This window comes from Suncus etruscus, chromosome 13 (genome assembly GCF_024139225.1).
Source record: "Suncus etruscus isolate mSunEtr1 chromosome 13, mSunEtr1.pri.cur, whole genome shotgun sequence".
NCBI lineage: Eukaryota > Metazoa > Chordata > Mammalia > Eulipotyphla > Soricidae > Suncus > Suncus etruscus.
Window position 1 is genome coordinate 82,355,480 of NC_064860.1, and position 72,089 is coordinate 82,427,568.

At 40.1% G+C, this 72,089-nt stretch overlaps 1 protein-coding gene across 1 annotated transcript; it reads left to right on the forward strand.

Moving 5' to 3' along the window:
* Positions 1-6,266: 6,266 nt before the first annotated feature.
* On the forward strand, positions 6,267-51,633 carry NXPE3 (neurexophilin and PC-esterase domain family member 3). Its single transcript, XM_049785648.1, has 5 exons — positions 6,267-6,551; positions 22,198-22,952; positions 29,552-29,625; positions 47,457-47,663; positions 50,563-51,633. Exons 1-5 carry the CDS (start codon positions 6,459-6,461, stop codon positions 51,111-51,113), a joined length of 1,680 nt encoding a protein of 559 aa, XP_049641605.1. The 5' UTR covers positions 6,267-6,458; the 3' UTR covers positions 51,114-51,633.
* Positions 51,634-72,089: the final 20,456 nt, after the last annotated feature.

Consider the following 72,089-nt stretch of genomic DNA (forward strand, 5'->3'; position numbering starts at 1 on the left):
ACAGGGCTTCCTGCATTGCCCTTTCATGGTGAGGTGAAACGAGAAGGCACTCCACATCATGACTTCAATGTAGGACATGCAGATTCCAGAATCTTTAATACAGAAACATGAGACCAACAACAGAACTGTGTGATAAGTGTGTTGGCACTACGGACAATGTCTTGGATCAAACGATAACTTGCCTGAGGCCTAGAGCTGGTCTTATGCCAGGAAACTTCAGGGGTAGGATCTCTTTATATTTAGGCCAAGGTAATTCCTTTCCATGCCTCTCATATTTTGGTGGGCCTATGCAAACAACAATTGCCACTCTAACACCGTTTTTACTGTGCTCCTTTGACTCTAATCCTTAAAACGCACCCACTTAAAATTTGAGGTTAACTTAAGCTAATATGCATGTACATGGAAATGTAAAAAATACTATGCCTCTAATGATTAAGGAGTTACGTAAGTTTGATGGCTTTAGATTGCCTTGTGTGCTGTTAAGAAATATTATAATGTGCTACAATCTGGGAACTTGAGGGACAAAGTAATTGCACATGGATTCTGTTTTATTTATCTTGACTTTCTTTGGTGAAAGTTCAAAGTTAAGATATCAGCAAGGGGACTTCTGAGAATTATGGTATGGGTGATTTTCCTTCCACTGTAACTTTACCTTATCCTCCTTCTTTGCATCTTTTGTTCTCATAATTCAAAATAAAAAATTATAAAAAAAAAAAAAGAAAGTCCTGCAAACATCTGTTCTGCTTCATCATTGTCCATTTTGGCTTGTTTAATTTTGTTGAACAATCACTGTCATGAAGTCTTCAGTTCTTTCTTGACACCCTACCCCTTAAAATGTAAAGATTTACTCAGCCCCTTACAAAATATATCAGCCCTTTGGAAATTTTGAGACATAAACATTTAAATATGGGTCTATACCATGTAAATTTATTTCTTTATTTTTGTTTTTTCTTTTTGGAACACACCTGGTAGTGCTCAGGGGTTACTTCTGGCTCTATACTCAGAAATTACTTGTGGCAGGCTTGAGGGACCAGATGGGATATTGGGGATCGAACCCGGGTCGGCTGCCTGCCAGGCAAATGCCCTACCTAATGTGATATCGCTCTCTGGTCCCAATTTATTTATTTATTTTTTTTGTTTTTGTTTTTGGGCCACACCTGGCGATGCTCAGGGGTTACTCCTGGCTGTCTGCTCAGAAATAGCTCCTGGCAGGCCTGGGGGACCATATGGGACACCGGGATTCGAACCAACCACCGTTGGTCCTGGATCGGCTGCTTGCAAGGCAAATGCCACTGTACTATCTCTCCGGGCCCCGACAATTTATTTTTTAATTTAGGGAAACATGGATCTATCCCATGTAATTTTTTTTTAATTTAGGGAAATGTATCTTTACTTTTACTTTTTTTGGTTTTTGGCTTTTGACTTTTGGGTCACACCTGGCAGTCTCAAGGGTTACTCCTGGCTCTACTCTCAGAAATCACTCCTGGCAGGCTCAGGGGACCATATGGGATTATGGGATGCCGGGATCCAAACTACCGTCCTTCTGCATGCAAGGCAAATGCCTTACCTCCATACTATCTCTCTGGCCCCCTCTAGAACCTCTTGATAATAACTGGGTCTTGTGGGTGCCCCTTCCTGTAGGGACACCGATTAAGATGTGGTTATTCTTTCTTGGAGGGAGACGCAAACACAAAGACACAAAGACAGACAAAAGTGGTAAAAGGATTCCAGCCAAGTTAGAATCCAATTCTATTTATTGAAACTCAGGGCCTTGCTTATATACATTTTTGTGTGGGGACAGTTCTGCTCATAAATATGTTAATAGGAAATGTATATAGAACCGACCATATTGTCCAGATATACAGGACCCATCAGCAATTAGGATGGAATGTACGGCTAATTGGACCTGTCTCCATCAGGTCGGGATGTACTGATAATGGAACCCATCTCAGGTAGGTCAGAATGTACAGATGACAGAACTCATAATTTAGACTCAGTTTCCCAGGACCAAAATTCTGTGCTTTCTTTGTTTCTGTACAAACCTTAAATATTAAATGTTTATTTATTCCTTAAGGCTGCCTGCTTTTAGCATAGCTCCCTGCTTGTTGCCTTTCTGTGCCTTACAAGCCTTAAAACTTAAAAGTTTACATTTATTCTCAAAGCTGCCTGCTTTTAGTAAAATTCTTTGCCTGTCACAGGCCCTGCATTTCAGCCCTGCATTTTCTGCCTGTTCTTAAGGGGCTCCCTACAGGGTCTCAGCCTGCCAGGCTTTGAAATGGGGATTTAAACCAGGGTCTTTTCTTTTTTTTTTCTTTTTTTTTTTTTTGGGTCACACCCGGTGACACTCAGGGGTTACTTCTGGCAATGCTCTCAGAAATCCCTCCTGGCTTGGGGGACCATATGGGGTGCCGGGGGCTCGAACTGCTGCATGCAAGGCAAACGCCTACCACTGTGCCATCACTCTGGCCCCAAAGCCAGGCATCTTTTTAAGGAACTTTTTTTTTTTTTTGATTTTGTTTTTTGGGCCACACCCGGCGATGCTCAGGGGTTACTCCTGGCTGTCTGCTCAGAAATAGCTCCTGGCAGGCACGGGGGACCATATGGGACACCGGGATTCGAACCAACCACCTTTGGTCCTGGATCGGCTGCTGGCAAGGCAAATGCTGCTGTGCTATCTCTCCGGGCCCTTTTAAGGAACTTTTGCTAGACCACTTGACTGCTGATTTTAGTTTGATCCCTGGCTTTTAGAGATTGTAATTCTGAAGCACCACTGAGGATGGTCCTGGATAATCCTCAGCGCTGCAGGGCCCTGTTAATGCTGTCTTGAAGAGAGGTGCCTGACAGGTCGGCCAATAGCCACAGGAGGGACCCTGGGCTCACTGGTTACCGCCCAAAATAAATGAATCTGTTGGGAAGTAATTTTAATAAAAACTTGGCAAAACAATTCCAAAAGACCATGCATTTAACTTTTTTGCCTATTGTTTGAACTTGCCTATTGTTTATATATGAAGCATGAGTAAGTGGTGAAATGATACCAGAAAGATTTGAAAATAAGACTGTTCAAATCTTGTTTAGAATCTTTTTTTTAACATTTTATTTATTTATAGATTGATTGGTTTTTGGGTCACAGTTAGTGGTGCTCAGGGGTTACTCTGGCTCTGAACTCAGAAATGGCTCCCAGCAAGCTGGGTGACCGTATGGAATGGATACAAGGCAAACACCCTACCTCTGTGCTATCTCTTTGGCCCCCCTCTTGTTTAGAATCTTCCTGAATTACAACTTTTAAATCTATGAACAAATCTTTTCTACAGTGATAGGATAGATCATTGAACAATGTGATTGTTCTTGTCTTTAAGAAAAGTAACATGGGCCCGGAGAGATAGCACAGCGGTGTTTGCCTGGCAAGCAGCCAATCCAGGACCAAAGGTGGTTGGTTCGAATCCCGGTGTCCCATATGGTCCCCCGTGCCTGCCAGGAGCTATTTCTGAGCAGACAGCCAGGAGTAACCCCTGAGCACTGCCGGGTGTGGCCCAAAAACCAAAAAAAAAAAAAAAAAAAAAAAAAAGAAAAGTAACACATGACACTTTTATTTATATTTTTAGTTGTAGTGCTATTTATAAAGGTATTTTGTTTTTCTGGGGGAGTTGAGCCACACCCAGCAGCACTCAGGGGTTATTCCTGGCTCTCCTGGCTCTAGACTCAGAAGTCGCTACTGGCAGGCTCTGGGGATTGAATCAGATGACCTGGGTCGGCAAGGTCGTGCAAGGCTCCAGCCCCTAAAGATTCCCCCCCCACCCCCGCCCCTTTTGGCAGTGCCGGCTGTTGTTGAATCCAAGATCTTACACGATTCATAAAAAGTACTTTCCTGGAGCTGGAGAGATAGCACAGAAATAAGGCATACCTTGCTTGTAGCCAACCTGGGACAGACCTCGTTGATTCCTGGCGTTCCATATGGTCCCCTGAGCTTGCCAGGAACTATTTCTGAGTAGGAAAGAGCCAGGAGTAATCCCTGAGCATCGATGGGTGTGGCCCCCAAACCAATCAATCAATCAATAAACTGCTTTAAAAAAAAAGAAAGAAGTGCATTCCTGCTGAGCTTCAGCCTTGGTGTGTGTGTGTGTGTGTGTGTGTGTGTGTGTATTTACATATATATATACATATAATTTTGACCCTTAATTGAGATTAAGAATGTTTATAGGCAATTTACTATGCTGTACCAAAATCTATGATACAAATCTTTACCTCTTTGTTTTAAAATTATACTTGTTGTCGTTGTTGTTTGTTTGTTTGTTTTGGGGCCATGCCTGGTGGTACTCAGGGGTTACTCCTAGCTCTGCACTCAGAAATCACTCCTGGCAGGCTAGGGTATCGACCATATGAGATGAACCTGGGGGTCCATCCAGGGTTGGCAGCATGCAAGGCAAACGCCTTACCACTATACTATAGCTCCAGCCCTAAAATTATACTCTTGCTTTTAAATGTTTTTCTATATTTTCAGCAGTCTGTGACCTTTAACTAATATCTCATATCTCATTTCTGTTGTAGCAGGAAGAATGGCATAAAAATGAAAAAGCAGCAACTTGTGTTTCGAATGTGGCAGGAAAAGAATATGGGCTTCTCTGATAAGGGCTTGAATTCAGGACTTTACACTGGAAGGAAAGTTAGGTGCAAACCCTGATTTCTTCTAACAAGTTGTCTCTTCTTGGCAATTGTCAGTATTTTTTTAAAAAGAGGTAAATGCTATTAAGTTGTTCTTATCTTTATTGTTATTTTTTTTCCATTGGATTTTCACCCACATCTAGCAGTGTTCAAGTGCTACTCATGGTTGTGTGTGTGTGTGGGGCTTTGGTTTACTCTGATTAACAAAGAAACCTAGGTAGGATGTGTGTGTGTGTGTGTGTGTGTGTGTGTGTGTGTGTGTGTGTTGGTCTTAGCTAGTGGTACTAGGGCAGGGGTGGCGAACACGAAGTTCTTGAGCCGCAAGCGGCTCCCGGCCAAAATGAATACGGCTCTTTGCCTCTTATCATTATTTTGTATACTGTGGCTCTTTGCCAAGTTCACTTTTTTTTTTTTTTTTTTTGTTTTTGGGCCATACCCGGCAGTGCACAGGGCTTACTCCTGGCTATCTGCTCAGAAATAGCTCCTGGCAGGCACTGGGGACCATATGGGACACCGGGATTCGAACCAACCACCTTTGGTCCTGGATCGGCTGCTTGCAAGGCAAACGCCGCTGTGCTATCTCTCCGGGCCCAAGTTCACTTTTTTTGCAAGTGGCTAACCAGTTCTGCCAGCACCACTTGTTGAAGAGGTTTTCCCTGCTTCACTTAGGATTTCTTGCTCTTTTGTCAAAAATTAGGTGATTGTATGTCTGGGGAACATTGTCTGAGAACTCAAGCCTATTCCACTGATCTGAGGGTCTGTCTTTATTCCAATACCATGCTGTTTTGATAACTATTGCTTTGTAGTACAGTTTAAAGTTGGGGAAAGTAATGCCTCCCATTTTCCTTTTCCCTAGGAGTGCTTTAGCTATTCGAGGGTGTTTATTGTTCCAGATGAACTTCATAAGTGTTTGATCCACTTCTTTTTAAATTTAAGCAATTTCTGAGCTTAGAGCCAGGAGTAACCCCTGAGCGCTGCCAGGTGTGACCCAAAAACCAAAAACCAAAAAAAATAATTTAGAAACATTTGTAAAAAAATCATTATAGAGGGCTAGAGTGGTGGCACAGCAGTAAGACATCTGCCTTACCCGTGGTAGCCTAGAACGGACCGGATTGGGGTTCAGTTCCTCAGTGTCCCAGATGGGACGGGTTTTGGGTCACACCCAGCAGTGCTCAGGGGTTACTCCTGGCTCACACAGGTTCAATCCCTGCCATCCCATATGGTCCCTGAACAATTCCTGAGTTCTGAACTAGGAGTAATCCCCGAGCATCACTGGGTGTGGCCCCCAAACCACTTGTATTGAATAGTCTCATTCATCTGTTGGTTTTAAGAAAAAAAAAGACATTATTGTAATAATGCCCAGAGACAAAAGACATTATTAAAAAATAAAGACAGAAAACGAATACTCCTGTGTTTACACAGAAAATTGCAATGAGTTTGATGAGATTGATAATGAAATAGGTGCTACTGTAATTTTTTTTTTAGTCAGTACAAGATGCAAGGGTAGAACATATTACTTTTGCCCTTTAGAAAGATTAGAAAAATGAGTTCTCTTTTACTGACATGTTTTTATTGACATGTATTTATCATTTTGCCTCTTGAAGGGTTCCTTTGATGAGAAATGTACTTCTTAAGTCAACCCCGGAAACTATACCATACAAAGAACTCAAGGATATTAGCAGAAAAGAAGCAAATTCGTGTTAAAGACCACCTCAATTCAGAATAATTATGAACATGGAATTTTGACGAGTGGAGGGTAGCATGGCGTCGGCCATGGGCGACCGAGATACAGCCAGACCATGTTGATGAATTTCTTCAGACTGCAGGTTTTCTGTTGTTTGCTGGCAGTATTGATGGTAGTGGTGCTGGTAATTACTGTTACTCAGGTAGAGGTGAGTATTCAATATATACCTTCTAACTAAGGGAATCAGTTCTAGGGATTTGATGCTAACTGGGGAAATCAGGAAACTTCCCTCATCACAGCCTTGCTTTAATTTAGTCTGTAAGTATTTGAATGTGTACAGTGTTTTAATTTGGGGGGGGGCACACCGATGACTCTCAGGGGTTACTCCTCAGAAATCACTCTTGGTTTGGGGGACCATATGGAATGGTGGGGGATCGAACTGCGGTCCGTCCTAGGCTAATGCGGGCAAGGCAGACGCCTTATTGCTTGCGCCACCACTCCAGCCCTGAGTGTTTTTAACATAATACAATGGAGAACATAAGACATGATTTCTTTCCTAACAGAACTCATTATTCTAAGTACATGGGAGAAAATAATCATAATTATCTCATTTAATAATATTTTGAAATGAAAAAAGTGCTATTACAGAAAGGAAAGTGCTGAAGACTAATTTTATTTATAAAAAATAGTTTTTTAATTTTCTTTTTGAGTCAAGGCTTATTCTCCTGACTCTGGCCTCAGGAATTGGGCTGGGAATGCTAGAGGGACCATGGTATGCCGGAAATTGCACCTAGGTCAGTCATGTGCAAGGCATGCACCCTACCTGCTATACTATCTGTGCATCCTCAAGATAGTTTTATTTAAATAAAAAATATTAAGAAAAATTTAAAATTCTTTTTGTGGTTTTATAATTAATTTTTAAATTATTTTTTTAGTTGTACTTTGCTGTGGGGTCACATCCCTGACCCTCAAAATAATTTTCAAGTAATGGAGAGACTTTCAGGAAGGAAACTTTAAGGAAACTCCTGGTAAAAAGCTGAGGAGTATTTTAAGGGAGGGAACTGTTGATGGATATGTTGGGTTTTTTTTGTTTGTTTGTTTGTTTGTTTGTTTGTTTTTTGGGTCACACCCTGTGGTACTCAGGAGTTACTCCTGGCTCTTTGCTCAGAAATTGCCCCCGGCAGACATGGAGGACCAAATGGGATGCCTATTCGAGCCATCAGCCTTCCTGAATCAGCTGCGTGCAAGGCAAATGCCCTACCGCTGTGCTATCTCTCTCACCCCAATGGATATGTTTTAAAGACCATGTCTAATTGAACCCCTCTGAAGTGCTTGACACAAGAGTTCCTTAATATTCTTCTTATGTCTGTCTCTGATGCCCACTGCTTGAATTTTATTTGCTACTAAAATTTATGGAGTAGTTTCTGTATAATTGATAATGTCCATTTTAAAAAATATTTTTTATTGAGACCAATGTGAATTACAAGTCTTTCATAGTTGTATTTCAGGTACATAGTGGCAGTGAATTAAGGCCATTCCCACCCTCAGTGTTGACCACCTTCCACCATAGTTCCCAGCATGCATCAGGTACCTCCACCCTTAGGCCCCTGGACTGCTGGTGTAACAGGTCCATTTTGTATATAACTTGTTGTAGTTTGGTTCTTCATTCTATTGTCATTGACTTTGGTTTGAGTATTTAGGTCTGACTATTTTATATTCCCACTCAGTTTCCTGAGACTGTTTTGCCCCTGGTATCATCCACTTTTATCCCCCCTCAATTTGTAGGAAGACATAGAAATATGAGACAGAACAAGATGATTCATGTTTCATAGTTCTGAAAAAAAAAAGACAGGAGCCCCTATTTAGAAGCTATAAATATAAATAAAATTAAAAGAAGAATAAAAGAGGGGCCGGAGAGATAGCATGGAGGCAGGGTATTTACCTTGCATGCAGAAGGATGGTGGTTCGAATCCCAATATCCCATATGGTCCCATGAGCCTGCCAGGAGAGATTTCTGAGTGTAGAGCCAGCAGTAACCCTTGAGTGCTGCCGGGTGTGACCCCAATACAAAAACAAAACAAAACAAGAAAAAAAGAAGAATAAAAGAAAAATTAATAAAAAATAAAAATTAAAAAATGGGACTGCAGATGTGGCAAGTTTTTTTGTTTGTTTTTTGCATAGTTGCAGAAAATGTTGGGGAAATTGGAAAGGAAATCCACTTGACCTAGAGATATAGGGTGTTTCTACCCTTAAAACATACTGACATGAGACTGACTACAGGCTCTGGACATGTTAGATGTCAGTCTCTATGTCTTTATGGTGCCAGGAAAAGTTCTGCTCAGTTGCGGTTGTCAAAGTCAATCCTCTGTAATTAGAGATCTTGGTTTTTGCACAGATCCTAGGACAGAGTGTCTTCTGATTTCATCTCACCGTTAGGTGATGAGGTAGGGCAACCCGGCCTTAGATCAAGTTGTTGCTGTTTCCTCGTTGTCAGGGTGTCGGATGAACCTATCCTGGCACAAGTTGGTGCCAAAACAGTATTAGGGCATCCCTAGCTAGGGGGAGGTTTGATTCCTGGTGCTGCTGCTGCAGGAAACTGTGCCAGTTCTAAGGTTAGGATTTGGGGTTTGGGGTTGGAAGGTCGATGTTCAATCACATGAGGTCTAAGTCAAGCCCCCATGACAAGATGTTCAGGTTGGAAAGAATCCCTGTATTATAAAATTTATGGGTTCTTACCCCTATTAGATAACTTCTTAATATACATAAGATTTCCCCATTTTAGTGTGCCTATGCAAAAAGGAACGATGACATATTATATTATTTTTTATCAAGTGGAACAAGAAAAATAAATAAATAAAAAGGGATAGAGGAGTCTAGATCTACATATGGAAATAAACACACTAAGAGTTATAACTATTAAGGAAATAAACATACAAAGAAAATGTAGATATTCCCATTAAGTCTTTTGAGATAGTCTGAGGGGGATAAGATCCAGGGAACATTTTCCTCTCACACTGTGGTCTTATTGAATCTGAGAAATGGTTTGCAACAGTAAGGGATCAGGTAGTGTCCTCAAGCTGGGGGTCCCTCTGGAGCCGAATCTGGTAGTAAGCAACAGTCCACATTGAGGGGAGGTGGGAGAAAAAAGGGCCACAGAGAATGAATCAGCAAGAACGGTGGCTTTAGCTTCTTGCCAGGGCAAGAGATGGGGAGCTGAGAAGGTGTCCTTTAGCTTTGGGAGCCGAGTGGCAGCTATCTGGGAAGGGGGACAGTCTTGGTTCCTAAGAAGTTAAGAACTGAGAGTAGGTCCCGGAGAGGTAGCACAGCGGTGTTTGCCTTGCAAGCAGCCGATTCAGGACCAAAGACGGTTGGTTCGAATCCCGGTGTCCCATATGGTCCCCCGTGCCTGCCAGGAGCTATTTCTGAGCAGAGAGCCGGAGTGACCCCTGAGCACTGCCGGGTGTGACCCCCTCCCCCCCAAAAAAAGAACTGAGAGTAAAGAGGATTAAATAGGGAGAGATAACAGATCAGGTTTGAGGGGGTGAGAGGGTAGAAGGAGTTTTGAATTGGGGGGGAGGAGGGATAATATATAACAGGGGCTATCTACAATATAGGCATGGGATGTTTACAATACAGATTAGGCAAACATAGAGGGGTCCACTGCATACATACTCATGCCCACATATAGACAGACATTAGAGATCTATTCATAGGTTGTAGTTGGAGGCCTGATCCATATGGGATGGGTTGGAGTGTTTAAAAAAAATAAAAAAAGTAAATGAGGTGGAACATTGGAGGGGAAAGTTATTTTTTTTTCAATTTCTAGGCACTTCATTAATGGCAGGGATGAACTTTGCTAAATGAAGCTTTTGGGGTTAGCTTGGAGCATTTTAGGATAAACATAATTTTCATGTCTAGAATACTAAGCAATATGGTAGTGAGCACTATAAGAGGAGTCTACCCTATGTAGTATCATCCATTGTGTCTTGTGCATTGAAGTTTCTTTCCTGAAAGGAAATTGACGGCATGGGCATTATAATATAATAGTAATGTAGCTTGAATTGAAAAAGAAGAAAAGGGGAAAAAAAGACAATAGTAATTTGCAAAAACATAATCAGTGAGAGGAGCCTGTAACAAAAGTCTCTGGTGTGCAGTGGCCTATTTCAATGGACTCTATGGACATAAACATTAGATCATAATAGCAGATATAATAATAAATGGAGTATTTGGATAAATGGAGCATTTGATCAAGACATTGTCACAATGAGCATCGATTGATATGATCATGTGGCTTTTGTCTTTCTTTTTGTTGATGTGGTTATGATGTTGGTTGATTTGTGAGTGTTGAACCATTCTTGCATCTCTGGGATAAACCCACGTGGTCATGGTGTATAATCTTTTTGATGTGTTTTTGTATTCAGTTTGCTAATATTTTGTTAAGGATTTGTGCATCCATGTTCATTAGTGAGACTGTAGTTTTCTTTCTTGGTGGTATCTTTGTCAGCTTTGGGAATGAGCATGATATTAGCTTCATAAAAAGAATTAGGGAGGATTCCTGTCTTTTCTTTTTTTTTTTTTTTTTTTTGGTTTTTGGGTCTCAACCGGCTGTGCTCAGGGGTTACTCCTGGCTTCATGCTCAGAAATTGCTCCTGGCAAGCCCGGGGGACCATATGGGACGCCGGGATTCGAACTGATGACATCCTGCATGAAAGGCAAAAATGCCTTACCTCCATGCTATCTCTCCGGCCCCGGATTCCTGTCTTTTCAATGTTTTGGAAGAATATGAGGCTCAATGGTAGTAATTCTTCTCTGAATGTTTGATAGAATTCACCTGTAAAAGCATTTGGTTCTGGACCTTTATTCTTGGGGAGTTTTTTTTTTTTTTTTTTTTGGTTTTTGGGCCACACCCGGTGACGCTCAGGGGTTACTCCTGGCTATGCGCTCAGAAGTCGCTCCTGGCTTGGGGGACCATATGGGACGCCGGGGGATTGAACCGTGGTCCGTCCTAGGGTAGCGCAGGTAAGGCAGGCACCTTACCTTTAGCGCCACCGCCCGGCCCCTCTTGGGGAGTTTTTTAATTACTGTTTCAATTTCCTTAGAAGTGATTGGCCTGTTTAGGCATTCTACTTTCTCCTTGTTAAGTCTCAGGAGATGATATTTTTCCAGGAAAATTTCTTCAGGGTTTATTTCTTCAGGGTTCTCTAACTTAACTGAGTACAGTTGTTCATAATAAGCCCTGCATAAGTCCATTATTAGTCCTAGTTCTTCTAGTTTTTTATTTAGGGCTCTTTGTTAGATTTATGCCTAGTGAATCTGTCTAATGGTGATAATGGTGTGTTGAAATCTCCCACTATCACATTTCCATCCATGTTTCTTCAGGTTTGCAAGCAAACTCCTTACATATTTTGCTGGCTCTACATTTGATGCATAAATGTTGATCAGAGTTAGTACTTCTTGGTCTAATGTTCCCCTGATCAATAAGTAGTGCCCATCTTTGTCTCTGAGTACTTTCTTGAGGTTGAATGCAATTTGAGTATGACTGTCCTAGTCTTTTTTTTGTTTTCCAGTGGCATATATAGTTGATTTCCATCCTTTTACTCTCAGCCTGTGTCTATTCTGAACTTCTAAGTGTGTTTCCTGCAGACAGCAGATATCTGGGTTTTGTTTCCTGATCCAACCCTCTACTTTGTGGCTTTTAATGGGAGAGTTTATTCCAGGGGTCTCAAACTCACGGCCCACAGGCCGCAAACGGCCCTCCGTACAACATTTTGTGGTCAGGCCCTAGAGGAATCTTTTTTTTTTTTTTTTTTTTGGTTTTTGGGCCACACCCGGTGATGCTCAGGGGTTACTCCTGGCTATGCTCTCAGAAGTCGCTCCTGGCTTGGGGGACCATATGGGACGCCGGGGGATCGAACCGCGGTCCGTCCCTAGGCTAGCGCAGGCAAGGCAGGCACCTTACCTCCAGCGCCACCGCCCGGCCCCCAGGAATCTTTTTTAGTTTTGTTTTGGTTTAGTTGTTTGGGTCACACCCTTCAATATTCAAGGATTACTACTGACTTGGCACTCAAGGATCACCCCTACTTTGCCTCCTGCGGGCCCGTGTGTGGAGGCCTGTGTTAAATTCCTAGAACCAACAACAACAACAACAACAATACTAGAGCATTTAGGGACTGAGTAAGGAGGCTGCCTTGCATGCAGTTCAATCCCTGCTTTTCCATATATACTCTCACTGGAAGCACTTCTAGGGATAATTCCTGAGTGAAGGGTCAGGAGTAAATCCTCAGTATAGCCGGGTGTGGCTGAAACACAAAACAAAACAAAAAAACATAACTGGTATGGTATTCTGGGAATCAAACTGTGCTTCGTCCCAGATTGGCTGCATGCAAGGCAAATGCCCTACCTCTGTGTTATCTCTCTGAACCCATGTGCTTGCTTTGCGTACTTTATCTCTGAGTAGTTCATTTAGAGTCAGTTTGCTTAGCACAAATATTGTGTTCTTTTTTTGTCTAAGACTGTTTTTAATCCTCCCTCCCATTTAAATGAGAGTTTTGCTGGGTAGAGGACTACAGGTAGGAAGTTTTTTTCATTTAGTAATTTAAATGTCATTCCACTGTCTTTATACCCTTTCAGCACTTGGTTCTTGTTTAGAGTGATCATATCCAACTATCACAGTCACAATGGTCCTTTCTGTGCCCTAATTTCACTCCCCTGCTAGCTTCCTATCATGGACTGGTCCTCCTGGCCCTCGTCTACTATTATCTTTGGATATTATTACTATACTATCTTATTTTATATTCCACAAATGATTGCAATCATTCTATGAATGACAAATTCTTTTTTATTTTTTTATTTTATTTTATTTTTTTTATTTTTGGGCTACACCTGGCAGAGCTCAGGGGTTACTCCTGCTCTGTGTTCAGAAGTTGCTCCTGGTAGGCTCGGAAGACAATATGGGATGCTTGGAATTGAACCCAGGTCCCTTGCAAGACAAACACCCTACCACTGTGCTATCTCTTCGTCCCAACAAATTCTTTTTTTTTCATTTTTTTTTTTTACCTTTTTAAAAAATTTTTTATTGTGACTGAAGTTTATTACACAGAATTATTTATGGTACAAAGTGACAATGAATGAAGGGCATTCCCACCAAATTCTTATAGTCATCAAAACAGCAACAGTGACAAAAACCAGGTGGGAAATATTTTTTCTAGGTTTTTTTTTTTTTTTTTTTTGGGTCACACGTGGCAGCGCTCAGGAGTTACTCCTGGCTCTATGCTCAGAAATAGCTCCTGGCAGGCACGGGGGACCATATGGGACACCGGGATTTGAACCGATGACCTTCTGCATGAAAGGCAAACGCCTTACCTTCCATGCTATCTCTCCGGGCCCGTTTTCTAGTTTTTTTAAAGAGAAGATTTGAGTGGAGAAGTGTCTAATGGCTGGAGTAATTGCCTTGCATTCAGAATCCTTGGATTCAATTCGTTACACTACATGATGTCATAAGCACCTAGCCAGGAGTAGCCCCGAGCTCTGCCCGATGTATTCCAATTACCAAAGAAAAAAGGGGTTGGAGATACAACCCAGGGGGTGATTTTACAGCCTCCCAACCTGCCTTTATGGCAGACACTTTCTTTTTAGGCATCATGGTTTGCTATACTATTACTGAAAGGGTATCTTGCATATCATTTTACCGCCTTTTGGCACCCAGTTCTCGTCCGGAGTGATCATTTTCCACTCTCATTGTCATAGTGGTCCCTTCTCTGACCTAATTTCTCTCCCCACATTGTGACAAGATCACCACTAAACGACCAGTCTTCCCAGCCTTTTTTTAAATTGTCTTTGGGAATTATTCTCTATTCTGTCTCTTTATATTTCTTGAGTGAGTGCCATTATTCTGTCTATCCCTCTCTTTCTAATTTCAGCATGATTTTCTCCATGTCTGTCCATATATCAGCGAATGTCATGGCTTCATTTTTTTCTAACAGCCATGTGGTGTTCCATTGTGTTGATATATTATAGCTTCTCTATCCACTCGTCTGTTCTTGGGCACTTGAGCACAAAATTGTTTTCCAATTTTGGCTATTCTGAATAGTGTTGCAGTGAACATAGGCGTGCAGATGGCTTTTCTGTATTGTATATGGGTCGTTAGAGTCTCTTTTCTAGTAGTGAAATTGCTGGGTTGTACAGAAGCTTAATTCCTACTTTTTGGGGAATGTTCACACTGTTTTACAAAAAGGCTGGACCAGTTGACAATCCTTTTTTATATAATTATTTTCATTTTTTTTAAATTAGTATCTTTATTTAAGCACCATGGTTACAAACATGTTTGTAGTTGGGTTTGAGTGATAAAAAAGTACACCCCCTTTCTCCAGTGCAGCCTTCCTACCACCAAAGCCCCCCATCTCCCTCCTCCTCTACCCTCTGCCTGTATTTGAGACAGGTATTCTTTTTTTTGTTTGTTTGTTTTTTGGGCCACACCCGGCGGTGCTCAGGGGTTACTCCTGGCTGTCTGCTCAGAAATAGCTCCTGGCAGGCACAGGGGACCATATGGGACACCGGGATTCGAACCAATCACCTTTGGTCCTGGATCGGCTGCAAGGCAAACGCTGCTGTGCTATCTCTCCGGGCCCGAGACAGGTATTCTATTTCTCTTACTCACTACCATTGTCATGATAGTTGTTAGTGTAAGTTATTTCTCTAACTGAAACCAGTCGACATTCCTCCTGGCAGCGAATGAAGGTCTTTTTTCTGCATCCCTGCCAACACTGGTTTTTTTGTTTCTTTTTGATGAATGCCAGCCTCTTAGGGGTGAGGTATCTTATTGTTGTTTTGATTTGTATTTCCCTGATGGTGAGCGATATAGAGCATTTTTTTCATGTGCCTTTTAGCCATTTGGATTTCTTCTTTGAGGAAGTTTTTGTTCATCTCTTCTCCTAATTTTTTGATGGTGTTGCATTTTTGGGGGTACCAGTGTTTTATATATATTATATATAATGTGTATCTCTCTCTTTCTCTCTCTTTCTTAGATTTTAATCATTTACTGGATGAATGATGGGCAGATAATTTCTCTCAAACTCTGAGCTGTCTTTCTATTCTATCTTCATTTCTTCTGAGGTGCAGAAAAAAATTTTTTGTTTGTTTTTTGGGTCACACCCAGCATCGCTCAGGGGTTACTTCTGGCTCTGTGCTCAGAAATTGCCCCTGGCAGGCTTGGGGGACCATATGGGATGCCGGGATTCAAACCACCACCATCCATCTGAATGCAAGGCAAATGCCCTACTGCTATGCTATCTCTCCGGCCCCCAGAAAATTCTTAATTTAGTTTATTTATTTATTTTTTTGGTTTTTGGGTCACACCCAGCAGTGCTCAGGGGTTACTCCTGGCTCTACTCTCAGAAATTGCTCCTGGCAGGGATGCTGGGATTCAAACCACCAACCTTCTGCATGAAAGGCAAACGCCTTATCTTCATGCTATCTCTCCGGTCCCTAGTTTTATTTATTTATGTTTGCTTCTACTTTCTTGGTCAGTGGAGTTTCATCTTTACAGCTGTCTCTTATTTCAGTGTCTGGAGAGATATGCCTATACTTTTTTTTCTTTGTGCCTTATAGATTCAGGTCTTATATTGATATCTTTAATCTATTCTGATTTGACTTTTGTGCATGGCATTAGAAAGAAGTCCAAGTTCAATTTTTTGTTTTGTTTCTTTGCATGTGGCCGACTTGTTTTCTCAGCATCACTTTTTGAAAAGTCTTCCATTGGTATACTTTATACTTTTTTTTTGTTTGTTTGTTTTTGGGCCACACCCGGCGATGCTCAGGGGTTACTGTTGGCTGTCTGCTCAGAAATAGCTCCTGGCAGGCACGGGGGACCATATGGGACACGGGGATTCGAACCAACCACCTTTGGTCCTGGATCGGCTGCTTGCAAGGCAAACACCGCTGTGCTATCTCTCCGGGCCCTACTTTTTTCTATTGTATTGAAAGTTGACTGATGATATACCTGAGTTCTGTCTCTGGATTTTCAGTTCTATTTCATTGACAAGAGCCAGGAGTAAGTCCTGAGCATCTTCTGGTACTCAGGGTTAACTTGTGACTCTTTGTTAAGAGTTCACTCCTGGCTCTGTTGACTTTTTGCAAGGCCAACACCTTACCCTCTGTTATCTTTTTAACCCAGTAGCTATGCTTCTTTGTATATGCAAAATTTTCAAAATCTTTTGCCTTTGGTGCTTTGCCATTTGAATATAACTTGTTATGATTTTTAAAAAATATTTATCCTGTTTTATATTGTCCGGACTTCCTGAAACCATGGCTCCATGTCTGACTTTAATTTGGAAATTTTATGATAACTTTGAAAAAGTTTTTCTTTGTAGTGTTGCCATTATATATTGTTATATTATTTTTAGTTATCCCACAACATTTTTGATATTCTATTTATTTTTTAATTATTTCTTCCTCTTTGCTTTTTAATTTTAGAAGTTTCTATTGATACCTTCAAACTCAGACAATCTTTTCTCAGTTTTCTCAGTTGTGTTCAGTTTACTAAGGAACCTTGAAAAGACATTCTTCATTTGTATGTCAATGTTTTTGTTCTGATATTTCTTTCAGTTTTTTTAATTTTGAAAGGGCTTACTTTCCTAGAGTAATTGTAAGTTTACAACAAAAATGAGAGGAAGGTTAGAGTGATCTTTCATGTTCTCTCTTCTCTACACATGCTTTGTCTCCTGCATTGTTTTCACTCATTGACCGGTCTAGTTTCTTAAAAAAAATTAAAAAATCAAAGCACTGTGATTTATAAAGTCATTCATAATTGAGTTTTTACATACAATATTCCAGCACCAATCGTCCCACCTGTGCCAACCTTTGTCTATCAATGTTCCCTGAGTCCTTTCTATATCTCCCTCTCAGCCTGTAATCTTAACAGGCACCTTTCAAAGATTGGGGACTCATGATTTCTGTATTATTTACTCTGTGGTTTGGCTATTTAGTTCACTCCTTCCTTAAAACCAGCAATGTATCTAAATCCCTTTGAACCCTCACCCATGTTTTTCACATCTGTCTTCTTCCCCCTATACTATATTTCTTTTCTTCTCCTCACTTTACTCTGTGGCCAAGAGTGATCTAGGAAACCACCATATTTTTCTAATTTTTATTATAATACTGTGTTTTACCAAGTTGTTCATAGTATAGTTATTTCAAGCATTAAATGTTCACACACCAGTCCTACCATCAGTGTGATCTCCCTGTACCAGTGTCCCCAATTTTCCATCCATCCATGACTTGCCTCTCTGCATGCAGACATTTAATTCATATTCTTTGTTATAACATAAAGACAAATGGAATTATCAAAACTTAGATCAGTGTGGATAACTTTGAAATGATTTTTATATACCTCCATGGTGTTAGTAAAGTCAGTGTCTAAGGATTTACTGGTTTGTGTTTGGCAATAGTTGAGCCCTGTGAGTTCCTGTTTAGGCTCACCGAGGTTGGTAGATTACTATATAACTTTCCCATTAGATTTCTTGTAATACAACTTGGCTGATGCTACTATAAAATATTAAGGTATCATATGGCTTTTAGGGGCCACATGATCCAGGATTTATAGATTCTAAAATTTGGTGGCTTGGAAATTTGATCAGGTTAAATCATGAGCTGAGCCATTTCTGATAGAGGGTGTAGGGTGTAGTGTTGTGTTGCTGTAGTTCATGAAGAAAGGGAAATCGACACCCCTACCTCCTTTCCAAGAATGCCACAGATGTATTGGCCTGGACTGGACTACCTGAGAGGTATTGGCAGACATTACTTTCTCCTGAAAGCTTGGTGACAGAACCAGGAAGATGACTCTTTCTTTCTACCAGAAATATAGTGGCAGTGGGTGAGGGTTGCTGGGGTTTTTGGTGGTGGGGTAAGTGTGAGAGGAGATTCTGCCCAATCCCCTCCCAAAAGGAAAGACCCAGCCTTATAGAATTATATAGAATTTTCAGCCTTATAGTCCAATCTCATCTGAAAGGATTTATCTGCTCATGTCTGATTTCAGTCAAGGAGCTGGGCTATTTTTTGTCAAAGGGTGGAGGGTGTGGCATTGGGTTGCTGTTGTTTATATAGAAAAGGGATTCTGCTCTCCATCTCCCCACTTTTTCCTTCCTCTTTCCTTTCTGAGAATGCCACAGAGGTATCAGCCCGAAGCATCAGTGGCCATTATTTTCTTTTGGAAACAATGGTCTTGTTTGTTTGTTTGTTTTGGTCACACCCAGAAACATTCCTGGCTCTGAACCCAGTAACTGGCATACAAACTCCTGGCAGGCTCTGGAGATCATATGGCCTTTGGGGGTCTCAAACTCGAGGCCCACGGGCCACAAATGGCCCTCCGTACAACATTTTGTGGCCCTGCACTAGAGGAATCTTTTTTTGTTTTGTTTTGTTTTAGTTGTTTGGGTCACACCCCCCAATGTTCAAGGCTTACTACTGACTTTGCACTCAAGGATCACCCCGACTTTGCCTCCTGCGGCCCGCAGGTAAATTAAGTTTGAGACCCCTGCATTTAAGGCAAACACCATATCCTCTGTGCTATCACTCTGACCCCAAGAATGGTCTAGTTTTAGCCAAGTATGGGTATACATGGACATAGATAACCCTTCAAATTCTATGATTTGAGGTGGAATTTATTTGTAGTGCCGTACATTTTGTAAGGTTAAACCAATACTTAATGATTTATATCCTCATTAACTTTGACATCTTTTCCCTGCCTTAAAAATGTTTGGTGCTCTGAATGGGATTTTGTTAGTTTCTGGTTTGTGCTTGGAGGCCACTCTTGGTGGCATTCGGAGGACTGTCTATGTTGGGCTTGAACCTGAGCTTTCTACATGCAAAGCATGAGCTCATCTGATTGAACTCCTCCTGCACTGGCACTAGTTTGGATTCTTTCTTGGAAGCTCCATCTCCATTTACATCATCTGTTTTTTCATGTGTTTGTTTGTTTTGTTTTGTTTTAGAGCCCTTAGTTATTAAATCAGTTGTTCTAATTTTATCGGATTGTTCTAATCTAGTACATCTAACTTTATTTCTGGTACTTGTTATATGTTTTTGAAAGCTGTTATATATATATTTTTTTTGCTTTTTAGTGTGTCTTTTTTTTTTAATTTTTAAATATCTTTAAAAAAATGCACTATTGGGGCCGGGCGGTGGCGCTAAAGGTAAGGTGCGCCTGCCTTGCCTGCGGTAGCCTTGGACGGACTGCGGTTCGATCCCCCGGTGTCCCATATGGTCCCCCAAGCCAGGAGCAACTTCTGAGCGCATAGCCAGGAGTAACCCCTGAGCGTTACCGGGTGTGGCCCAAAAACCAAAAAAAAAAAAAAAAAAATGCACTATGGGGGCCAGAGAGATAGCATGGAGGTAAGGCATTTGCCTTTCATGCAGAAGGATGGTCATTCAAATCCCGGCATCCCATATGGTCCCCTGTGCCTGTCAGGGGTGATTTCTGAGCATGGAACCAGGAGTAGCCCCTGAGTGCGGCCGAGTGTGAGCCAAAACAAAACAAAACAAAACAAAAATGCACCATGATTACAAACATGTTTGTAGTTGGGTTTCAGTCATTAAAAAGAACAACCCCTTTCACCAGTGCAATATTCCGACCACCAATGTCCCCCATCTCTCTCCTCCATCACCCCCTGCTTGTATTCGAGATAGGCATTCTACCTCTTTCACTCACTCACTACCATTGTCATGGTATTTGTTAGTGTAGTTATTTCTCTAACTGCACTCACCACTCTTTGTGGTGCAGTCATAAAATTTTTCTGTACATGGATGGGCATGGAAACTATTATGATGGGACCGGAGAGATAGCATGGAGGTAAGGAGTTTGCCTTTCATGCAGAAGGTCGTTGGTTTGAATCCCAGCATCCCGTATGGTCCCTTGAGCCTGCCAGGAGCGATTTCTGAGTGTAGAGCCAGGAGTAACCCCTGAGCACTGCCGGGTATGACCCCCCCCAAAAAAAAAAAAAGAAAAGAAAAGAAAAGAAACTATTATGATGAGTGAAATAAGTCAGAGGGAGAGACAGACATACAAAATTAGTTTCACTCATCTGTGGGTTTTAAGAAAAATAAAAGACATTATTGTAATAATGCCCACAGACAATAGAGATGAGAGCTTGAAGGACTAGCTCATGCTATATATTTGTTTTAATTTTGATTTTTTTAAAGCTATATTTAAAGGTGCTCAGTGGCTACTGTGTTTAGGGCTCACTCTTGGTGATGGACCATGAGGCATTGAGAGTCAGCTATTGCCCTTCTACATGCAAAACCCAAATTCAGCCTGTTGGACTATCTCTCTGGTCCCTTCTTGTGTCTTATTTTGTTGAAAGCTGAATATTATGTAGTATAGATTGATTTTTTTTAGTAAAAGGTGAACTGAAGTGTTATAGGTCTATAGTTAACTCTGCCTTTATTGAGTTATGCTTCTGAACTATGAACATTGTTTCTTCTTTTTCTGGGGTGGGGGCCACACCCATTTGATGCTCAGGGCCTACTCCTGGCTAAGCTCTCAGAAATTGCCCCTGGCTTGGGGGGACCATATGGGACGCTGGGGGATCGAACCACGGTCCTTCCTTGGCTAGCGCTCGCAAGGCAGACACCTTACCTCTAGTGCTACCTCTCTGGCCCCTGAACATTATTTCTAAGTTCTTCCCCAATTCCTTACATGATCAGGATGATAGAATGGATCCAGAGTTGGATAGACCCTTGCTCTAAACTTGTTAAACTCAACTAAAAACTCAATTGTTTATACTTTGGTAAAACTGTTTCTCTTAGGGGACAGGTTTTATTAATAACGATAGAATTCTCTGATGTATTTTACCAGAAGAGGAAAAATGGCTCTTTTTCTTCTCTTCTTCTGGAAGCCAAGGGACCATTTTCTTATATTCATTATATACCGTATTTCTTGTACCATAAGACACCACCCCCAAGTGGGTCTTATGGAGCAAATGCCCTCTGGAGCTGAAGCCTGAGTACAGGAGAGGAGAACATCTAAAAACTATGTGTGTCTATGGTCAGGTGTGTCTTATAGAGCAAAAAATATGGTACCTGGTTAAATCTCATAAAAACATGGAAATCTCTATCTTTGTTCCTATCTTGACTTCACTGTATTACTGTAAGATAGCCCTATAAAGTTAGTGAGTTTTTTTTGTTTGTTTTGTTTTTTGTTTTTTTGGACCATACTCGGTGACACTCAGGGGTTACTCCTGGCTATGCACTCAGAAATCACTCCTGGCTTGGGGGACCATATAGGATGCCAGGGAATCGAACTGTAGTTCATGCTAGGTTAGTTTGTGCAAGGCAAGCACCCTACTGCTTGTGCCACTGCTCCGGCTTCCATGTTTTTGTTTTTTTTTTTTTTGCCAAACCTGGTGAAACTCAGAAGTGACTGCTGACTCTGTACCTGGAATAACCACTTGCAGCTCTTGCAGGATGAAATGGGATGCTGGGGATCGAATCCAGACTGGCCCTGTACAATATACTATACTATTGCTCCAGCTCCTGAGCTTTGTTTCCTAAGTAGTTTTGTTAAAACTGAAAATGAAACAGATTTATCTGAATTGTTTATATTTATGAATCTTCATATTTATTCATATTTATATATCTATAGGAATACAGTAATAATAAACGACTTTTTAGAATGCCTGTCTTGCATACTGGCAGAGGATGGGAGAGGAGGGAGTTGGGGGTGGGAAGGTTGTACTGGTGAAGGGGGGTTTTCTTATTATGACTAAAACACAAACGTGTTTGGAATCATTGTACTTAAATAAAGATATTATATAAAAAACCAACTTGGTTTATTTATTTGTTGTTGTTTGTGTCTTTTTTAGTACTTGGACCGTAAAACCGTTTCCACCACATTCATCGACACTGGCGGACAGCTTGTTTTCTCCCACGTGACAGGCATTAGCCGGAATTCCTACTGTGGCTATGAGCACCAGACACTCTCCAGCCAGGAGCGTCTGGAACAGGACTCCTTGCTGGCCACCTTGCAGTGGCAGCTGCCTAATATAGGCCTTGTCCCCTTTTTGCAGAGCACTGACCCCGCTTCTAGCTATTTCGTAATCTTGAACTCGGCCACGTTCTTCACGGTTGGAAGCCAGCTGGAGGTCCTGGTTCACCTCCAAGATTTTCAAAGAAAACCCAAGAAGTATGGTGGCGACTATCTGCAGGCCAAAATCCACTCCCCGAAGCTGCAAGCCGGGGCTGTAGGCAGAGTGATCGACTATCAGAATGGGTTTTACAAGGTCATTTTTACCCTGCTCTGGCCAGGCAAAGTTAAAGTGTCCATATCTTTGGTTCACCCCAGTGAAAGCATCAGGATTCTTCAACGTCTGCAAGAAGAGAGACCAGACAGGGTCTATTTCAAGAGTCTCTTTCGTTCAGGAAGGATTTCAGAGACTACTAATTGCGATGTCTGCCTTCCTGGGGGTAAGCCCCTGTGTAACTTCACAGATCTCTATTCTGGGGAACCTTGGTTCTGCTTCAAACCGGAGAAGCTGCCCTGTAGCAGCAGAATCAACCATTTTAAAGGAAGATACATGAAAGGGCTTCTAACTGCTGCAGAGAATGCTTTCTTCCAGAGGTATGTGCTGCTTATTCTTTGCAATAAATTAGGAGTTTTTTGCCATGAGCTGCAGCCTAATATGGAGACTTTTTACCACTTAGAAGAGTCTGGTGGGGACAGAGTGATAGTAGAGTGGATAGGACTCTTGTCCTGCACGTTACTGGCTGTTTTGACATGGTCAACTGAGAATCACTAGGATTGATTCCTGAGTGCCAAAACAGTAAGGCTTGAGGACCACTAGGTGTGGCCCCAGAACAGAACAAAACAAGCTTCTAATACCTCTCTGAATGTGGCCTAATTCAGAAGAAATGGTGAATAAGAAGATAAATACAGGGCTGGAGAGATAGCACAGCAAGTAGGGCATTTGTCTTACATGCAACCCACCTTGGAGGGACTCTGTTTGATTCCTGGCGTCCCATATGGTTCTTTAACCTGTCAGGGGTGATTTCTGAGTGCAGAGTCAGGAATAACTCCTGAGCACTGCTGGGTGTGGCCCAACAACCAATCAATTAATCAATCAATAAATGAAGTTAAAAAGAAGATAAATACAGACATATTTTGAGATCAATTTAAAAGAAGCAAATCTAGAGCCTTATCCTGTTTAAAGCAAAGAACTTTTTCCCCTTTGATGTTTATTTTTACATAAATAATTTTTTAGTTGAATCCGCATGAAATACAGTTACAAAGTTGTTCATGATTGAGTTTCAGTCATACAGTGTCCTTCACCAGTGCACATTTCCTGCCACCAATGTCCCCAGTTTTCCCCTGCCTTACCCCTTGCTCTTCCCTGCCTGCTTCTGTGGCAGACATTTTTCTTCTCTCTCTGTCTCTTTCTGTCCCTCTGTCTCTCTTTTTCTCTCTCTCCCATTTTTCTCCTTTTAGACACTGATTTGTGGTGCTGTTACTGAAGGTGTATTATTCCTATCAGTATCTTCATTCAGCACTCGGTTTTAGTCAAGAGTGATGAATTCCAATGATGTTTGTTATAGTGATCCCTTCTCTGCATATCTAACTGCACTCCCCTCATTTTTGTGGAACCATGGACTGGTCCTCCTGTCCCTCATCTCTATTGTCTTAAAATCAAAGATCTATTACTTGGATTTTTTTTTGTTTTTTTGTTTTTTTTTTTTGGTTTTCAGTTCATACTCATCGGCGCTCAGGAGTTACTCCTGGCTCTGTGCTCAGAAATTGTTCCTGGCACTGGGGACCATATGGGATGCCAAGAATTCAACCAGGGTTGGCCATGTGTAAGGCAAAGGTCCCATTGCTGTGCTATTGCTCTGGCCCCAATTTTGACTTATTTTAACCCTTATATTACTTCAGAACCACAAAGATCTTATAGTTGGATAAAAAAAATCATTTTTTCATGTAATAGATTAAAATTAAAATCACCCCAAAACAGGGCTGCTAGAGATCTTGTCATTCATTAGATTTGTGGTATAACTTTGTATAGAAGATGAGAAAATATTTTAAAGTGACACTGTTAATAGAAATCATAGCTATTGTGATAGAATAAAGATACCAAATGACAATTTGGTTAAAATTTTTTAAGTTAAAAGCTGTTGAATGCTGAAGAAATAGCTTCATGAACTGAGCATGTGCTTTGCATGGTTAAATCCCACATACTCCATGCTTCGTTGAGCAATGCTGAGTGACCCCCTGAGCAACATGCTAAAAATAATGACTGAGTGTGGACCCAGAATAAAAAAAAACAGTTTTTGATTTAATCTATTTTTGGGGGAAGGTGTGAAAATAAAAAATTAAAAAATTAAAAATGGAAATTAATTTAGAAGATGTGAGGATATGAGGGGAAGAAAGGAGAGAGAGGAGAGAGAGAAAGAGGAGAGAGAATGTGTGTGTGTGTGTGTGTGAGAGAGAGAGAGAGAGAGAGAGAGAGAGAGAGAGAGAGAGAGAGAGAGAGAGAGAAAGGCTTTTCCAGTATGGAAATAGGCAAGCAAAGAAATAGATATAGAAAGTGTCAAGTTTTCTTCACTGATGCCCTCAGGTTCCCTTCCATTGTCACCCCCCCCCCCCCCCGTTCCCCCCTCACAGCCTGTTTTTAATAGGCAAGAAAAATGGTTTCTATTTATTATTTATTAAAAAATGTGGGGGGTTTGGGCCACACCTGAGAGTGCTCAGGGGTTACACTTGGCTCTGAGCTCAGGAATTATTTCTGGCAGTGCTCAGAAGACCATATGGATGCCTGGGGTCAAACCCAGGTTGACCATGTGTAAGACAAATGCCCTACCTGTTATTCTATCACTTTGGCCCTAGTTTTTATTTATTTAATTTAAAAAATGTTTAGGGGCCCACACCCGGTGACATTCAGAGGTTTCTCCTGGCTATGTGCTCATAAATCGCCCCTGGTTTGGGAACCATATGGGACGCCGGGAGATAGAACCACGGTCTGTCCTAGGCTAGCATGTGTAAGGCATTGCCTTATGCCCTGAGCCACTGCTCCATCCCCCTGGTTTTTTATTTTATTTTTTTTTGTTTTGGTTTTTGGGTCACACCCAGCAGTGCTCAGGGGTTACTCCTGGCTCCATGCTCAGAAATTGCTCCTGGCAGGCACGGGGGACCATATGGGACGCCGGGATTCGAACCGATGACCTTCTGCATGAAAGGCAAACGCCTTACCTCCATGCTATCTCTCTGGCCCAGTTTTTTATTTTTTAATGAAGTATATACACTTAGAAAATTCACTGTAGAGGTTTATTTCTGGATACCTTAAGCAATTTTTTATGTACTCTTATTACTAGGTGGGGAAAAAATTCCTGTCATAAGGTATGTATGTGGTTTATGGCAGCATCTAAAATAAAATCTTATTTTTAATTACAATTAAAATATTATTTAGGGGCCAGAGAGATAGCATGAGGTAAGGCGTTTGCCTTTCATGCAGAAGGTCATTGGTTCGAATCCCGCCATCCCATATGATCCCCTGAGACTGTCAGGAGTGATTTCTGAGCGTGGAGGGAGAAGTAACCCCTTAGCACTGTCGGGTGTGACCCAAAACCAAAAAAAATTATTTAAATATTTAGGGGTGAGGGAAAAATTTAATCCCTATGAAATCATAAAGTTATTTAAGATCATGTTTCAAGCATTCAATATTTCAATAGCAATCTCTTTGCCACCCTCATTTGCCTCCCACTTACCAATCTGCTTCCACAAAGAGGTACTTTTTTTTTTTTTTTTTTAATATAATTTTTATTTTGATCATAGTGGCTTACATATTGTTGACAATAATATTTTAGGTACATATTTACATAAAATCAGGGGGGATTCCCATCCCCAAATTGTCCTCCCTACTCCCCGGTTTCTGTCTTACCTCCCATTTCCTCTTCCCTCACCCCCAGGGCGGCTAGAATATGTGGTCCCCTCACAAAGAGGTACTTTTTATATAACTTTTTGCACAGTGGCTTACAATACGATTGCTGATATGGTTTCATACACAATAATTTACATGGATTTTCTACTTCTCGAATCAACTTTTAGAAATAACATTTTGATGAACCATGTCATGGTTTTAGAATACCAGCAGAGGGAGCCAAAGCTCACTTTATTTCTTGTTCTTGAGAAAGCTGCCTTTGCTAGTGGTGATGGTGTGTGTGTGTGTGTTTGGCTTTATTATTTGTTTTAATTATTTATTTAATTAATTGTTTTTATTTAAAGAAAATGCATCACATAGTTGACATAACTGATCTAATACATTTGTTTCAAGATGACAGAAAGCAGAGTTATCGAAAAAATAGAAAGAAAAGCTAAAAAAATAAAATGGAAGAGAAGAAAAAAGAAGAAAAAGTTTAGTAGCAAGTATATTTGTGAAAATTGTATCTCCAATAAAGTCATTAATACAGTAGCAGAATATTTAATATGCTCTCTCTATTTTTTAAATAAGAAATTAAAAAAATACAACAAAAAGATGTGTATGTGGCAGTTGTTGTTGTTGTTTGCATAGGCACAGCAAAATATGGAAAGGAAAAACCTTTGGCCTATAAAAAGAGAGACCTTACCCATGAAGTATTCTAGTAGAAGACGAACTCCAGGCTCCAGGCATACTAGGTTGTCTAACCCCAAAGTCTTTCTCTCTGTTCCCAGTAAAAACTCTTCACAATCATGTATTTTAATTAATCTTTTAAAATAAAAAAATTTTTTTAATTGAATCATTGTGAGATACAGTTTCAAATTGTCCTGATCGCGTTTCAGCCACACAATATCCACCACCCAGCCCTTCATCAGTGCACATTTTTTTTGTATGGTTCAGGGGAAAGAACAAATGTTTACTTGAGGGTGTGTGTGTGTGTGCATGTGTTTTGGGTGATGGTGGTAGTGGTGGTATGCTATTGCCTCTCTGTTCATGATTGGTACTCCTGGTTATGCTCTGGAGATCATGTGGTGTGGAGTGGAACATAGGCCTCCAATATGCAAAGGATATTTTACAGTCTGTTGAGCTATCTCCTAGCCATTAAGTTTTAGTCCTACTTTCAGATATCAAGATGCTTTATTTAGAAATGACTGGGAACAGATTATTTCAGTTCTGTGTGCTTTTAAAGGGTGTGTTCAACTGCTCAGTTATTCCCACTTAGAGTTGGGTTGTTAGTTAATGTTGTTGCCTAGCAAGGAAGCAAAGCTTCCTTGTAATTAACTCAGCCAAGTGGGGAAAAGTGGCATGAAAGTTAGAGAATTAAATCAGTTTAGAAAAAAAAAATTTCTAAGACCAGATTCTACCATTAAAAATTTAATAAAAAAAGAAAAGAAAACAAAACAACAAAACTGTGATTTTAGATAATAAAATAATTTCTGTCCTTATTTATACATACTAATTTCTGGCCTTATTCTTATCCTCATGATGGTGTTTTGTAAGAGAAACATAAAAAAATACTACTTATTTGGAAGTTTGCTGGGAAAACAGGATTAGACTATACCTGTTTTTGGAGATGAAATATTTCATAGTTGATGAAAGTCTTGATTTTTATTTTTTTCTATCATTTACTCTTAAAAATTTTAAGGTTTTATCAGGCCAACTGAGTAGAAAAAGATTAAACATGATCTATATCATTATTGCTTTTTTCTTGTTTTGATTTGTTTTTGTTGGGTTATAGAAAGAACAACAGTACTTTGTTTATGAGGTCTTATTCTTTTGAGAGATGTTTATGAGGTCCTATGAATATAAGGAAGGTTTTTTGAGAGAATAAACTTAGCTCAATAATAGCTTACCTTTTGTTTTATAATTATTTGTACATTTTTCCCTTAACTTTGTAGAGTAAAAACTTCAACCTTGGTCTAGAGATGTTGGTGTGCCAGAACTTACTCCTGACACATGTGTGAGGCTGACATGTTTGAGGCTCTGAGTTTAATTTTTGGCACCACAAAACATAACAAAGCAAAATGACATAAACTTGAAATCTTTAGAAAATTTTAAGAATAATTGGGCCCGGAGAGATAGCACAGAGGTGTTTGCCTTGCAAGCAGCTGATCCAGGACCAAAGGTGGTTGGTTCGAATCCTGTGTCCCATATGGTCCCCCGTGCCTACCAGGAGCTATTTCTGAGCAGACAACCAGGAGTAACCCCTGAGCACTGCTGGATGTGGCTCCCCCCCCAAAAAAAAAAACCCAAAAAAACAAAAAACAAAAAAAAGAAGAAAAGAAAAATTTAAGAATAATAACAATGAAAAATTTAAGAATAATAACAATAAAAAATTTAAGAATAATAACAACGAGGGGCCAGAGTCATAGCAGGTAGGGTGTTTGCGTTGCATGTGGCCAACCCAGGACTGAACCAGTTTCAATTCTTGGCATCCCATATAGTCTCTTGAGTATGCCAGGAGTGATTTTTGAGTACAGAGCCAGGAATAACCCCTAAGCACTGCCAGATATGGCCCCAAAACCCAACCCCCAAATAAAGGATAATATCAATGAGCATCCACATATCTTTAATTTATATTCATCATTGTTAGTGTTTTTCCTGTGTACATTTGCTTCTCTATATATTTGTATGTATGTGTGTGTGTATATTTGTTATAAACTTTATGGTAGAGCATTCCAAGAGAATGAATCTCCTTGGAACATGGACTTGCTGCAACATAAAACTATTACACAATTATCACTCTTGGGATAATTATCATTGATAAATGTGTTGAGACAAAAGGTGAATAAGACAATCTATGTCTTCAAGGACTATATGTTTCAGTAAGGGGAACAGACACTACAAAGACATAGTAGTGATGAACTGGTGTCCCCTGTAAGACCTACCTTAGCACTGGGCAAGGTTAAAGACATGGTCTGAATAGTAGGTAGTGATGAAATAGACATTCTCATTGGTATGGGCCATTCTTTGTGTTTAATGGGAGTAAGATATTAGAACAAGAGTTTAGAACCTAACAGTGGAAAAAATATCAGGAACCTATTTAAATCTTGTTCAGTTTATATATATCCATATCATCTCCTTTTTACAAAACTTAATTTATTAATGATGAATCGTGCTGACTGGCATTTATAAGACTTTTTCTTCTTAATAGGATCTTGTGAAATTGTACCCATTTAAAATGTCAAATAAAGATGCATAATAGAAAATGAATGCTCCTTAATCTAAGATTATGCTCTTTTTATTCCCCTTAAAGTGGTATCAATATCAAAATACCAATCAACTCCAGTGGACCGGATTGGGTGACTGTAATTCCCAAGACAATAAAAGGTAAAAAAAAAGGAATGAGTTTGATAGTTTATTGCTTTTTTTTTCTTCCTGAATTGATTTAGGCCCTGTCGTTTTGTTGGTGTTATAAAATATGTTTTTGCCTCTTAATAAGCCATAAATTTTTCTGGATACAATGGAAAACTCAGAATGTTTGTATGAAATGTCTGTACACCTTATGTGTTTAATTTTGGTTCTGCTGCATATGCTCATGTAAAAGTTGTCTTCTTTTCTCACTGTTCTGTTTGCCTTCTAAAGGTGTCTTTAGAACTATACTGTTTTGTATGGTAGCTCTTAGCTATACATGCATATTTATATACATGCATCATGTATATATATATGTATATATCTATACATCCATATTTATATACATGCATCCATCATTGAAAGTACGATTGTATATCAATGGCTCTAGAGATATTTAAGAAATGTATAAAAAAGTTGGTCCTGGAAATGTTTTAAGTCAAAAGTATTGGGTTAGTGAATAGCAGTTGTTTTCAGTTTTGTCTCCAAACTAGCAGCTTCAGCATTTCCAAGGAACTTATTAGAATTAAAATTATTGAGTCTAGGGACTGGAGCGATAGCATAATGGGTAGGGCATTTGCTTGCATGCAACTGACCTGGGTTTGATCTTCTGGCATCCCATATGGTCTCCAAGTCTGCCAGGAATAATTTCTGAGCACTGCTGGATGTGGCCCTCCAATAAAAAATAAAACAAATAAAATTCTTGGGTCCTATCATACTCTTTTGAATGGATGTGCCCCCCCAATAAAAGCAAAACAAATAAAATTCTTGGGTCCTCTCTTTTATTGAATCAGAAAATCTGGGAAATAGGGTAAAGTCCTCTGTTTTTTGTTTTGGGGCCACACCTGGCTGTACTTAGAGCTTACTCCTGGCTCTGCCTTCAGGGAGCATTCCCAATGGGCTCAGGAAACCATTTGGTGTGCAAGAGATCGAATCCAGATCTAACCCAGCTAAGGCAAGCACCTTACCTTCTGCACTATCTATCTGGCCCTAACCCTCTTTTTTCCCCCTTTTTTTTGTTTTGTTTTTGGCCCACATCCAGTGACGCTCAGGGATTGACACTCAGAAATCGCTCCTGGCTTGGGGGACCATATGGGATGCAGGGGGATTGAACCAAGGTCCATTCTGGATCGGCTGCGTGCAGGGTGCCACCGCTCCGGCCCTAACCCTCTATTTTTTTGTTTTTGTTTTCTTTTGCTTTTTGATTTTTGGGTCACACCCGGCAGCGCTCAGTGGTTCCTTCTGGCTCTACGCTCAGAAATCGCTCCTGGCAGGCTCAGGGGACCATATGGGATGCGGGGATTCGAACCACCGTCCTTCTGCATGCAAGGCAAACGCTCTACCTCCACGCTATCTCTCTGGCTCCTAACCCTCTATTTTTAAGAGACCTTCCTGGTGATTTGATCTGCTGGTGCATGATATTATTAAAAGAAAAAGAATGAAATTCAAGAGCCAGAGGGATACTACAGTGGGTAGAGCACCTGCCTTGCATGTGGCTGACCTGAGCTCAATCCCTGGCAACCCATGTGATCTCCTGAACACTGCCAGAGGTTAATTGCTTAATAAGAGTCAAGAGTCACTCCTGAACAGATGGAGTATTAAGTAAGTAGTGTCTCATTCTATGGTCAGTCTTTGAGATGCAGAAGCTTCTCAGTTTAATGTAGTTTAATTTATTTATCTTTACTTCCATTTGCTTGGTCAGCTGTGTTTTATCCTTGAAGATGCCTTTAGCTTCAGTATCATGGAATGTTCTGCCTACTTTTTCCTCTGTGGACATTATGGTTTGAGGACTGATATGAAGGTCTTTAATCCATTTTGATTTGACTTCTTCAGGGTGTTAAAAAGAGATCTGAGTTTACCCCACCCCCACCCCACAGTACCACTTGTTGAAAAGACTTTCTTTGCTCCACTTCTTCCTTCTATATCAAAGATTAATTGCTCATGTACCTGAGGGTAAATCTCAGAATACTCAAATTTATTTAATCAATCTGAAGGTCTGTCTTTATTCCAATACCATTGCTGTTTTAATGACTCCCACTTTATATAGTACAGTTTAAAGTTGGGTAATAAGATGCTTCCTATTTTCTTTTTCCCAAGGATTGCTTTAGCTATTCATGGAGTTTTATTATTCCATATTAATTTCAGGAGTGTTTTATCTATATCTTTGAAAAATGTTATAGATAACCTGATAGGGACTGCATTAAATTTGCACAATACTTTGGAAAATTCTGCATTTTAATTACGTTAATCCTCTCAATGGGAGAGGATTTGTTTAAATTTTTTAAATTTGTTTAAATTTTTTTTGCGTCTTTTATTTCTTTTTTTTTTGTTTGTTTTGTTTTTTTTTTTTTTGGGTCACACTCGGTGGTGCTCAGGGGTTACTCCTGGCTGTCTGCTCAGAAATAGCTCCTGGCAGGCACGGGGGACCGTATGGGACACCGGGATTCGAACCAACCACCTTTGGTCCTGGATCAGCTGCTTGCAAGGCAAACGCAGCTGTGCTATCTCTCCGGGCCCTCGTCTTTTATTTCTTGAAGCAGTATTTTGTAGTTTTCTTTGTATAGATCTTTCACCTCTTGAGTTAAGTTGATTTTAAGATACTTTATTTTCTGAGGCACAGCTGTGAACAGAATTTTTTTGTTTGTTTGTTTTTGGGCCACACCCAGTGGTGCTCAGGGGTTACTCCTGGCTATGCATTCAGAAATCGCTCCTGGATTGATGGACCATATGGGACACCAGGGGATCAAACCGAGATCTGTCCTAGGTCAGCACATACAGGGAAACACCCTACTGCTGTGCCACTGCTCCAGCCCCGCGATTGTTTGTTTGTTTGTTTGTTTTTGGTTTTTGGGCCACACCTGGCAGTGCTCAGGGGTTACTCCTGGCTGTCTGCTCAGAAATAGCTCCTGGCAGGCATGGGGGACCATATGGGACACCGGGATTCGAACCAACCACCTTTGGTCCTGGATCGGCTGCTTGTAAGGCAAACACCACTGTGCTATCTCTCCGGGCCCGGGATTGTTTTTTAATATATCTTTCTTTTTCACTATATATGTATAGGAAAGCCAGGGCATTTTTTGTATTAATTTTATATCTTGCCATTTTACTATCTGAATCTTATATTTCTAGAAGCTTTTTTGTATAGTCTTTAGGATTTTCTAAGTATAGTATCATATCATTTGCAAACAGTGAGAACTTGACTTCTTCTTTTCCTAGATCATACCCTTGATATATTTTTCTTGCCTAACTGCTATGGCAAGTACTTCTGTGCTATATTGAATAGAAATAGTGAGAATGGGCAAATTTGTCTCGTGCAAGATCTTAGAGGAAAGGCTTTTAGTTTTCCCTGTTGCTTGTCCTGGGCTTGTGGTAAACGTCTTTGTACTGAGGAAGAAAGTTCCTTCAATTAACATCTTGTTGAGAGTTATTTTTTTAAATTTTTTTGAGAGTTATTTTTAAATCATGACTGGGTCTGGATCTTGTCAAATACTTTCTTTGCATTTATTGATATATTTTTTCTTTTATTGATATAGTGCACTATGTTGATTGACTTGCATATGTTAAATTATTCTTGCATCTCTGGGATGAATCCTACTTGGTCATGGTGTATATGACCTTTTTGGTAAATCTTTGGGTTCTACTTGCTTATATTTTGTTGAGGATCTTTGCATCTGTGCTGTTCATCAAGGATATTAGTCTGTAATTAGTCTGACCTTTTTTTTTTTTTGATGGTATCTCTGTTTGCTTTTGGTATCAGGGTGATATTAACTATATTAGTTTTTTTTTTTTTTTGGGCCACACCTGTTTGATGCTCAGGGGTTACTCCTGGCTAAGCGCTGAGAAATTGCCCCTGGCTTGGGGGACCATATGGGATGCCAGGGGATCGAACCGCGGTCCTTCCTTAGCTAGCACTTACAAGGCTCTAGTGCCACCTCGCCGGCCCCTATATAAGTTGTTTTGAGGTATTTATATTTCTTTAAGTTCCTATAAGCCTGAAAAGGATTGGCAGTAGGACTCTTTAAACAACCTTTAATATTTTTGTTGAAATATATTTTATGTCCAGTAAAGTACATAGATGACAAGTATATATATAGTACAGTGGGGTTTCACATTTATAGATATCTTTATGACTTTGATAGACTAGATTCTTCTAATCCACTGCTAGTTATCTATTTCCATATCCATACTTACTGTTAAGACGGCCCCTTATCTGTGGGCTCATTTATGGGGCCAGAGCAGTAGCAAGGTGAGTAGGAATCTTTTTTTTTTTTTTTTTTTTTTTAACTGTGATTTTTTTTCCTCTTTATTTGGATATCTTGATTACATAAATGATTGTGATAAGGTTTCAGTCCTATAAAGATCACCCCTCTTCACCAGTGCAACATTCCCGCCACCAAAGTCCCAAATCTCCCTCCATCCCACCCCACCCCCACCTGTACTCCAGACAGGCTTTCCAGTTCCCTCATTCATTCACTTGATTATGGTAGTTCTCAGTGTAGTTATTTCTATAACTGTGCTCACCACTCTTGTGGTGAGCTTCATGGAGTGAGCTGGTGTTCCAGCTCTCCTCTAATTGTCTCTGAGGATTGTTACAAAAATGACTTTTATTTTTCTTAAGACCCATAGATGAGTGAGACTATTCTGCGTCTCTCTCTCTCCCTCTGACTTATTTCACTGAGCATGATAGATTCCATGTACATCCATGTATAGGAAAATTTCATGACTTCATCTCTCCTGACGGCTGCATAATATTCCATTGTGTATATGTACCACAATTTCTTTAGCCATTCGTCTGTTGAAGGGCATCTTGGTTGTTTCCAGAGCCTGGCTATTGTGAATAGTGCTGCAATAAATATAGGTGTGAGGAAGGGGTTTTTGTATTGTATTCTTGTGCTCCTAGGGTATATCCCTAGGAGTGGAATAGCTGGGTCGAATGGGAGCTCAATTTCCAGTTTTTGAAGAAACCTCCATATCGCTTTCCATAGAGGCTGTACTAGACGGCATTCCCACCAGCAGTGGATAAGAGTTCCTTTCTCTCCACATCCCCGCCAGCACTGATTGTTCTCATTCTTTGTGATGTGCGCCAATCTCTGTGGTGTGAGGTGGTATCTCATCGTTGTTTTGATTTGCATTTCTCTGATGATTAGTGACGAGGAGCATTTTTTCATGTGTCTTTTGGCCATTTGTATTTCTTTTTTATCAAAGTGTCTGTTCATTTCTTCTCCCCATTTTTTGATGGGATTAGATGTTTTTTTTTTGTAAAGTTCTGTCAGTGCCCTGTATATTTTGGATATTAGCCCCTTATCTGAAGGATGTTGGGTGAATAGTTTCTCCCACTCAGTGGGTGACTCTTGTATCCTGGGCACTATTTCTTTTGAGGTGCAGAAGCTTTTCAGTTTAATGTATTCCCATCTGTTAATCTCTGCTTCCACTTGTTTGGAAAGTGCAGTTTCCTCCTTAAAGATACCTTTAGTCTCAATGTCATGGAGTGTTTTACCGACATGTTGTTCTATATACCTTATGGTATCTGGTCTGATATCAAGGTCTTTAATCCATTTGGATTTTACCTTCGTACATGATGTTAACTGGGGGTCTATGTTCGCTTTTTTGCAAGTCGCTAACCAGTTCTGCCAGCACCACTTGTTGAAGAGATTTTCTCTGCTCCACTTAGGATTTCTTGCTCCTTTGTCAAAAATTAGGTAATTGTATGCCTGGGGAATGTTCTCTGAGAACTCAAGCCTATTCCACTGATCTGAGGGTCGGTCTTTATTCCAATACCATGCTGTTTTAATAACTATTGCTTTGTAGTACAGTTTAAAGTTGGGGAAAGTAATGCCTCCCATTTTCCTTTTCCCTAGGAGTGCTTTAGCTATTCGAGGATGTTTATTGTTCCAGATGAACTTCATAAGTGTTTGATCCACTTCTTTGAAGAATGTCATGGGTATTTTTAAGGGGATCGCATTAAATCTGTATAATGCTTTGGGGAGTATTGCCATTTTAATGATGTTAATCCTGCCAAGCCATGAGCAGGGTAAGTGTTTCCATTTCCGTGTGTCCTCTCTTATTTCTTGGAGCAGGGCTTTATAGTTTTCTTTGTATAGGTCCTTCACGTCTTTGGTCAAGTTGACTCCAAGATATTTGAGTTTGTGTGGCACTATTGTGAATGGGATTGCTTTCCTGACTTCCATCTCCTCCCTATTATTATTGGTATATAAAAAGGCCATTGATTTCTGTAGGTTGATTTTGTAGCCTGCCACCTTGCTATATGAATCTATTATTTCTAGAAGCTTTTTGGTAGAGTCTTTAGGGTTTTCTAAGTAGAGTATCATATCATCTGCAAACAATGGGAGTTTGACTTCTTCCTTTCCTATCTGAATTCCCTTGATATCTTTTTCTTGCCTGATCGCTATAGCAAGAACTTCCAGTACTATATTGAAGAGGAGTGGTGAGAGAGGACAGCCTTGTCTTGTACCCGAATTTAGAGGAAAGGCTTTTAGTTTTTCTCCATTGAGGATAATATTTGCCATTGGCTTGTGGTAGATGGCTTCAACTAGATTGAGAAAGGTTCCTTCCATTCCCATCTTGCTGAGAGTTTTGATCAAGAATGGGTGTTGGACCTTATCAAATGCTTTCTCTGCATCTATTGATATGATCATGTGATTTTTATTTTTCTTGTTGTTGATGTTGTGTATGATGTTAATAGATTTACGGATGTTAAACCATCCTTGCATTCCTGGGATGAAGCCTACTTGGTCGTAGTGTATGATCTTCTTGATGATGCATTGGATCCTATTTGCCAGGATTTTGTTGAAGATCTTTGCATCAGCATTCATCAGGGATATTGGTCTGTAATTTTCTTTTTTGGCAGCATCTCTGTCTGGTTTTGGTATCAAGGTAATGTTGGCTTCATAAAAGCTGTTTGGGAGAGTTCCCTTTTTTTCAATTTCATGGAAGAGTCTGGCTAGGATTGGTAGTAGCTCCTCTTGAAAGATTTGAAAAAATTCATTAGGAAAACCATCTGGGCCTGGGCTTTTCTTTTTTGGTAGATGTTTGATTACAGTTTCAATTTCCTCAGTAGTGATGGGGGTGTTTAGATATGCTACATCCTCCTTATTTAAATGTGGAAGGTTATAAGTGTCCAAGAATTTTTCCATTTCTTCTAGGTTCTCATGTTTTGTAGCATAAAGTTTCTCAAAGTAGCCTCTGATTATCCTTTGGATCTCTGCAATTTCTGTTGTGATCTCCCCCTTTTCATTTCTAATACGGGTTATCAGATTTCTCTCTCTCTCTTTCTTTGTGAGTTTTGCCAATGGTCTATCAATCTTGTTTATTTTTTCAAAGAACCAGCTTCTGCTTTCGTTGATCTTTCGGATTGCTTTTTGGTTTTCCACTTCATTGAGTTCCGCTTTCAGCTTTATTATTTCCTTCTGTCTCCCTATTTTTGGTTCATTCTGTTGGTCATTTTCTAATTGTTTAAGCTGCGCCATTAAGTTATTCAGGTATGCTCCTTCTTCCTTCCTGATGTGTGCTTGTAGAGCTATAAATTTTCCTCTCAGGACTGCTTTTGCTGTGTCCCATAGATTCTGGCAGTTTGTGTCTTCATTATCATTTGTTTCCAGGAAAGTTTTGATTTCCTTTTTGATTTCATCTCGGACCCACTGGTTGTTCAGTAGCAGGGTGTTTAATTTCCAATTGTTAAAGTTTTTCTTCTGTGTGGCTTTGTAGTTCACATCTAATTTCAGAGCCTTGTGGTCAGCAAAGGTAGCCTGCAAGATTTCTATCCTCTTGATTTTATGGAGGTATGTTTTATGTGTCAGCATGTAGTCTATGCTGGAGAATGACCCATGTACATTGGAAAAGAATGTGTATCCAGGTTTTTTGGGATGGAGTGTCCTGTATATATCTACTAGTCCTCTTTCTTCCATAACACTTTTCAGGGCTAGTATGTTTTTGTTGGGTTTCAGTCTGGTTGACCTATCAAGTGTTGATAGGGCTGTGTTGAAGTCTCCCACAATGATTGTGTTATTATTGATTTCTTCTTTCAGATTTGTCAGTAATTGTATTAGATAATTTGCTGGTCTCTCATTGGGTGCATATATGTTTAATAGTCTGATTTCTTCCTGTTGCACATATCCCTTGATTAGTACATAGTGTCCATCTTTGTCCCTTACCACTTTTCTGAGTATAAAGTTGGTGTCATCTGATATTAATATGGCCACCCCAGCTTTTTTCAGGGTGTTGTTTGCTTGGATAATTTTCTTCCAACCTTTGATTTTGAGTCTATGTTTGTTCTGACTATTCAGATGTGTTTCTTGTAGGCAGCAGAAGGTTGGATTCATCTTTTTGACCCATTTTGCCACTCTGTGTCTTTTAATTGGTGAATTTAGTCCATTGACATTGAGGGAGATGATTGTCATAGGATTTAATGTCATCTTTGTAGATAAGTTTGCTGTGTTTGTTGGTCTCTCTTGTCTTAGAGTAGACCTGTCAGTTTTTCCTTTAAGGCTGGTTTATCTTCTGTGAAGTTTCTGAGCTGTTGTTTATCCGTGAAGCTGTGTATTCTTCCTCCAAACCTGAATGTGAGTCGGGCTGGGTGCAGTATTCTTGGGGAGGCATTCATTTCATTCAATCTTGTCACAATATCCAACCACTGTCTTCTGGCCTTGAGAGTTTCTTGTGACATGTCTGCTGTAAGTCTTAGGGATGCTCCTTTGAATGTAATTTCCCTTTTTGATCTTGCTGCTTTCAGTATTCTATCCCTATCTATGTGATTTGTCATTGTAACGAGGATGTGTCTTGGGGTGTTTTTCTTTGGGTCTCTTTTAGCTGGTATTCTTCGGGCATGCAGTATTTGATTGCATGTAGGCTTTAACTCTGGGAGTATCTCTTTGATGATGTCTTTGACAGTTGATTCTTCTTGGAGATCTCCTTCCTGGGTTTCTGGGACTCCAATGATTCTTATGTTGTTTCTGTTGAGTTTATCAAAGACTTCTATTTTCATCTCTTCGCATGCCTTGAGTACATTTTCCATTGCCTGTTCGTTTGTCTTAATGTTCTTTTCCAATTTCTTCTGTTGTGTTGAGCTTTTCTGCATCTCATCTTCCAGTACTCCGATTCTCTCCTCAGCTGCTGATACCCTGTTGGCGAGGCTATCCATTGTGGTTTTCAGTTGAGCAACCGTATTTTTCAGATCTGTTATTTCAGTTTGGAGTTTTCTGATTTCTGTTTTTGTGTTCTCTTCAGATCGATCTATGCTCTTTTTGAGGTCTACAAACATATTCCATATTTCTACTCTAAACTCCTTATCTGAAAGGTTAATCAGGTGGTTGTAATTTATTAGATCAACCGAGCTTTCGTCTTCATTCTCTATGGATGTTGTTTGCCTGCGAGTTTTCCCCATTGTCACGCTTGTAGTGTGGTTTTTCCTGCGTGTTGTGGTAGGGTTCATTGATTAGGAAGAGTTCGTGGCTGCAAAGGGAAGCGAAGCGGCTGAGCGCTTCTGTTGCCTCTAGTTGCAAGTCCTCAGAGTGAACAAAGGCAGGGCAAGGTAGAGCGATCCCGCAGCCCCACAATGCAGGCACTCACCAGCTTCAGAATGCAGTGTTTTTGGGGGTGCGCTCCCTAGGCCCCTGAGGAAACCTTCGGAAGTTCAGAAGCACAGTTTCAGGCAGACAGAGATAGGAGTTTTCCCCGAAGTCCTCAGAGTGAACAAAGGCAGGGCAGGGCAAAGCGATTCCGCGGCCCCACAATGCAGGCACTCACCAGCTTCAAAATGCAGTGTTTTTGGGGGTGCGCTCCCTAGGCCCCTGAGGAAACCTTCGGAAGTTCAGAAGCACAGTTTCAGGCAGACAGAGATAGGAGTTTTCCCCGAAGTCCTCAGAGTAAACAAAGGCAGGGCAGGGCAAAGCGATTCCGCGGCCCCACAATGCAGGCACTCACCAGCTTCAGAATGCAGTGTTTTTGGGGGTGCGCTCCCTAGGCCCCTGAGGAAACCTTCGGAAGTTCAGAAGCACAGTTTCAGGCAGACAGAGATAGGAGTTTTCCCTGAAGTCCTCAGAGTGAACAAAGGCAGGGCAGGGCAAAGCGATTCCACGGCCCCAGAATGCACGCACTCACCAGCTTCAAAATGCAGTGTTTTGGGGGGTGCGCTCCCTAGGCCCCTGAGGAAACCTTCGGAATTTCAGAAGCACAGTTTCAGGCAGACAGAGATAGGAGTTTTCCCCGAAGTCCTCAGAGTGAACAAAGGCAGGGCAGGGCAAAGCGATTCCGCGGCCCCACAATGCAGGCACTCACCAGCTTCAAAATGCAGTGTTTTTGGGGGTGCGCTCCCTAGGCCCCTGAGGAAACCTTCGGAAGTTCAGAAGCACAGTTTCAGGCAGACAGAGATAGGAGTTTTCCCCGAAGTCCTCAGAGTAAACAAAGGCAGGGCAGGGCAAAGCGATTCCGCGGCCCCACAATGCAGGCACTCACCAGCTTCAGAATGCAGTGTTTTTGGGGGTGCGCTCCCTAGGCCCCTGAGGAAACCTTCGGAAGTTCAGAAGCACAGTTTCAGGCAGACAGAGATAGGAGTTTTCCCTGAAGTCCTCAGAGTGAACAAAGGCAGGGCAGGGCAAAGCGATTCCACGGCCCCAGAATGCACGCACTCACCAGCTTCAAAATGCAGTGTTTTGGGGGGTGCGCTCCCTAGGCCCCTGAGGAAACCTTCGGAATTTCAGAAGCCGTGAGTAGGAATCTTGCTTTGCATACAACTAACCTTAGTTTGATCCTGGCATCTTGAGTCTGCCAGGAGCGTCTTGTGTGTAAAACCAGGAGTTACCCTCGAGTATCAGTGGGTGTTGTCCATAAACAAAGAAAGAAACCCAAACAAAGAAAAAGAAAATCAAAGGATTAGCCTACACACAAAAAAAATCTAACTGATATTATTTGGGGAAGGAAGTCTACTCTCACAGCTCTCAATAATGAGACGTACTTTCCATAAACAATGTTTCTCTAACATTGTCTCTGCCTGACACAGTTTGGTAAGTTGTTTTCTTTGACTTTCACCACTTCATTTATAACATTCCTTGCATCTACAGGTATTTCTAACAGTGCAGCAGTTTTAGTATTTTTCTGTAAAATGATTACCATATTTTTTTGCTCTATAAAATGCACCTGACCATAAGACACACATAGTTTTTAGATGTTCTCCTGCCCTGCACTCAGGTTTCAGCTCCAAGTGGCATTGGCTCCATAACACATTTCTTGGGGGGTAAAAGTGTGTCTTATGGTATGAAAATACAGTATATTGAAGGGACAAAATTATGAAGAAAATAATAAATTTTCCATGCCTCATAAGGGGACAAATGCAAGGCAACACTTCAACTTTTAATTCACAGTGTAGTCAGAACCATCTCATATTACCAACCGTTGGCTAAAGCAGTGCTTCTCAGTTATTTTTTGTCATGACCCCTAGGAAGAAGAAAATATTTTTCATGCCCCCGCACAACTGTAAATAGTATCTTTATTAAACAAAACCTTAGCCTGCAAAACAAAAATATATAAAATAATTTGAACTGATTTTTTAATCAGAGGTGATGTCTGGATTCATGGCTACAATGAGTACGTTTTGCAATGCGTAGCTTTTCGAAGCGGGGTTTGAAGCAGGACACAGCAACTCTCAGCTCCAGAGACATACAGAGACATAAACACGGGGCTTAGCTTGTTATGACAGTGTTTGCTGAGGTCAAATGCGCCCCCCTTTCCGGAGCCTGGGCGGCGCGCCCCACTATTTGAGAAGCACTGGGCTAAGGGTATGTGTCAATTTGACATGTACATTATCATTCATTATCATACCATATTACCCCTAGATGGCGCCCATGCATTCTTTTTCTCATCCTCTTCTCTGGAAACAGGGATTTGATTCCATTATTTTTTGTTTTGTCTTTTATTTTCTCCTCTGAACCTCACCCCTTTGTTCTGTTTTATATTTTTATTAATTATACATGCAATTAATTATCATAAATTAAGGGACATAAATTCACAAATACATAATCCCATACTCACTTTTGTTCAGTTCTTTCTAGTTATTTGAGGAAAATTAATTTCTTTACCTTTTCCCTTTCCTCTCATTTTGTCCCATTTGTGACCTGAATAACCTTCCTTATGGCTAATTAATGACATAGCATGGTGCCCTTTGGGTCTTCCAGAGAAGCCAAGACTTTGGAAAAGTCTGTGCCTTACTTACAAATATTTAAAAGTGATCCCATCTGGGGATGGAGTGATAGCACAGTGGGCAAGGTGTTTGCTTTGTTATTTGCTAACCTAGGTTTAATCCCTGCATTCCATATGGTCTCCCTGAGCCTGCCAGTAATAATTTCTGGGTGCAGAGCCAGGAATAACTTGAGTATTGCTGGATGTTGTCCAAAAACAAAACCAAAAAAACCAAAAAACCCCCCAAACCACCAAATTAGATCTTCTTATTTAGCATGAAGATATTCTCATATCTTTATAATTATCTCTGTGTAAACCTTTTCTTTACCGTCAATATTGGTTACCATAAAATTAGGTGATAATTTATCTGGTTCCTTAATTATAATTATATTTATTCTATATATGCAGTACACTAGGTGTGATAGTGTAAGAGACTTTAATCAGATTTTAAGAGACTGTGATCACTGTAAGAGACTTTAATATCTCAGTTACTTTGCATGAAAATGCAATGGGTTCTGAGTAATGCAGAGCTGATTTCTTATTTTTTTGGGCGGGGGCACACCCAGCAGCTCCCAGTTACTCTGGGCTCTTCCCTCAGAAATTGCTTCTGGCAGGCTCAGGGGACCATATGGAATGCCGGGAATCTAACTCTGATCTGTCCTGCGTCAACTGCATGCAAGACAAATGCCCTACCACTGCACTATTGCTCCAGCCCCCAAATGCTGACTTTTTTTTGGTTTGTTTGTTTTTGGGTCACACCTGGCAGCGCTCAGGGGTTACTCTTGGTTCTACACTCATACACCTGCTCCTGGCAGGTTCGGGGAACAATATGGGATGCCGGGATTCGAACCATTGTCCTTCTGCATGCAAGGCAAATGCCCTACCTTCAAGCTAGCCCTCCAGCCCCAACTTTTAAAAAGAATTTATGATTACTTAGAATTATATTAAAATCTTAAAATGTTAAAATAGTCATGATATTTTTTGTTCCATTTGACCAAGCGTGGGCAATATAGGTACATGCATTTAACATTAAAAATAAATTTTGTTATCTAGTGCTTCATGTTTAGAAAAAAAAAACAACTACTGTTAAGTTTAGTAATTGCTTTGCTTTGCTTGACTTAACTCTGGTAGTAAATATAATTAACATCTGAATGAAAATGGTAATTGTTTTCAGTGTGATATACAGTTTTCTTTAGAACATGTATTTGACACAGAATAGCTGCGTCTACTGAATTAGCCATGGGGGAAAATGTATCTCAGAATCACTTTTTAGAGGTTGGAACAGTAGGATACTGAATAAGGAGCTACTTTTGCATGTCACCTACCTGGATTTGTTCTCTCCATCATTCCATTTGGTGGTACTCTGTACACTGCCAAAAGTGATTCCTGAGTGTAGAGCCAAAAGAAAGCCTTGAGCACCATAGGGTTTGGCCCAAAGAGGGCGAAAAGAAAGGAGAAAAAGAAGGAGAATTCCAAAAAACAAATTACTTTTTAATTTCTAATTCCCATACCAGTTGTATTGGTTTTTTTTTGTTTTGTTTTGTTTTGTGTTTGTGTTTCAGCCACACCTGGCTATGCTCAGGATTTACTCCTGACTCTTTACTCAGGAATTATCCCTGGAAGTGCTTCAGGTGGGGGTATATATGGAAAAGCAGGGATTGAACTGCGTGCAAGGCAGGCTCCTTATTTGGTCCCTAAATGCTCTAGTATTGTTTTTGTTGTTGTTGTTGTTGTTGGTTCTAGGAATTTAACACAGGCCTCCACACATGGAAAGCATTTGCTTTAGTATTGAACCACAGCCCTGATCCAGCCAACAAATGCTTTCATCAGGATCCACGAGTCTGTTCTGGTACTTTTCTGGCCTGTGCAACCTTGATGAATTGATAAAATGGGGAAACTTTGGGCAAGGTGTTGTAACATGTTGAGGATTTGTTCTCAAATGTGCTAAATAGATATTATCCTGCGCCAGCCCTTCCCCCCTTTTTAATAAACACATTGCCCAATACACTTTCATTTTATTTTTTAAAACTTTATTGATTGATTGATTGTTTGGTTGATTGGTTTTTGGGCCACACCTGGTGGTGCTCAGGGGTTACTCCTGGCTCTGCTTTTAGAAATTGCCCCTGGCAGGCTGGGGGAGCATATGGGATGCCAGGAATCAAACCAGGTCCCTCCTGGTCAGCTGCATGCAAGGCAAATACCCTACAGCTGTGCTAATGTTCTTTTAACTTTTAAAAAATGTTTTTTACTTTTCAACTTACAAAGTATTAGGAGATACCTACCCCCTCCAAAAAAAAAGATCAACCACAAAAATTTATTCAAATGAGGCATTTTAAAATTAAATTTCTTGGGGGATTTTGGACTATACCTTCCTTGCTCTGCACTCAGGAATTACTCCTGGAAGTGTTCAGGAGACTTTATGGGGGGCCAGAGATTGAATCTGGAACAGCTATGTGCAGGTAAGCGCCCCCCCCCCCCCTATTCATTGTACTATTGCTCTGGTCAAATAGGGCTTTTTTTTTTTTTTTTTTTTTTTTTTTTTTTTTTTTTTAATAAAGGAAATTGGCGTTTAAGACATTTACCTTACATGTGATTGACCTTGGTTTGATTCTTGGGATCCAATCAGAGGGATCCCTGAATATAGAGTTAGGAGAAATCCCTAATCACCTTATGGGTGTGGCCCAAACCACACTCCAAACTCCACCTCCAAGGGAATTGAACAAAATAATATTGAGTAGTGTAAGTGATATAAGGAAGAAGAAAAGTTGAAAACTGTCACAGGGAATCCACTTTACTTAAATTTAAGTTTCTTATCTTTCAGCACTTAAATTTTAACTTGTGATTTATTAGGTCAAACTATAGAATTCTGAATTAGGATCAAGGTTGTAAACTTTTAGGTGGATAGGAAATTGATAGAAAATACATTGTGGGCCCGGAGAGATAGCATAGCGACGTTTGCCTTGCAAGCAGCCAATCCAGGACCAAAGGTGGTTGGTTCGAATCCCGGTGTCCCATATGGTCCCCCGTGCCTGCCAGGAGCTGTTTCTGAGCAGACAGCCAGGAGTCACCCCTGAGCACCGCCGGGTGTGGCCCAAAAACCAAAAAAAAAAAAAAATACATTGTGTCTGTGTCCCCTATTTTTAGAAAAGATTATGTATTTGAATAAATTTAATAAATTTTAGAATTGAATAAGTGTATGTCTTCAGAAATAAAAAAAAAAACACCAAGCTACTGGCAGACATTGATAAATTGTTTTTGAGAGACATATGAAAGAGATTAAGAGTTTAGGCTTAAGGGTTTACCTGCTTGAATAAGATCCTGGTTTTGCAAGCTTTGGTGTTTGGGTGAAATTTTAATGAAAAACAGCAATTCTTTTTTTTTTTCTATTTTATTTTACTAAGACCATTATGATTTACAAAGTCCTTCATAGTTGGGTTTCATACATACAGTGAATCAGGGCCAGTCCCACCAACAGTGTTGACCTCCCTCCACCAATATTCCAATAGTGTATTTCATACCATCACTCTTTGCCCCCAGGCTTACCAGTAATAGGCCCATTTAAAGTTTAGGTTGTTAGAGTTTGGGTCTCTTGATTTTATTGTTGTTGACTTTGGCATGGATATTTAGTTCTGTTCTTTTTTTAATTTCTCCAATATACCTGAGACTACTTAGCTCCTGGCTCCCATCCTTGTTTTTGTTTGTTTGTTTGTTTGGGTCACACCTGGTAATCCTCAGGGGTCACTCCTGGCTCTACGCTCAGAAATCCCTCCTGGCAGGCTCGGGGGACCATATGGGATGCTGGGATTTGAACCACAACCTTCTGCACGCAAGGCAAACGCCTTACCTCCATGCTATCTCTCCGGCTCCAGCCCCATCCTTTCATATTTGTGTTTCTCCACTTCCACTCAGTTTCTTTTCTTCTTCTTGCTATACTCTGGGGTCAACTTCCATTTAGACCATTATGTTTCTTTATGCAGTTATTCTAAATACCACATATAAGTGATATACCACATGTAACTGATATCATTCTGTATTTATCTTTCTTCTTTTAATTATCTTTTAATTATATCCATGTTGCTGCAAATGGCATGATTGCATCATTCCTTACAGCTATGTAATATTCCATTGTATATATGTACCACATCTTCACGATCTACTCATCTGTTGTTGGACATCTATATTTTTGATATGTCCCAGTATTTTTGATACTGGTATAAATGATATCTCATTGTTAGCTTGATTTGGATTGTCCTAATGATGAGTGCTGATGAGGCTTTTTATATGTGTCTGTTGGCTATCTGCTGGACTCCTCAGAGAAGTGTCTGTTCATTTTATCCCCCAGTTTTTGAAAGGGTTTTTAGGTTTTGTGGAGTTAACTTTTGTGAGAGCTTTATATATCCTAGATAGCAAACCTTTATCTGATATGTTGAGTGCAAAAATTTTCTCCCATTCAGTTAGCTGTCTTCTAATTTTAATCCATGCTGTAACATTGCTATACAGAAACTATTTAGTTTTGTTTTCTTTTCATTTGGGCCACACCTGGTGATGCTCAGGGTTTACTCCTGGCTATGCGCTCAGAAATCACTCCTGACTTGGGGGACGATATGGGATGCTGGGGATCGAACCCAGGTCCACCCTGGTCAGCTGCATGCAAGGCAAATGCCCTACCACTGTGATATTGTTCCAGCCCCAGAAACTATTTAGTTTAATGTAGTCTTGTTTATTCAGCTTTGATGCCATAGCCCTTGCCATTGCCATCCTACCATCGAAGACTATATTGACCAAGTCTTAGAGTGTTCTGCCTATGTTTCTTTAATGGACTTTATGAAAAGACAGGAATTCTAATAGGACCTACTTATGTGTGTTATTATGAATATCATATGAGATCAAATGTTCAGATAAATATATGATGCAAAGTAAACTTGCAAGAAAGAGTAGTCATCACCATGTGTTATAGAGCACGTAGAGTATGTTGTTTCTTTGTGTTAAAATGTGTAATTAGGCTAAAACATGAAATCATGTTGCTGATGATGTGTTTTAATATTGTTCGTTAGATATAAAGACCTTAAGAACCTTCTATATTATGGGAAACAATTCTTTATACTGCATGCCATGGTTTGTTCTCTGAATAAAGTAATTTTAAAAATTCATATTTGATTGTAGGTTAAAACCTACTATTTAGTAGTTAAAATCTACTATTTCTAGAAATAGTGGACTAATATTATTATTAATATGTAAACTATGAACTTAGATTGTTACTTGCCTCACAGATATTTTTATAAAAGAAACTATTCTATTCTTGAACAATGTTTATATTCACACATTTCTTTGGTTTTTGTCAACATTTGTTTTGGGCTTCATAGTCAGAGGAAATTCTCAAAATCCTCTTTTCTCCTTCTGGCCACTCAACAGTTTCAGATCATCTTCTTTTTTTAACAAAGAAGAACCGTTTGTAACAAGGGGAAAGTTTGGGATTTCTTTGAGATATGATGGCAGGAAATGTAATCCATATGCCAGCGAGCCAAAAAATTAATAAAGGCATAGTTATATTTGTAACATTATTCACGAATGGTTTGATCACAAGAGAAATTCAGAATACCTTCTTTTCCCCTTTTTTACAGAAACAAGCAACCTAGAATTATCTCAAGGCTCAGCAGTTTTTCCTTCTGGGTATTATTATCAAGATCAGTGGAGGCCCAGAAGGTTTAATATTCGCCAATTTAACGATCCTGACAACATTACAGAATGCTTACAAAGAAAAGTGGTGTATTTATTTGGTGACTCAACAATCAGGCAATGGTTTGAATACCTTACTACATTTGTTCCAGGTTGGTACTTGCTTTGCTTCATGACTGTTTCTCATCTACTTGAAATCAGCTTTGAAGTAAGTAGAATCACTTGGTAACTGGGAAAAAAAAAAACAACACAAAACCACCATTGTGTAAGAGAGCATTTAGTTCTCTGTAGTATTAAAGAGGGCTGGTCACCTCTTTAACCACCAGTGATGGTAGGGTTCTCTTAGTTTATACCATTCATTATACCATTCACTTAACTTCTTAGAACTTCACTTCTCCAGGTACGGAATGAGGTAGCTAGAAAATATAGCCTCATAAGTGTCTTTCATTTTCAATTTATGGGGCTGTAAAACGACATACACTTTTCCAGTTGTTTTGCTTTTAGTTCTGTGTGCACCAACCTGTTTTTACAATAAATTTAGTTGGAGGGGAAACAGCCAAACTGATTTATGGTGTGTTTCACTGCATCCATGCTGCAAAGAAACCCCTGTGACATGCATCAGACCTTCCATTGGTGTGACCCTGAGATGGACAAGAGTTGGGAGTTATTCATCTGAGAATTGATTGTGTTGCCAAAAGTTAGTCTAGCCACTGTAAAGCACTAGAAGAGTTTTTAGGGATATAAAGATAGACCTTGTTTCCTATGTAATGTATGATGAACCATATGGACACAGTTTTTAGGAAAAGAAGGAGTATAAGATCCTTAGGATAGTCAAAAGATCTTAGAGGAGCTTAGATTAAGTGACTAGAGAAAATTCCAATTTATGTTGCTGTGTTTGTTATGCTTAGCACCAAGATAGATCTTCTTCTTTTCTAATAATAATTTTTACTGTGATCAAAGTAAATTACAAATCTTTCACAGTAATATTTAAGGTGCATAGTGACAAAAAATTAGGGCCATTCCCACCACCAGTGTTGTCCTCCCTCCACCCCTGTTCCCAGCATGCATCCCATACCTCCTCCCTTTGCCCCTTGGACTGCTAGTGTAAGAGGTCTCCTTTGTGTATAGCTTGCTGTAGATTGGGTATCAATTTTGGTGTTGTTGACTTTGGGTTTGTTGCTTAGTCTGACCATTTTTTATTTCCACTCAATGTTTATACAACTGATTGTTCCTAGTACCATACATTTTTATTTCCCCTCAAGTTATGATGATGATTCAAGTTCTGTGGTTCTGTTGGAAAAAGAAAAGAGAAAGAAAAGAAAAAAAGAAAAAAAATGCTGGGGGATCTGTCTAGAGGCTATAAATATTATTTCAGAAGAAGAAAGGGAAAAAAAGAAAAAAGGAAGAACAAAACAAAAACAAATTAAATAAAACAAACACTTTATCTAATATACGGTAGATCTTCTTTTAAGACTTAGCTTGACTTTTGATTTATAGGGTGAAATAGAAAGTCAAGGGCCCAGAGAATAGCACAGTGGTGTTTGCCTTGCAAGCAGCCGATCCAGGACCAAAGGTGGTTGGTTCGAATCCCGGTGTCCCATATGGTCCCCCGTGCCTGCCAGGAGCTATTTCTGAGCAGACAGCCAGGAGTAACCCCTGAGCACTGCTGGGTGTGGCCCAAAAAAACAAAAACAAAAACAAAAAAAAGAAAGTCAAAAGAAATAGGGGTGGGTCCCCTATTTCACTTACTGCAAATATGTATTTTAGTTGCTTATATGTTATTAAAACAAAAGTGCTGTGAAGTTATTGGCTAAACAGATACTTTAAAGTGCTAAGCACATGCCTAGCTTTCAGAGGCTTATAAGTTATATTTTAAGCACTACTTGGTCTTTGTTTTTGTTATTGTTTTGGGCTATATCTACTGATGCTCGGAGGTTACTCCTGGCTCTTCACTCAGGAATCACTCCTGGTGGTGCTCGGGGGAACCATATGAGATGCTGGGGATCAAAGTTGTGTTGGCTACATGCAAGGCAAATGCTTTACTCACTGTGCTATCTCTCCAGATCCATTAGTGCCTGGTCTTATGAGCACTGCTCAGGTGTTCTGGTGCTCACCAGTACTATTGGGCAGGAGTAGAACTAGGTCAAGTATCTCTGGGAATGACCTCCTCATCTCTGATTGGGAACCCCCCCCCCCCCCGCCCCACACAAAAATAACTGATATCTTTGTTTGGTGGAAATAATACGTTAGAATAATCATGTATAATGCCAGGCAGATTTAAGGTTTCAAGTATCAGTGCAAATCAAAGTAGATATCAATGATTACTTGGCTTTTAAGATATAGACATGGGTGTAGATTATAACTTATACTTATAAACTTTACTTATAAAACCATGTGAATCCAGTGACCTAAGTAATGTTAAATAAAGATCCATTGATTCATAATGGATCCAGGTATACTAGAATAGGTATGCCATTTCTTTTGTATTGTACCTTATTGTACTTGGTTTGTTTAGTGGTACTAGGAATCAAGCCCAGGGACTCATTGGATCACCGAACCACATTCTTTATTTTAAAAAACATTATTTGGGGATGGCTCAGAGGGCTAGAAGTAGAAGCTTGTGTAATATTTTCATTTGATCTCAGGCACTGCCTGATCTCCTAAGTCCAGAAATAGAAATAACCCCTGAGTGCCTCTGACTGTGTCCCCAAAACTAAAAAGAAAATAAAATCAAAGGGGCCAGAGATAGTACATTGGGTAAGGCGCTTGCTTTGCATGAGGCCAACCCAGGTTTGATTTCCCCAGCATCCTAATGGCACCCAAGCATCTCCTGGAGGACTCCTGACTGCAGAACCAGGAGTAAACTGTGAGTCCTGTCGAGTGTGGACCCCAAACTAAAAACAAAACAAAACAAAACAAAAAAAAACAACCAAACAAAATATTTGAAAATCCCAAATAAGTCATTTTTAATGAAGTCATAAAGTAACTACTTATTTAAATATCTGTGCTTGATTTGAACACTTTTCTGAATTGGAGTTTTCCCTGTTACAGATTTAGTGGAATTCAATTTGGGTAGTCCCAAGAATGTGGGTCCTTTCATGGCGGTGGACCAGAAGCATAACATCCTGCTCAAATACCGCTGCCATGGACCCCCCATCCGCTTCACGACGGTCTTCAGCAACGATCTCCATTATGTGGCCAATGAACTGAACGCCATCGTGGGAGGGAAGAACACGGTGGTCGCCATCGCTGTCTGGTCTCATTTCAGCACCTACCCCTTGGAAGTCTACATCCGGCGTCTCAGGAACATTCGCCGGGCAGTGGTTCAGCTGTTAGATCGAAGCCCTAAGACTGTGGTTGTCATCCGTACAGCCAACCCCCAAGAGCTGGGACCCGAAGCCAGCCTTTACAACAGCGACTGGTACAACTTTCAGATAGACACTGTCCTTCGGAAGATGTTCTCAGGGGTTGGGGTCTATCTCGTGGATGCCTGGGAGATGACCCTGGCCCATTATCTGCCACACAAGCTCCATCCAGATGAAATCATCGTGAAAAACCAGCTGGATATGTTCTTGTCCTATGTGTGTCCCTCGAATGACTAGCCAGCCCAGGTCGGGAGGAAAGGAATTGCATCTTGTGACCTCCATCTAACCTGCATGACAAAGTGTTGGAGGTTGCATGCAAAGATAAATTGATCCAGAAAAACCTTTTGAGAAATGCTGAACTTTATATAATGACTTCTAAGGAGCTGAGAAAAATGCAGGTTCTACTTAAGTCTACTAATAAACTTTCCTTTTATCCCCACTCACAGCTTAGCCATGGAGAAATTGTTATTACTATAATTAACACCACTTACACTTGTGCTCTTATAACCAAAGATGCTAAGGAATGTGTCTGAAGGGAGATACTAGGCAAAATTCATGTGGCAAATGAACTGGCTTAAAGAGGCAAATTTGGGTGGCAATATAATGTTGGCAACTGATCTGCTAAAAGAAGTTGAGGGCATTTGCATGAATAGGATAATTAGTCCATCTTCACTGCAATATACTAATAAGACTTATAGTCATATAAGTTATTGACTTATATTGACTCCTGAAGCACTGAAGACTGTCTCAGGAATTTGTCTTGATGATCTACCTTTTCTAAATTACTTGAAAAAAAATCAGTCTACTCGGTCATAATTTTCTAGTAAAAATATTACAAACATTACTGCTTCCATCTAGACAATATACCAGAGGGAAGTATGAAAGCAATATACATATAAATGCTATGCTTTGAGTTGATACTTGCATTGGGAAATTTAAAAAAATGAATTCTTATTTTAAAATAACTAATTTTGGGGCCGGGGAGATAGCACAGTGGTAGGGTGTTTGTTTTGCACGTGGCCGACCTAGGACAGATCTGGATTCAGTTCCCAGCATCCCATATGGTCCTCTGAGTCTGCCAGGGTTGATTTCTGAGCCAGGAATAATCCCTGACCGCTGCTGGGTGTGACCCAAAAATCAAATATCAATTAAAAAAAAAACTACTTTTGGGGACCTGGAAAATAACTAAGTAGTTGAGCATATGCCTGTCAGTGGGAGGTCCAGCAGTTGACTTCTGGCACCTCATGGCTCCTCAAACACTACAGTTTCAAATACTAAAAAATTAAATCTATACTGCCTAGCTGAGTACTCTTGGGAATAGTCCCCTGAACCCATCTTTCAGCACTGATTCCTGGGGGTGGTCCCTGTTAAAAAATAATAGCTCCACTTTTGGAACTAGAAGAAAACTTATTTTTGTGTCCTAAAGTCTGAAGGGTTTAAGAATTGATTTCTATGTAAAGAATGCTGTTAATCTTTTTAAAAAGTATGGAAAATTTCCCCACTAATCTTTTTTTTTTGTTATTTTGAATTGCATACCAAAATTAGAATCTGATTAGAAATTAAAATAAAAAATTGTAATCTATGATAGGCACTTACTAATACCTATCATCTATATTCATGTTTGGTAAATAAAAGGTTGTTATTCTTACTATCTTCAAAGAGTCAAATGGTCAGTTTTGCTTGAGTCATCAATTTCAAATGAGTTTAAGTTAATGGAAGACCATTTGGTAAATATTCTCTTATTGCGCCACATTTTAATTCCTTGTCTCTAAATGTACATGTTGAAATTGGGGTGTTTTAGAGATGAAGACAGCATGAGAAATACACTCAGAAGAAAGAGGCAACATATTTGAGTTTTTAACTTAAAATAAAAGGTTTTATTCAATTTATTGTGTTTGAACCTCTCCTGGCAGTGCTAAGGGTTCTGCGCTCTGTTCTGAGGGGTCACTCCTGGTAGTGTTTGGGTTACAATATGGGGTGCTAGGGATCAAACTCAGGTAAGTGCTCTTCTCCTATACTATTGCTCTCACCCTAAATAGATTTTGCTTTTGTTTTTATTTTTATTTTTTTGGGGGGGGCATACCTGGTGATACTCAGGGGTTACTCCTGGCTGTGCGCTCAGAAATCACTCCTAGCTTGGGGGACCATATGGGATGCCTTAGATTGAACCACGATCCATCCTGGGCCAGTCATGTGCAAGGCAAATACCCTACATAGAGGGTTTTAACTTAATATAGATAGTACAGTAGGTAAGGTAGGTGCCTTGCACATAACCAACATGGATTCAGTCCCTGACATTACATTTAATCCCTGAGCACTGCAAGGAGTGACCCCTGAGCACAGACTGGTGTGATCCGGAACCCACTCTAAAAATAGAGAACATTCAAATGGCCAGGAATATGGCTAAGTGGTAGCACACTTGTCTTGCATATGTGAGGCCCTAGGTTTAGTTCCTGACTCCATATGGTGTCCCCCAGAGCACCACTGGGAGCGACCCCTGAGCACCAGGTGGGAGTAGTTCTAGAGCGCCACTGGATAGTGGTCTAAAAACCAAACAAAATGAAAAAAAAAAGACAGGTAAACAAAGCATTTAAAAATCTTCTTTTTCTAAAACCTATGTTTTTTTTTTCTTCCTGAAGATCATTTTCTTTTCTTTTTTTCTTTTTTATTTATTTTTTGTTTTGGGGTAACACTCAGCAGCATTCAGGGGTTAATGCTGGCTCTGTGCTCAGAAATCGCTCCTGGCAGGCTCGGGGGACCATATGGGATGCCAAGATTCCAACTACCGTCATTCTGCATGCAAGGCAAATGCCTTATCTCCATGCTATCTCTCCAGCCCCTGAAGATCATTTTTAAGTTTATTAAAAACTTACAGATTTTAAGTTCTTTTCTGTGTCTGAAATAAAGCCAGTAAAAGTTAATATATGCTTAGTTTCTATGGTCTTTAATCTTCAGCAGGTTTAAATATTACCTAACCTGGGTCCAGATTGATAGTACAGCAGGTAGGGCATTTATTTGCCTTGCACATGACTGACACAAAGTTTGATATGATCCTCTGTGCATTGCCAGGGTGATTTCTGAGTGCAGAGCCAGTAATAATTCCTGAGCACAGCTGGGTATGGACCCTAAACAAAACAAAACAAAACAAAACAAAAAGATTACCTAAACTATTTGATAAAAATCCAAGTTAAAAAAAAAAAAAGAATTAGGGGTTGGAGTGATAGCACCGCAGTAGGGCGTTTGCTTTGCACACTACCAACCTGGAACTGACCCAGGTTCAGTCCCCAGCATCCCATATAGTTCCCCGAGCCTGCCAGGATCGATTTCTGAGTACAGAGCCAGAAATAACCCAGGGTATGGGCCAAATAGCAACAACAACAGCAAAAAATCCCCCAAAACTTTATTTTTAAATCATATAGCTTTAACCATAGAAAATATATGATTGTATCTGTGTTTATAAATGAATATACAAATATTTTTTCTTAGTCTTTATGACTTTATTATAAAAGTTAGTCTCATAATTCACTGATATTAAGTGAATTAATATTAATTGGTGCTAATATTTATACCTAAATTGTACATGTTTTAGCAATTATATTTATAATAAAATATGAAAATAGGTTAATAGGGGCTGAAGAGATAGTACAGTGGTTAGATTACTCGCTTTGCAGTAAGTCAACCCAAGTTTGATCCTGGGCATCCCATATGGTGACCTGAACACTGTTAAGAGTGATTCTAGAGTGCAGAGCTAGGAATAACTCCTGAGCATTGTCAGTTGTGGCCCCCCCAAACAATTAAAATGGAATTATATATAACTTTAATGGGTTAAAATGTGAATATATATTTTGGGGTGACAGCATTCATTTTCTTTAGTAGACTTCATATTTTGGAATGGAAAAGATTGAGGCTACTTGTGAAAAGAAGAATCCATAAAGAGACCAAATTGTATTTTCTTTTTTTTTTTTTTTTTTTTGTTTTTTTGGGTCACACCCGGCGGTGCTCAGGGGTTACTCCTGGCTGTCTGCTCAGAAATAGCTCCTGGCAGGCACGGGGGACCATATGGGACACCGGGATTTGAACCAACCACTTTTGGTCCTGGATCGGCTGCTTGCAAGGCAAACGCCACTGTGCTCTCTCTCCGGGCCCCAAATTGTATTTTCAAAAAGTTATCCTTTCTCTACTAAATGTAAACAGGCTGTCAGTTTCTAATCTGATTTATTCTGCTATTCTGAACAAGTTATTAAATACCAGTTGGCATTTCCTGTCATCAAGGATTAAACTTTACGTACCAGGGTGCTTTATGAGAATAAATATGGTAAGTCTTTACATTCTGTGTGCCAGTATAGAGGTAACTAAGAAAATTACAGAAAAGTAAATGTTTAAGTGAAGCAAGCCTCTCCCCTGCCTCCAAATATTCACATTAGCTTTGAAGTCTGGGTAAACTTAGTCTTTTTTATTTTTTATTTTATTTATTTATATATTTAGTTTTTGGTTTGGGGGCCACACCCAGTGATGCTCAGGAGTTACTCAGAAATTGCTCCTGGCTTGGGGATCATATGGGACACTGGGGGATTGAACTGCGGTTCTTCCTGGGTCAGTCGCATGCAAGGCAAATGCCCTACTGCTCTGCCACCACTTTGGCTCCTATTTTCAATTTTTTTTTGGTGCCACCTCTGCTAAGGGATCACTCCTGGTGGGGCTGTCTACGGGATCCTGTGACGTCTGAGGGATGAAGCCAGGTCAGCTGGCAAGCAAGGAAAACATTTTGCTTTCTCTACTATTTCTCTAGCATCAAGTTTAGCTTTTTAACAGCAAGTTAGAAATTCTGCAGTAAGTGTATTCTCTTATGTTTGGCATTATTCTCCCCAAGTTTTATGTCTGCAGTGTAGTTTCAAGTGCCTTTATAATGTCAGACTTCTAAGTTTGCCTTAAGCAATGTCCTATAAGTGCTCCTGAAAGTAAGACCATAGTCCCTGAGTATTAGGGGGTACCTAAGAATCCTCTAGGTGATGGTAGTGAGATTAGAGGACTGTTAGGTAGGATTAGGCTGTTAGGAGGCTAGAAGGTCATGAAATAATTCACTTCAGTTTCCTTGATGTCTTTTGAAATCATTTGCATTTTAGATTTTTTTTTTAAAAAAGTACTAAGTATTATATTTTGCTTTATTTTATTATGTATTTATTTATTTTTTGGGGTCACAGCTGGCATCACTCAGGGGTTACTCTTGGCTCTATGCTCAGAAATCACTCCTGCCAGGCTCAGGGGACCATATGGGATGCCAAGATTCGAACCACTGTCTTGCATGCAAGGCAAATACCCTACCTACATGCTATCTCTCCAGTCCTTATATTTTGTATGTTAAAAATATTTTTTGGTAGGGAGCTGGAGGGATAGTAACAACTGTTAAAGTTCTTGCCTTGCATGAGATATCCAAGCACCACCAGGTGTAATTTCTGAGTGCAGAGCTGGAAATAACCTTAGAGTTTCTCCGAGTGTAGCCCACAGAAACCAAAACAAAAAAGATTTTTTTGGTGGCTGGAGTGAAAGCAAAACTTTGTAGGGCTGGACGTTTGCCTTAACACAGGGGCTTCCTGAGTGCAGAGCCAGGAAGAATCCCTGAGCACTGTCGTGTGGCCAGCAATCTTTTTCCCTCTTTTTTTTTTTTTTTTTTTTTTGGGTCACGTCCTGGCGGTGCACAGTGGCTCTGTTTTCAGAAATCACTCCTAGTTTGCTCAGGGGACCATATGGAATGCTGGGGATCAAACCTGGGTCAACTGCATGCAAAGCAAGTGCACTATCCTCTGTGCTATCATTCTGACCCCCTCCAGTTTTTTTTTTTTATTAAGTCACTGATTTACAAAATTATTCATAACTGAGTTTTAGGCATACAGTTTTACCACCAATTCTACCACCAGCATTAATATACTGCCTCAATATCTCCAAGTTCACATTAGCTTTATAGTCTGGGTAAATTTAGTCTTTTTCTTTCTTTCTTCTTTTCTTCTTCTTTCTTTCTTCTTTCTTTCTTCTTTCTTTCTTTCTTTCTTTCTTTCTTTCTTTCTTTCTTTCTTTCTTTCTTTCTTTCTTTCTTTCTTTCTTTCTTTCTTTCTTTCTTTCTTTCTTTCTTTCTTTCTTTCTTTCTTTCTTTCTTTCTTTCTTTCTTTTCTTTCCTCCCTCCCTCCCTCCCTCCCTCTCTCCCTCCCTCCCTCCCTCCCTCCCTCCCTCCCTCCCTCCCTCCCTCCCTCCCTCCCTCTACCTCTACTAAGGAATCACTCCTGGTGGGCTGGCTACGGACTCTATGCCAGTGACATTTTATAGTTTGGTTGTAGTTTGGATCTCAAACTTTCAATGTTGTTGGGTGCATAGATCTACCACCCCTGGACAAAGCAGTTGTACTAGAAGCTCTTGACCTCTTCTGCTCTGCCCTTTACCTCCGAACTTCCTCTTCTAACGACCCCAGTCATAGGTTGTTTTAGAAGTTTCAAGAATCATTTGGTTATTAGCTCCAGAAGCCCGTTCCTATTGTAGAACAGACATTAGATGTTTCATGTCTGATGATAAATTCTAAGACTGCATGGGGAAGAAGAAAAGAGGAAGTAGTACAGAGATTACGGTATCGTGTCTCCCCAAAGAAAAAGAAGCCACAGTGAAACCAAATGTTACAGGAGAAATTCCTAGTTATGCAGCCATTCATTCTCTGTTTTCATGCACTGGACCTTGCCACCCCTCACCCCACCGCTTAAGAAACCCGCTCCAGGCCCGGAGAGAGAGCACAGCGGCGTTTGCCTTGCAAGCAGCCCATCCAGGAACAAAGGTGCTTGGTTCGAATCCCGGTGTCCCATATGGCCCCCGTGCCTGCCAGGAGCTATTTCTGAGCAGACAGCCAGGAGTGACCCCTGAGCACTGCTGGGTGTGGCCCAAAAACAAAAACAAAAACAGAAAAAAAGAAACCCGCTCCCCTCATTCTTGTAGGACCTTGGTTTATTGAGCTGCAGAGTTCTTGCATTTTAATTGGTCAATGAAGGCACATCACATAAACACTATTTTTGAAGTAAGATTTTCTTCCCAGCTCTCTCTCTCTCTCTCTCTCTCTCTCTCTCTCTCTCTCTCTCTCTCTCTCTCTCTCTCTCTCTCTCTCTCCTGTTTCTTCCATCTTTCTCCTCCTCTTTTTCCTCTCTCTTCTCTGCCTCTCTCCTTTCCTCTCCCCTTTTCTCTTTTTTCTCTTTCCTCTTTCTCCCGTCTGTTACTCTCTTCTGTCTCCTCTCTTCCCTTTCTTTTTCTCCTCTTTCTTCTCTTTCTTCACTTCTTTTCTCCCCTTTCTTCTATATTTCTCCTCTCTCCTTTTCCCTCTCTTTCTCCTCTTTTTCCCCCTCTTTCTCCTCTTTTTTTCTCTCTCCTGTCTCTTCTCTCTCTGCCTCTTTTTCTCTCTCTCCTCTCTGTTTCTGTCTCTCTGTCTCTTGTCTCTGTTTCTCTCTCTTCTCTCTCCCTCCCTCCCTCCCTCCCTCCCTCCCTCCCTCCCTCCCTCCCTCCCTCCCTCCCCCCAACATGTTTTAGTATCCCATAGGAAAAAAGCAAAAGAAGAGGGGTCCATTCACAAGCACCTCTAATAACTCAACAGTGGATCTCTTGTGATGCTTGCATGAGTTTGGCTTCTAGATTAGCGTTGTCTGATGCTCTGTGGGATTCCAGTCCAGGTCTTGGAGGCGCCTCTCGAGGGGAATGTCCAGGACGTGGTCGGTGCAGTTTGGGTCTGGGAATTTCCAGGGTTCAGAAAAAAAATCCACGTAATAGTTCTGGCTGCCCCCTCCCTGCCTTCTCTGCCCCTCCTCTGTGCCCACGCAACCGTGTTCAAGCAAGGGATTGCCCAGATTCTGGATTTCAGCAAACAGGCCCTGAGCTTCCCCCGCCTCTTTGTAGCCAACACTATAAAGGGGACAGGGTGAGGGGACAGTTTCCTCTTGCCACGAGGTCAGATGGCGAGTTCTTAGAGAAAAAGGCTGCCAACTGCCGCTGCTTATCATGTAACCTCAAAAGGAAACTCATCTTTCTCCTACTCTAACATACTCGGGTTCTTATCGCTGATGACAGCTGGAAACAATTGATTTGCCCTTACGTATTTCTATGACTTAGAGACTCTTCAAAAAAGGTATATGTATTTTTATTATTTGATACTTAGTATGAAAAGTAGTGTCAACCCTTTAAAGCTTCCCCCTCCTTTCTTTCCCACATTCCCACATTCTCAAGAGTCTTTCCTTTAAAGTCATTTCCTGATATTTGGCTAAGTGAATTTGTTTGGGGTCAAAATATTGGGGAATGAAAAGAAATCCAGAATGTTTTTTTTTTTTAATTTAATAGTGACGTTGTAGTCTTGTGTTTGCCTTGAAGGGCCAGGATGCTGATAACGGAGGTGAATAGGGTAAGTGTAATGTCACCACTTATCTCATAATGTAGACACCAGCAGGCACTGCTTTTTCCCAGGAGGGCTGGGTCTGAGCTTGAAGGTGGCTTTCTACCAAATATAGGCATACAATGTCTTTCTGGAAAAAGAAATATTTCTGAGTACATGGAAGTATTGCATACCATGCCCTCACTGATTAACATTGATTCTGTAGAGTTCAGACAAGGATTCCAAGATCATTTTGTGAATGAGGAAAACTTAAAATTTGATGATTTGACTTGTCTACTAGATTTAAAACAATCTTTATAGTTTGAGGAATTTTGTGTCAGTAAAATGTAGCTTTGATTAGAATTTCGCTTCATGGTAATTAGTGAACTGGTGGTTGTGGGGTGGGGATATCCCAGAGAAGGTGATATTTCATATTATGTAAATTTTAAGTCTTAGTAATATATATTCCCCCAATTTAAATTGGGCAGAAATACATTATCTGATCATGTTGAAAAAACATGTGCATTACATAGACTATGCTATATTATATATAATTAATAATATATAGTTATAACTATATTACATATACCATATAATATGTTATATATGTTATAGTTAATACTGTGTATGCACTCAGAAATCACTCCTGGCTCAGGGGACCCTATGGGATGCCAGAGATCTAACCAAGGTCCATCTTGGGTCAGCTGCGTGCAAGGCAAATGTGCTACCGCTATGCTATTGCTCTGGCCCCTATAATATACTATATTCTATTGTAAAGTATATGATATAGTTTATACAAAATATATACTATAGTGTATTATATAATATACCATTATATATTATACAGTATAATATACTATATTAATAAATATAGTCTCTCTTAGCTGGTAGTTTAGCTAGTAAAGGAAGATCAGAAGTTTTAAGGCTCCTTTTCTATCCTCACTAATCCCTGATAGAGGCGGGGACCAGTCACACACCTCACACCTCACACATGGAGAGAACCCTGAAGAGAATTAAGAACATTTTTTTTTTTTTTTGGTTTTTGGGCCACACCCGTTTGACGCTCAGGGGTTACTCCTGGCTATGTGCTCAGAAATCGCCCTTGGCTTGGGGGGACCATATGGGACGCTGGGGGATCGAACCGCCGTCCTTCCTTGGCTAGCGCTTGCAAGGCAGACACCTTACCTCCAGCGCCACCTACCCAGCCCCGAATTAAGAACATTTTAAGGGAAAATCCTGACTAGGTCTATAATAGTATATTCATTATTTTAATTTTTTGGCCATACTTGGTGGTGCTCAGAGATTACTCCTAGTGGGGTTCAGGAGACCATACAAGGTTTTGGAGAGGAGAACTCAGGTCAGCTGCAGACAAGCACTTTACCTCTCTCTCACCCCTAGAAATAAATTTAAAAAAATCTCTCTCACCTCTAGAATTGGATTTTAAAACTCTTTGGATCTCAAGCCTGTGTTTTAATTTCCTTCATCTCTACTATGAATATTATTGATTTAAGATTTTGTTTGTGGTTAAGCATCTTTTTAAACAAATTGAATTTCATGGAAGTGCACATAGGAATGTATCTAAGAGGTGGATTCAGCTCTTTACTAACACTTTCAGGGTTATGTATTCTCTAGAGTTTCATAGAGCATTGTGGCATGCTCTTAGAGTTTTGGTGATGATACTCATTAAATCTCACGTGTGTGCCTTTTGAGCAAAGCACTTTCTAATTCTTTTATTTTGGGACTCTCTATGAGGTAAAACTCCTTCCATTTTAGTTAAAGAAAATATTTTATTATTTGTTGGCAGAGTTAATAGATTGGAATTAATGTTGATTAAGCACTCATTTAGGGCTATTGACCAGCAAGTATCCCATTTGACTCTCTTAACCAACCTCCTGAAGTTGGAGTTATTAGCCTTATTTTATTGATGATGGAATTGTGACTCACAGGAAGACTGAACCATTGGTTAAGGTTAAACATTTCCCAAATAGTAAGTGGCAGAATTTAAATTTAGATCTGGGAGCCAGTGAGATAATATAGGAGTTAAGGTCTTGCATGAGTCGATTCCAGATCTATTCCTGGTATGGTTCTGAGCCAGGGATATATATATATATATATATATATATATATATATATATATATACATACATACATACATACATACATATATATATACATTTAACACAGGAAAACATTCCTGAATAGAGACCCAGGAGTAAGCCCTGAACACCACCAGGCATGACTCCAAAAAAAAAAACAAACAAAAATTGGAAAGAACTTGTCTCTAAGCTACTAAGCTACTACTGGCTACTAAGCCACTGGATCATTAGTGAGTTTATGTCTAGAGCAATGATTTCCTTAGACTTCTTTCCTTTCCTGGTTACCACTGGCTGTACATATTCTCAGTTCAGATCCAAATTACAAAAATTTTATTAATAGAATTTTATTCAAGAAAATAGGTTAGACCTCAAAGAGTAAAGTCATGTGATGGAAATCATGGGAGTGTTGGGTTTAATCTTTGTAATGAGGCAGCATTTATGGACACACAGTTAAGATTCTAAAAAAGGGGAATGATGCTATCCTTTCACCATCTCCTCTTGGGATATTTCCTTCTAACTAGACAGCTAAGACTCAGAAGAGTCATGTTATAAATCATGCTTTTTTTTTTTTTGCTACACCCTGTAGTGGTAGTGCTTACTTTGTGTTCTACACTTATAAAATCACACTCGTGGTGGGGTTTGGGGACTGTATCGGATGTCAGGGATTGAACCCACATCTGCCACAAAGCAAAGCAAGTAGCCTACCATTGTATTATCTCTCTGGCCCCAGTAAGCATCCCCCCTTTTTTCGAGTAAAGCTGAACAAAACTTTAATCTGTCTACCAACAGCTCCAACTGAATGGCCCTTTTTGCTTTTTAAAAAATTATTATTTAGGGCCGGAGCCACTGAACAGCGGTAGAGTATTTGCCTTGCACACTGTCAATTCAGTTTGGAAAGTGTTTTGAATCCCGGTATTTCATATGGTCCCCTGTGCCTGCCAGGAGCAATTTCTAAGCCAAGATTCAGGAATAACCCTGAGTGCTGCTGGGTGTGACCCAAAAACCAAAAACCAAAAAAAACGCCCCCAAACCCCAAATTATTTAAACAAAATTTTAGGACACATCTGGTAGTACTCAGAGATTATTTCTGGCTTTGTGCTCAGGGATCACTCCTGGTGATATGGGTACCTGGGATAGAATCTGAGTCTGCCATATACAAAGCAAGCACCCTATCTGTTGGGACAATAGTACAGTGGGTAAAACACTTGCCATGGATGCCATTGACCTGGGTTCAATTCCTGATACCCTGTACTGTCTCCTGACTTTGACAGGAATGATCTTTGATCACCTCCAGGTATGGCCCACCCTCACCTAAAAGAAATCACACCTCTCCTTGAAGGGCTTACTGTAGCTACTGCTACAAAGAGGAGCTGCAGGCACCTGGTAAACACTTGCATCACTTCTATCATCCTTGATATTGCAGACAGAGTGACAAATAACTACATAAATCAAATTATTTCAGAGGTAATCCCCAATATAGAAATTGGCACGTTCAGAATGTGTCAATTTAAAAACCCAAAACAAAACCCCAAAATCCAACAACCTCACACAATTCTTATTTTTAATTACTTTTAACTGAACCATCATGAATTACAGAATTACAAAGCTAGTCTCTGAGTTTTAGGCATACAATGTTCCAACACCAGTCTCTTCACCAGTGCACATGTCTCTCCACTAATATCCACAGTTTTCCTCTCAATTCTCCCACCCTCTGTCCTTCCACCCTTTTATAACCCCCCTCACTCCCCTCCCACTCCTCCGCTGGCCTCTATGGCAGACACCTTTTTCTTTCTTTCTTTTCTTTTTTTAGGCACCTTTTTCTTTCTCTTCTTATCTCTCCTCCTCCCTGTGCCTTATGGCACTTTAGCCACTGTGGTTTACTTTACTGATAGGGTATTATGCATATCAATTTACTTTCTTGTAGTCCTGGTTCAGAGTGACCACTTTCCTCTATTTTCATAATGGTCCCTTCCCTGAACATCTTAAGGACCAGTTCTCCTACTCTTTGATTTTATTGACTTTGGGTTGTAGTCATTCCCATACTATGTCTCTATGTCATGTGTATGAGTGAGATTTTTCTCTGTTCCTTTCCCTCTGACTTATTTCACTCAGCATAAGACACTTAAGATCCATCCAATTACCAGCAAATTGCATGGCTTTATTTTCCCTCATGGCCAAGTAGTATTCCTTTGTGGATAGGAAATAATGAATCTAACTTCTTTGTCCACTCATCTGTTCTTGGGCACTTGAGTCATTTCTCCATTTTGACTATAGACAATAGTGCTATAATGAACATAGGAGTGTTAAGGTTTTTTCTGCATTATGATTTTGGGATATATTGCCAGGAGTAGAATTGCTGGGTCATATGGAAGCTGAATTCCTAGGTGTCTTTTTTTTAAGGTGATTTTTTGGGGCCATACTGGCAGCATTCAGGGATTACTCTATACTCAGAAATCACTCTTGGTGGGCTCAGGAGACCATAGGGGATGCCGGGGATTGAACCTGTGTCAGCCACGTGCCAGGCAAATATTCTACCCGCAAAATAATATCCTTCCAGCCCCTCAGGTGTCTTTTTTTCTTTTTGATCAATACCAAAAACAAACAAACAAAACCAATCAACCAAACAAACAAAAAAATAACTCATACAATTCTTTACATTTCTTTTAGGTAAGGTGAATGGACTAACAAAAACTAAAAGAACTGGTCTGGGGTTGGAAAGATTGTACAGCAGGTAAGGTACTTGCCTTGCACATACCAAATTGGGTCCTGGCATCTGAGACCTTACTAGGAGTGATCCCTGAGGACAGAGATAGGAATGAGGTGAGTGTGGCCCCCCAAAAAAACAACAACAAAAGGAATAAAAAAAAACCCCACAAAATGAGACTGATCTGATGAACTAAGGAAGAAGTTCAATATTTTTATTCCAGGCAGTGAAAATTACGTGGAGATCTTGTTGAACTACAGATTTATATTTTAATAAGTCTAGGGTAGAGCTTGTATTTTTGCTTTTGGGGGGTGGTGCTACATCCAGCAATGCTCAGGGGCTATTCCTGGCTCTGTACTCAGGAATTACCTCATTACTCTGGAGGACCATATCAGATGCCTGGGATCAAAGCTGGTTTGGCCTTCTGCTTGGCAAATGCCCTCCCTTTTTACTATGTCCCTTATTTTGAATTTTCAATTAACTCCCATGTGATATTGGTGTCGCTGGCTCAAGGATCATACCTTTACTAGCAAAATTATAATGTCCTGAATTAGAAAAAATTAGGAAATCTAAAAATAAATTCTGCATGTGTTTTATCACATAGGAAAATAAATTCTAACATGGTTATGTTAAGTAGTAATAGTAACACATAGTATCACTATATTGTCTATACCTTATACAAAATTTCTGAATTAAATTTCTCATATTTAGTCACCTTGTCTCATTGTTGTATGATAGCAAAGTCAAGATATTTGGAAATATTAAAAATAAATTTTTGTTCAGATGTTTGGCAGTTTGAAGATATTTTTAATGAAGTCATTAAAAATGAAGTCATTTGGACACATTTTAGAGTGGGTTAGTATGTGTGTATTTTTTTAAAATTAATATCTTTATTTAAGCACCATGATTACAAACATGTTTGTAGTTGGGTTTCAGTTATAAAAAAAGAACATCCCCGTTCACCAGTGCAACATTCCCACCATCAATGTCCCCCATCTTCCTCCTCCCCCCTTGCCTGTATTTAAGACAGGCATTCTCTTTCTCTCACTCATTAACATTATCATGATAGTTCTCTAACTGAACTCACCACTCTTTGTGGTAAGCTTCATACTGTGACCCAGTCTTTCTAGTCTTCATCTCTATTGTCTCTGAGTATTATTACAATAATGTCATTTATTTTTCCAAAATTCTGTAGATGAGTGAGACTATTCTGTGTCTGTCTCTCTCCTTCTGATTTATTTCACTCAGCATAATAGTTTCCATGTCCATCCATAATTTCATAATTTCATTTTTCCTGATGGCTGCATTGTTTTTCATTGTGTCTATGTACCAGTTTCTTTAGCTACACATCTGTTGTCAGGCATCTGGGTTGTCTCCAGATTCTGGCTATTGTAAAAGCACTGCAATAAATATAGGTGTGAGGAAGGGATTTTTGAATTGTATTTTTGTATTTATAAGATATATTCCTAGGAGTGGTATAGCTGAATTGTAATGTATCTTCGCTGTTAACTTTGCTGGGTATTTGTGAATCCAAGAACAGCCCCCAGAATGAGAAATTACTTCCCATCCCCTTGTCCCCTTTCGGGGGAAGACCTTGGTAATATTTATCCACAGCAAATAATAATCCACACAGACAAGAAGGATAGGGTGTAAAAGATCGGGCAAGGAGAGCCAGAGAATTCTCCTGCAGCCAGCAGCTTTCACAGAAGGACCCCTCTCCCCTGTCCATCAAGCTATTTATTGCCAACTCCACAGCGCCCCACCTGGAAGGGCTAGGTGGGGCAATAGTCACAGAACAATCCTAAGGAAACACTTTTATATACAACAATTCCAAGAATCATCTTATGGAAACTTTTTCATATACTACACTGAATCATATGGAAGCTCAATGTCCAGTTTTTGGAGGAATCTCCATATTATTTTCCATAAAAGCTGAAAAAGATGCCATTCCCACCAGCAGTGAATGAGAGTTGCTTTCTCCCTACATCCCCACCAGCACTGATTGTTCTTGCTCTTTGTGATTGTGCCAGTCTTTGTAGTGTGAGCTGGTACTCGTTGCTGTTTTGATTTGCACCTCCCTTATGATTAGTGACACGGAGCATTTTTTCTTGTGTCTTTTGGCCATTTGTAGTTCTTTGAGGAATCTTCTCCCCATTTTTTTGATGGGATTAAATGTTTTTCTCTTGTTCAGTTCTGTCAGTACCTTGTATATCTTAGATATTAGCTCCTTATCTGATGGGTATTGAGTTAATAGTTTCTCCCATTCTGTGGGTGGCCTTTGTATCCTAGCCACTATTTTCTTTGAGGTGCCGATACTTCTGAGCTTAATATAGTTCCCATCTGTTTATTTCTGCTTCCTCTTGTTTTGACAGTGCAGTTTCCTTTTTGAAGATGCCGTTGGTCTCAATATCATGAAGTGCTTTACCTATGTGTTCTTCTATATACCTCATGGTTTTGGGTCTGATATCAAGGTTTTTAATCCATTTGGATTTGACATATGTATGTATTTGTAGTCCTCTACAAATTATATCTAATTATCTTATCAACCATTTTTTTAAATACATCATTCTATGAAATATGACCTTTTAGAGAGGGTTATTATATTGAGCCCAAAAGTGCAAAGTTGTTTTTGAGGTCGAAAGATGTATTTGATATAATGGCTTATGGCCCTTCAGTGTATCATATATATGGCTTAAAACATTTGTTAGGTAAAATATATTCCATAGGGATGTGATAATTAAAGCATGATTGAGACATAGTTCAAAATGCTCTACAGTTAGTCCATTGAGGTAAAAAACTTTTTTTAACTACAACCCATAAATGTTATAAGTATGTTACTAAACTAAAATAATTAAATCAAAAAAAGAAAATGAAAAAAAAATACATGTAAAGCTAGGAGAAAAGCCTACTGTTGGGAGCACATGATAATGGAGGTTTAAAATAGCATAGGTCAATCAGGTTATGCAAAGATGATAAAGGCTTGTAATGATGACATAGTGATTGGGAAATTAGGAGTCTAAAATGTCGGCGTCAACTTGACTTTTGCAGATAGAACGAACTTTTATCAATTGAGAAAGTAGTTGCTTAAGTAACTGCATGCGTCATATCACTCTCTACGTTAGTTTCATTACTGTCATCAGATTACTTGTGTAAATCTCCCTTTGCTTAATTTTTCATTAATTTTGAATGAATATTTTTATCTACATTTTTCATATCTTCCATATCTTTGTGTATTGCTTTATATTGTATCATTGTCATCAATTATTACTATTATATTTTGGTTCTGGGCCAGTGGTGCTCAGGAACTATTTTTTTTTTTATATTTCTTTCTTTTTTTTTTTTTGGTGGTGGTGGTGTCAGGAACTATTTTCAGCTCATTTCTGAGGGTGGTTTGTTGCCATTGGTGGTATTAGAGAACCAGTTGATGACTCAGATTGAACCCAGACTTTCTGCATTGTCATAAAAAAAATTTTTTTTTTTGATCACACCCGGTGGCACTCAGGGGTTACTCCTGGCTCTGTTCTTTTTTTTTTTTTTTTTTTTGGTTTTTGGGCCACACCTGGCGGTGCTCAGGGGTTACTTCTGGCTGTCTGCTCAGAAATAGCTCCTGGCAGGCACGGGGGCCATATGGGACACCAGGATTCGAACCAATGACCTTTGGTCCTGGATCGGCTGCTTGCAAGGCAAACGCCGCTGTGCTATCTCTCCAGGCCTCTGGCTCTGTTCTTAGAAATCACTCCTAGCTTGGGGAATCATATGGGATGCTGGGGACTGAACCCGAATCTGTCCTAGGTTAGCTGCATGCAAAGCAAACACCCTACCACAGTGCTACCACTCTGGCCCCAATTTTTTTAAAGTACTAACTTTTAAAGGAGGGGCTTGTTTTTTTTTCATATTTATTTAGTTCAGGAACATTTTCTTCTATTATATCATTTTTTCCCTCATAGATTTTGTTGTTGTTATTGTTTTATTTTTTGGGCCATAGCCGGTGACACTCCTGGCTATTTGCTCAGAAATAGCTCCAAGCTTGGGGGACCATATGGGATGCCGGGGATTGATCTGAGGTTTGTCCTGGGTCAGCCACGTGCAAGGCAAATGCCCTATCACTGAGCTATCACTCCGGCCCCATTTCCCCCATAGATTTAATTTTACTTTAAATGTTAATTTTTTTAATTTAATTACCATGAGGTGCTAAGTTAAAAAGTTGTTGAAAAGGCAATATGGACATGCCTCAAAAACTAGAATATAAAGCTATTTGGAAAAATGAAATTATAAAATTTGCTTCTACATGTATGACTATAGAGTATTATGCTGAGTTAAATGAAACAGAGGGAGAAGGGTGGATATTTTGTGGATATTTAAAAAAAGGTAGTATAGTAATAATTCTCAAAGACAATAGAGATGAGGGCTAGGAGAACCAGGCTATGTTAGGAAATGTGGGGGAGTGCAGTTAAGGAAGAGAAGGGACCACTATGATAATGACAGTTGGAAATGATCATGCTGGACAAGAACTGGGTGCTGAAACAAAGTAAAGTGGTAGCATGATATCATGATAGCATGATAGCCTTTTAGTAACAATATTGGAAACCACAGTATCTAAAATGAGAGAGAAAGAGAGAGAGGGAGAGAGAGACAATATGTCTGCCATAGAGGCAGGCAGGGGGGAAGGCAGGAGAGAAATTTGGGACATTGGTGGTGGGAAATGTGCAATAGTGAAGACGGATGTTGAACTTTGTATGACTGAAACTCGGTCATGAACAACACTGTAACTATGTATCTCATGGTGATTCAATTAAAGAATTAATTGATTTAAAAAGACTACATTTCTGGGTTTTTTTTGACGTTTTTTATTTTTTAATTATGAGAACAAAGATGCAAAGAAAGAGGACAAGGTAAAGTTACAGTGGAAGGACAATCACCCATAACATAATTCTCAGAAGAAGTCCCCTTGCTGTTATCTTAACTTTGAACTTTCAGCCAAAGAACATTAAGATAAATAAAACAGAATCTATGTACAGTTACTTTGTCCCTCAAGTCCCCAGATTGTAATACATTATAATATTTCTTAACAGCACACAATGCAATATAAAGCCATAAAACTTATGTATTTTTTACATTTTCATGTACATGCATATTAGCATAAGTTAACCTCAAATTTTAAGTGGTTTTTTTTTAAGGATTAGAGTCAAAGGAGCACAGTAAAAACGGTGTTAGAGTGGCAATTGTTGTTTGCATAGGCCCACCAAAATATGAGAGGCATGGAAAGAAATAACCTTGGCCTAAATACAAAGAGACCCTACCCCTGAAGTTTCCTGGCATAAGACCAACTCTAGGCTCCAGGCAAGTTAGATCGTCCAATCCAAGACATTGTCCGTAGTGCCAACACACTTTTCACAGTCTCTGTTGTTGGAATCATGTTTCTGTATTAAAGATCCTGGAATCTGCATATTCTACATTGAAGTCAGGATGTGGAGCGTCCTCTCGTTTCACCTCACCTTTAAAGGGCAATGCAGGAAGCCCTGTCCTGTAAGCAGGTCGTTGTTGTTAAGTCTTCTCAGTGTTAAGGGAAGTCTCTTTTGAGCAGGTCGATGTCTGAGCAGTGGTAGGGTCTTCTGTGGTAGAGGATTGCTTCCAGGTGATGTTATAGACAAACCTGGATGTTCCGTGGATGACTTCCCTGGTTCAGGGGTGAATGGGAAATGCCCTTTCTTCTCAGCCCTGTGCCAGGTCATTATGTCAATGTTCAGGGTGTAAGGTCCCTTTGCACTACAAGATTTGTGTATTCCAATCTATATTAGATAGGATCTTATTTGTATGTATAGAATTTTCTCATTTTAATGTGCCTATGCAAAAAAGGAGCAATGCCACGTGGCGTTATTGGTGCATATGGGGGACATAAGAACAAGTCCAATAATCCCCATGGCATGATTCAATCATAAGCATTAAACTGGGGGACTCTTTCACCAAAATTCCTTGTTGAACAGCTCATAAAGAGAAGATAAAAAGTGGTTAGAACCATCAGTGTATAAGAGAATATTTAGTAAGACTTACAGTTGTCAGGGAAAAACAGAAAATATTCTAAAGACATACGTGTCCATTTTATGTCTTTTGAAACAATTTGGGGTTGTTACACACAATGCATGGCTTTGGTCTGTGATTAGGATTGTGCAATACTGAAGATAAAAAGAGTAATGTGGGTTAGTGATGTTTGGGGCGGGTGAGAGAGTTAAGGGGTAAAAATGACTTTTGAAGGGGTGTGGGAAAGGGCAGAATACAAAATGGACATTCTGGATATGCAAAACATAACATAAAGATAAGGAATACTCTTAATACAAGCAGTGCGCGGGTGGGGGGGGTGGGTGGGTGGGTGGGTGGGGTGGGATCCGCGTGGTTTTCCATATGCTGAGTGGTCAAAAATTGCCAGTGACAAACAGCGCAACCGAGCAAATCTCAGCAAACCCCAAGTTAGGACCAACCATTTCTGACCACCTGGGCTGCCATCCCAGAAGGCCTGGAGGCCGGGTGCAGAAGAGGGGAAGACTGGGAGCCTATGAAGGCTCCCAGCACACCCAAGTTAGGGAGAAGGCCTTCCACATGGGGTCTCCCCCAACCCCATGCCGGCTTGAGCTTCGAGAGAGAGCAGGAAGCCAGGATCTGCCCGCCCTACACCCTGTGCCCTCCCCTCCCCAGAGCTGAGAGAAGAGCGGGGAAAGCTTGGGACCCCATCCAGGAGGGACCCCCGACACCCACCTTGTCTGGCCGCCTGGGCTGCCACCCCAGAAGGCCTGGAGGCCGGGGGCAGAGCTAGCCTCCAGCTCAAGAGAGGATGGAGAGAGAGCCCTACATTTTTTTTTTTTTTTTGTGGTTTTTGGGTCACACCCGGCAGTGCTCAGGGGTTATTCCTGGCTCCAGGCTCAGAAATTGCTCCTGGCAGGCACGGGGGACCATATGGGACGCCGGGATTCGAACCGATGACCTCCTGCATGAAAGGCAAAAGCCTTACCTCCATGCTATCTCTCCGGCCCCTACATTTCTGTTTTTAAGAAATGTTTTATAAATGATTTATTTTTAAATGATCTTTTGTTAATATTATATGTTTAAATATAAATAAAACTAAGCTTTATTTTCTACTTGTAGAAAACTTTCCATTTATTGGTTGGAAACTGAATTTTTTTATAATATATGTGTGTTTATATTATGAACATGAATATGGGTATTTGCTGTATATAATCATTAGTCAAGTTATGGCTTATTATACTAACTATCCTGGGGGTTAAAATAAAAATAAAAATTAAAATAAATAAAAAAGCAAAGGTATAAATTTCAAGGGTGAAAAAACAATGTTGTCCATCTTCACTATTGCACATTTCCCACCACCAATGTCCCCAATTTCTCTCCTGCCTTCCCCCTGCCTGCCTCTATGGCAGACATATTCTCATTCTCTCTCTCTCTCTCTCTCTCTCTCTCTCTCTCTCTCTCTCTCTTTCTCTCTCTCTCTTTCCCTCTCTCTCTCTCTCTCTCTCCTTTCTCTCTCACATCCCATCTTTCCTTTTAGGCACCATGGTTTCCAAAACTATTACTGAAATTGTATCATACATATCACTTTACTTCCTTTTAGCACTCAGTTCTTGTCCAGAGTGATCATTTCTAAATATTATTGTCATAGTGGTCCCTTCTGTCCTAACTGCACTATCCCCTATTTCTATTGTCTTTGGGTATTATTCTCATACTACTTTTTTAAAAAAAATATTTCTCATAAATAGTTATATGATCATTCTATCTGTCATTCTCTCTCTGACTTATTTCACTGTGCATGGTATTCTTGTTTATCCATGTGCAGGTGCCTTTTCTGTGTTGTGTTTTTTGAGCCCCTCTAGGGTATAGTCTCAGGAGTAGTACTGCTGGGTATAGGTAACTCAATTCTAATTTATTTTTAATTTTTTTGTTTTGCTTTTTTTTGGGGGCCACACCCGGCAGCGCTCAGGAGTTACTCCTGGCTCTATGCTCAGAAATCGCTCCTGGCAGGC

What these genes read in the sequence shown, in the direction of transcription:
- NXPE3 (XM_049785648.1), top strand. Translation starts at nt 6,459, where the DNA reads ATGTTGATGAATTTCTTCAGACTGCAGGTTTTCTGTTGTTTGCTGGCA. An exon ending in TTACTGTTACTCAGGTAGAG is followed by an intron (nt 6,552 to 22,197) that starts GTGAGTATTCAA and finishes TGTCTTTTTTAG; the next exon opens with TACTTGGACCGTAAAACCGT. An exon ending in CCTTACTACATTTGTTCCAG is followed by an intron (nt 47,664 to 50,562) that starts GTTGGTACTTGC and finishes TCCCTGTTACAG; the next exon opens with ATTTAGTGGAATTCAATTTG.